This window comes from Phyllobates terribilis, unplaced genomic scaffold (assembly GCF_046119375.1).
Source record: "Phyllobates terribilis strain yellow unplaced genomic scaffold, ASM4611937v1 Scaffold_7__3_contigs__length_470593459, whole genome shotgun sequence".
In the NCBI taxonomy this organism is placed as follows: domain Eukaryota; kingdom Metazoa; phylum Chordata; class Amphibia; order Anura; family Dendrobatidae; genus Phyllobates; species Phyllobates terribilis.
The window spans coordinates 411,748,987-411,821,075 of NW_027362767.1; the positions used below are offsets into that span (position 1 = coordinate 411,748,987).

Below are 72,089 nucleotides of genomic sequence, written 5' to 3' on the forward strand. Positions count from 1 at the left end.
CTCCTAAGTCAGTGTGCATTAGGCTGAGTGCCCACGATGCGTTTTTCAAGCGTTTATGCTGCGGAATTTCCGCAGCATAAACGCTTGGGAAACGCTTGGTAATCCGCCCCCCATGGTCCCCAATGACAAGCCTCAATGTCAATGCCCATGCTGCGGATTTTTCCGCAGCGTTTATGCTGCGCTCAAAAATCCACAGCATGTCCATTAATTTTGCGGAAGCGCGGCTTAATCGCCGCCATTGACTTACATTGAGACGCATAATATCCGTGTCAGTACATTTGTACTCACGGATTATATGCGTTTCAATGTGCGGATGGTACCCAAGTCTGGAGGAGAGGAGACTCTCATCCAGACCTGGGTACCATTGTACCTGTTAAAAAAAGAATAAAATAAAAAATAAAGTTTATATTCACCTTCCGACGGCCCCCGGTCTCCTTCCCTCTGCTTGCGGGCAGGACTGAAGGACCTGGGGTGACGTCACAGTCATGTGACCGCATGACCTTCAGTGCAGTGTCCCGCGATCAGCTGGCAGCCAGGAACGAGCGTAGCAACTCACGCCGGGCCATCGGAAGGTAAGTATAGGTTTATTTTTTTATTTTTAAACATTCTTACGGTCACGCTATATAAATCCATTCTGGTTGCATGGATTTATATAGTGTGACCTAGTTGACAAGCACTTTCCAAGTGATGCTAAAATCGCCTGGAAAGAGCTTGTCAATCCGCATGCAGAAACGCATGTGAATAACGCTTCAAATCCGCATGTATTTGGCAGGAAAAACGCATGCACAATCTGCATGCGTTTTTTCTGCCAGGGAGATGCAGAAATGCTGCAGAAATTTTCTGCTTCATTTCTGCATCGTGGGCACATAGCCTTACTGCTTCTTTAGGCTCCTCCGGGATAATGAGAGGCACTTCCTCTTGGGGTTTTAGCAGATCTGGACACAACTTTAGGTGATCCCTGGATACTGTTGCAGTCGTCCATCCTCCGTCTCTACTAATTATGCAGGTCTTCCTATTATCAAATCTTGAATTCAACACAGTGTAGGGTTCCCTCTCCCACTGGTCATCAAGTTTGTGGTTTCTTCTTTTCCTTTTTAGTACTACTTCACCAGGTGTGAAGGGTTCTGTTTGGGCACCTCTGTTGTATTGAGCTTCCTGCTTGTCCCTCACCCGAGTGAGACTGTCTTCAACACAGGCTTGTATTCTTCTGTACTGCTCCTGTCTGGTCATGTCCCAGTCCTCAGCGGTCACATCCACTTCTGGTTCTACAACACCAAGCTCCAGGTCCATGGGCAGCTTTCCTGGCCTTGCCCGCATGAGATGTGCCAGAGTACAGTTGGTGGAATTTACTGGTATGTGATTGTACAGATCTACTAGGTCAGGTAGTAGGTCTGGCCACTGATTCCTCTCCTCAAGTGGTATGGTCTTTAGCAGGTCAATGATGATGTTATTCATCTTCTCACAGAGACCAGTGGTTTGTGGGTGATAATGTGTAGTTCTTATCTTCTTACACCCGTATAGATGGCAGAACTCCTTGAACAACTCAGCCTCAAAGGCCGGGCCTTGGTCCGTCAGCACCTGCTCAGGATAACCATGGGGTCTACAGAAATACGCTTGGATCGTCTTTGCTGCTTTCTCTGCCATCAGGTCTTTGACGGGGGCTACCACCAGGAAACGTGAGTAGTGATCCACCATGGTCAGAGCATAAGAGTACCCTGACCTGCTGGGCGACAGCTTGACATGGTCCAGGGCCACGATCTCCAGGGGTCGAGTCATTTTGATGGGTTGCAGGGGTGCCTTCTGGCTGCTGTAGTCTTTTCTTCTTAGGCCACAGGGTTCACAGTCCCGGCACCACCGCTCAATGGAGCTGCGCATTCCTACCCAGTAGAATCGACACTTGAGCAGGGTCTCTAGCTTTTTCCAGCCAAAGTGCCCCGCCTGATCGTGGCAAGCTTCTAATACCATAATACTATTGGCTGGGCCTTCTAGCTCTGTTCCAACCGGGGATCCTTCTTCCGAGGATTCTGCTTGGGCAGGCTCTTCTGCAGCACTTATAGGTTCTTCTTGCTGGGTAGAAGGTGATTACAGGGATAACTACTGCTCCTCCTAGTTGAGGCCAATCTGCCGGGAAATCTCCTAAGTCAGTGTGGATCACTTCTTCTTTAGGCTCCTCTGGTTTGGTGAGAGGCACTTCTTCTTGGAGTTTCAGTAAGTCTGGACACAACTTTAGGTGGTCCCTGGACACTGTAGCAGACGTTTTTCCTCCATCTCGACTGATTATGCATGTCTACTTGTTATTAAACCTTGACGGTAACACAGTGTAGGGTTCTCTCTCCCACTGGTCATCAAGTTTATGATTTCTTCTTTTCCTTTTCAATACTGTTTCACCAGGTGTGAAGGGTTCTGCGGGCGCGTTTTTGTTGTAGTACGCTTCCTGCTTTTCTCTCACCCGAGTGAGACTGTCCTCGACACAGGCTTGTACCCTCCTGTACTGCTCTTGTCTGGTCGTGTCCCAGTCCTCAGTGGTCATATCAGCTTCAGGCTCAACAACACCAAGCTCCAGATCCATGGGCAGCTTTCCTGGCCTTGCCCGCATGAGATATGCCGGAGTGCAATTGGTGGAACTTACTGGTATATGATTGTACAGATCCACTAGGTCAGGTAGTAGGTCTGGCCACCGATTTCTCTCCTCAAGTGGTATGGTCTTTAGCAGGTCGATGATGATGTTGTTCATCTTTTCGCAGAGACCGTTAGTTTGTGGGTGGTACGTTGTAGTTCTTATCTTCTTGCACCCGTAGAGATGGCAAAACTCCTTGAACAACTCAGCCTCAAAGGCCGGACCCTGGTCCGTCAGCACCTGCTCAGGGTAACCATGGGGTCTACAGAAATACGCTTGGAACGTCTTTGCTGCTGTCTCTGCCGTCAGGTCTTTGACGGGGGCGACCACCAGGAAACGTGAGTAGTGATCCACCATGGTCAGAGCATAAGAGTACCCTGACCTGCTGGGGGACAGCTTGACATGGTCCAGGGCCACGATCTCCAGGGTCGAGTCGTCTTGATGGGTTGCAGGGGTGCCTTCTGGCTGCTGTAGTCCTTTCTTCTAAGGCCACAGGGTCCACAGTCCCGGCACCACCTCTCAATGGAGCTGCGCATTCCTACCCAGTAGAATAGACACTTCAGCAGGGTCTCTAGCTTTTTCCAGCCAAAGTGCCCCACCTGATCGTAGTAGGCCTCCAACACCATTTGGATGTCTGTCTTTGGGACCACTATCTGCCATACCATCTCATGGGTTTTTGGATTGACGTACTTCCGGCACAGCTTCTCACGGTAGAGAAACAGCCGGCTTCTCTCGTTCCACAGCTGCTTTGCTTGCAGAGATGCTTCTTTCTCCAGGGAGGAACCTTCTTGGGTTATCAGCTCCTTAATGCGGCTTACAACCGGGTCACTGTCCTGGGTCTCTTTTCAGCTGTGGTGAGGCAGGGGGTCTAACGTCTTTCCACGCTGCCTCCTGGAGGCTCATTGCTCGTGGATCATCCCATTCCGGTGAAAGGCAGGTAGCTCGATCTCTTCCAGGTCATCAACTTCTTCTTCTGTGTCTAACTGGTGAGGCATCCTGGACAGGGGATTGGCATTGGCCTTCTTGCAGCCCGCCCGGTATTTAATTGTGAATTGATAATTTGACAGCCGAGCCATCCATCGTTGTTCCAGTGCTCCTAGCTTAGCTGTTTCAAGATGGGTCAAGGGGTTGTTATCAGTGAAGGCAGTGAATTTACTGGAGGCTAGATAGTGCTTGAACCTTTTAGTGATGGCCCAGACCAAGGCCTGGAACTCCATCTTAAAACTGCTATAGTTCTCTGGGTTCCTTTCGGTCGGGTGGAGCTTCCTGCTTGTGTATGCGATCACTTTCTCTTGGCCATTCTGCTTCTGACTTAAGACAGCTCCCAGTCCTTCGTTGCTGGCATAAGTATACAGCAGGAACGGTTGGCTATAGTCAGGGTAGGCTAGGATCTCATCGCCTGTCAGGATCTCCTTCATCTCCTGAAACGACTTGGCTTGCTCCTTACCCCAGTGAAATGGGGGGTTTCTGCCCTTGGGGGACTGCCCTACCAGGAGGTCTTGCAGAGGGGCTGCTTTCTTAGTGTAATCTTTTACAAACCTCCGGTAGTATCCTACTAGTCCCAAGAACTGACGCACCTCTTTGAGGTTCTTCGGCTCCGGCCACTTCTGGATGGCAGTGACCTTCTCCGGGTCTGGTGCTACCCCTTCTGGACTGACAATATGCCCCAGGTACTGTACCTTTCTCTTGAGCAGGTGGCACTTTGAGGGCTTCAACTTCATCCCGTACCGGGACAGTGACTCAAATACCTCTGCCAGGTGCTTCAAGTGGTCCTCGTACGTTCTGGCGTACACTATTACATCATCCAGGTAAAGTAACACAGTCTCGAAGTTGCGGTGTCCCAGGCAGCACTCCATCAATCTCTGGAACGTTCCAGGGGCATTGCAGAGTCCAAACGGCATGCTGTTCCACTCGCAGAGTCCCATCGGGGTAGTGAAGGCCGTCTTCTCCCGATCCTCCTCAGCCACAGCTACTTGCCAGTACCCACTAGTGAGGTCAAGGGTGGAAAAGTAATTTGCAGACTTTAAGGCAGCTAGGGACTCCTCTATGCGTGGTAAAGGGTATGCATCTTTATGTGTAATGCGATTTCCTAACTAGCACTAGGGGAGCTGCCGAGGGACTACAACTATCCCTTACCACCCCCGCCTTTCTCATGTCGTGCAGCACCTCCTTTGCCTTCTGGTAGTGAGCTGGTGGTATAGGCCTGTAACTTTCTTTGATGGGTGGATGGTCACCTGTGGGGATATGATGTTGAACCCCCTTAATCCTCCCGAAGTCAAGTGGATGTTTACTGAACACCTGTGCGTATTCTTGAACCACCCGGTGTACACCCTGTTTTTGATGGGCAGGAGTGGTGTCTGTCCCAACATGAAGCTCTTGACACCAATCCTCCACCTGGGTTGCTGGGTCATCATCCTCCACTTCGTCTGGTGAGGTTAATGACTCCGCCTTGTGAATGCAGTTATTTACAGCATGTAATTTGGCAACAGTGGCATAACGTGGCAATCTGACCTCATCTTTCCCACAGTTAAGAAGACGGACGGGCACCCTCCCATTGCGTACATCTACCACTCCTCTGGCGGTTAAGAGCGTGGGTCTGTGCTCGGAGCAAAGGGGTTCTACTACCGCCTGGTAGCTCTGTTCTCTTAGACCTATAGCAGCTCTACACCAGAAAAGCATTTCACTCATTGGGGGGATCACAATGGGTATGGGGTCTGTCACCCTTACATTACCGATTTCACCATCAGTTAACCTTACTTGCTGTTAGTACATCAGGACTCGGATCTCCTTCTGCAGCGCCCTCCTCTGTACTGGTCTGGCAGTGTCAGCTATCTGTTGGAGCAAGAACACAACTTCTCCCAAACAGTTACCAACAATGTTAGTGCCTAGCACCATATACGGATTGGTATCATCAGGATTAGTCTCTACTACAATTAGTCCCTGGTCCTTCAGCTCCACTCTCCCCACCTTTACTGTCACATTCTTAACCCTGATTAGGTTAAGGGGGAGTCCATTTGAGGCATAAACAGAAAGATTTGGAGCTGGCGGACTTAGGTCGTCCATGGACCAGAACCTCTTGTAGAGGACATCAGGCACTATGGTTACCTGAGATCCTGTGGCCAGCAGAGTGTGCGTCGGGATGCCGTCCAGCACAATGGACAGGAAAGGTCTTCCTCCGACGAACCTGTTGTACCATTCTGATGGGCCTGGGGACTTTACTCCTGGGTGTCGGCCCTCGGACCCAGGTTTTTCTCGTTTAAAGGACAATTCTGGGCGGTGTGTCTGGTCTTGCGGCAGCGGTAGCAGGTAGGGTCCTTCTGTGGACGGCGCTGGTCACTGATCCTCGTAGAGGGTGGTGTTGTCCTCCTCCTCCTTCGCATCCAGGGGACATCCTCAGGGCTATCGGCTAACAGGATTTTCCCTCCTTCCTCGGGCTCCGTCCGCAGCTGCAGAGCACTCAGCACAGTGGTCAGGGTTTTGCTCAACTGACGCACCTCAGAGCGCAGACTGTCCAGCTCTCTAGGGGATGTTGCTGGTACCTTGGCTTCAGCAGCCACTGGGGAAAAGGTGGGTGTAGCAGGCATTGGGGTAGCCCCACCCTGGTAACATTGGATGGCATTTGTTTCCAGGGGCTGCAGTCCTTTTATAGCCATGTCCTTAAGATTGTCAAAGGTAGCATCTGGATGATTTAAGGACCACCAATGCACAGTCCTGCTCTCCTCTGGAGACCTCAGTCCCCGGACAAACTGTTCCTTCAGCATTTTGCTTTCATTTTCGATGCTGGTTGGACTAACCTGTTTCAGAGCTCGCAGGGCCCCTTGTAGACGCCAGGCATAGTCCCGAACATTGTCCTCCGGCTGTTGGGAACAGTTGTAGAACCTCATCCGGAGGTCCGCCTCAGTATGATCCTCAAAAACATTCTGTAGCTTTTTAAAGATTGCGGACACTGACTCCTGGTCTGCGGCCGACCTTGTTTCCACTTCCCGTTCCGCAGCACCAGTCAGTTGTCCTAATACAACAGCGGCCCTCTGCCTGCCTGTCATAGAGTACATGTCCAAGATACCACATATCTTCTGTTTGAATCCAGACAGGGTATTTGATTTGCCGTAGTACTGGGGGAGTCACTTTGCTCCAGGAATGTACGGTAGAGTTATGGGGATGACAGGAGTTACAGGCGCTGCTGGTGGAGCAGCCGCCTCGGCTTGCCCGGCGTCAGGCGCGGGTTGAGCATCAGGGCCGTTAACCGGTATTCCGGCGTCGTGCTGTTCCTCGGACATTCTGATGCCCCCCTAGCGAACCGTGGCCTACCTTCTTTTGTTTTCTTCCGGTAGGCCGCAGCTCCGCAGGTGACGGTCGTCTTCACGACCTTGCGTCGCTTGTGTCCTACATCAGAGCGTTCAGCAACGCTCCTCCCAGGACCTGGCGCTTCTTGGTTTCACGTCGAGGCGTGGGTCGTGTCCGGGGCTTAGCACGCTTTTTCAGGTACGCCCCTCAGTTTCCCACGGTTACGCCCTTCTTCTCGCTCAGCGGCCCAACAATGGCGGCAATCTTCACCACAGTTTAACATACACAGTTTTTAATTAAAGGCGCACAGTACCCGGTGGCAACGGGCATAACACTCCGTCGTTGCAGCGGGCACGCGATCCTGTTCGTGACGGCAGGAAAGATGACTAGCCCAGGGGGATGGGGACGACTCGGTACCTGGGCCTTTGCCTGGCCTTGGATGTCGCAGTGGTCGGCTCCCGGGCCCGTACCCTGGGGTCAGCTTTTAAAAGGGGATTATTGGTTAATTTTATGAAAGTTCGTGACGCCACCTGTGGTTTCTGGTGAGACTCACCAGCGCTGCGGCAGTCCACTGAGGCCGGTGATAAGGCAGCTCGATGGTATAGCTCCCCACAGGTGGAGCTAGGCCTCAGGGCAGCGTATGGAGAGGGGGATGCAGGACAGGCGAGACCCAGCCGGGTCAGAGCAAGAAAGGGGACGGACACGGTAGTCACTTCAGTACCTTTTACTGGTGGAAAATCAGGCACATCCCGGAGCACTGTAGGGTGAAGGGTGCATATCAGGATCCTCCCCAATGAGCGGGTGTAGGGCCTCCTGTTTCTTGCCTCTGCGTAGTAAGTTTCTGACCTGCCTGGAGCTAGGCCTAACTTTATCTCTGTCCTGCACCGGCTGACGTTGTGGTAGGGCCTTCTCTTGGAGTGCACGCTCCCAGCTTACGGGGCCTATGTGTCTCCTGGCTCTGTTACGTATCAGCTCTCTGGTGAACCTGGGACCTGTAGTTCTCCAGGGATTCCGGTTATGCCTTACTGGGTCGTAGAGATCCCGGTAAGCTCGGACCCGGTGTCCGGTATATGTTTCGGGGTGAGCTGGGTAAGCTCCCCTGCCCCTGCTGCTACTCACTTTCCACTCGCCTTCGGCCACGCTCGGGCCCTCACTAGGCTACTCACACTAACGGCAGCTTGCCGCTCTTCACCGCTCTTACAGGCATCGGCACACCTTGGGCTCACTTACTTGAGCTCCTGAGTCTAGACTAGGCTCCACTGCAGGCTGACTTCTCTGTAGACTCCAGACTAACTGAGCTAGACTCTGTATTCAGGTCTGTACTTTCTGAACTCTCCAGAGGAACTCCTAACTGCCTAGCTCCACCTTCCCTATTTATATCCCTAACGGGCTCCCTCTGGTGGTCTGAGGTGGAAGGTGGAGATGTGTGAATGTTTATGGGGGCCTCTTGTGGAGGATTCCATCAATGCATCCTTCTAGGATCTGTGGTACCAAGTGCAGCTGGGCGCCACAAACACAAGGAATGGACATTAGACCAGTGGAAATCTGTGCTTTGGTCTGATGAGTCCAAATTTGAGATCTTTGGTTCCAACCACCGTGTCTTTGTGCGACGCAGAAAAGGTGAACGGATGGACTCTACATGCCTGGTTCCCACCGTGAAACATGTAGGAGGAGGTGTGATGGTGTGGGGGTGCTTTGCTGGTGACACTGTTGGGGATTTATTCAAAATTGAAGGCATACTGAACCAGCATGGCTACCACAGCATCTTGCAGTGGCATGGTATTCCATCCAGTTTGCGTTTAGTTGGACCATCATTTATTTTTCAACAGGACAATGACCCCAAACACACCTCCAGGCTGTGTAAGGGCTATTTGACCAAGAAGGAGAGTGATGGGGTGCTACGCCAGATGACCTGGCCTCCACAGTCACCAGACCTGAACCCAATCGAGATGGTTTGGGGTGAGCTGGACCGCAGAGTGAAGGCAAAAGGGCCAACAAGTGCTAAGCATCTCTGGGATCTCCTTCAAAATTGTTGGAAGACCATTTCCGGTGACTACCTCTTGAAGCTCATCAAGAGAATGCCAAGAGTGTGCAAAGCAGTCATCAAAGCAAAAGGTGGCTACTTTGAAGAACCTAGAATATAAGACATATTTTCAGTTGTTTCACACTTTTTTAAGTATATAATTCCACATGTGTTAATTCATAGTTTTGATGCCTTCAGTGTGAATGTACAATTTTCATAGTCATGAAAATACAGAAAAATCTTTAAATGAGAAGGTGTGTCCAAACTTTTGGTCTGTACTGTATATATACAGCTTCCCATTTCCTGTGTGTCCATGTTTGGGACCCGATCTTGCTCAGCCATTATTCACACTGACGTCACTATGGCGCAGGGTAAGGTTTTAATACTACAGGTTAGTACCATCCTGAATTTGAGTTCACCTTGACGTTGGTGGAATGGCTTTTACACTTTTTTTTTATTATCAAAAATGGTGTTTACAAAGTGCCCTGTTTATTGCATGCACTATAGCTTTTACTTATTTACTTATGTGGCGCCCCTGAGAGTTCAGTCGCCACAGAGGTGTGGTGTCTCCCTTCTCTCAGGTAAGAAGGGAGTGCTGCACGGAACCCCAAACACCTGCATCCAACACTACACTGCTCCAGGCCGGCAGTAGGGGCAACATGCAGAGCACAGCTGCTGAGCCCTGACCCTGGCTCGAGTGGGGGGAACCCAAAGGTAGGGGGAACCAGTAGTGGGTGTGGGTGGAGGAAGTAGTTAGAGGGAGCACTTTAGTAGAAGTATAAATAGGGAAGCCATCTTAGGGTGGCAGGTTTAGTAGTCGAGTCAGTTCTAGGGAGCTGTTCAGAAGAACAGCTCGGGACTGTTCAGAAGAACAGTCCGGGAGCAGAGTCTCATTAGGAGATCTGCTCCACAGTTAGGGCCAGGTCAGAAGGCCCCGGAGGGGAGCAGGGAGTAGACTCCGTTCTACAGAAGGGATCCCAGGGGGTACGGCGCATGCAGGACGGCACCCGTACGCCCCGCATCTGTCAGAAGACAGAGGGATCGCTGCTGCATTCTAATCCCCAGGAGGGTCAAGTAGATCCCGGATCCGACGTACAGGAAGGACTTCAGAGCACCCGAGCGGGATTGAGAGTGGGCAGCGCAGAGCAGGAGGGAGAAGGACCAGAGTAAAGACAGTCAAAGTAGGAACACGAGAAAGTGGGGTTCTGCCAGGTATTCTCAAATTGCCTGAGGAAGGATTGAACCTCTGCCCAGTGAACGCAGCACGACACGGGAGGTCTTTACCTGTAAAGTGCACCTGTGAAGTGTCTAAAGAACTGTGAGTAAAATCTTGGATGACTGCACTGCACTGCCTCTGTCCATTCTTCATCAGCACTATCGTTCCCCCTGCACTACAACGCCCAGCGTGACCCACTCTTTTCCACTCCACTACCCTGGGGCTTGCTCCACCTGTGGGAAGCCGTCCCATCTCGTGCTGCCCTAACATCTGCCTCAGAGGACTGTTGCAGCGCTGGTGATCCTCACCAGACACCACAGGTGGCGTTAACGAACTTTCCCAAATCCTCCCCTAAATATACATATCCCCCTTTTGAGTGACCGTCCTGAGTCACGGACTGGGCCAGCCACCGTGATATTCCCCCGGCAACCGGAGGCCTGGCTGCCGGGTACCCCACGGCCCTGGGGACGCGTCATCTTCTGGCGTCACGAACAGGATGCGTGACCAGCCCGTACCGGCGGGTGAAGTGTGCCTAGATAATTGTATGATGTTACTGAATGTGTCGCCCACCCCAGAAGAACGGGCGCCATTATGTGCGTGATCAAAGACAACAGTATGGAACCTCCCATCGTGGGCCGGGTCCCAGAATGGCGCCAAAAGCATACCCTGCCCCTTGCAGCAGTGACTGTCCGCATAGATGTGTCCGTCAAGGCAGGAAGGCCGTCACAGGGAGTGACCGACAGCAAATCGCCATGGGACCGCCCCCAAAAGAAGAGAGGAGGAGGAGAAAAGGAATGGAAACAGGGTGTGGTCTCAACCCGTCTAGCCAGACCGCACCCGGCAGCCAGGATGGAAGGAAGCAAGAGTCCAGCCTCCGCCTCTGGCCTGCCGCAGCATCCAGTCACTCCCCTCAGCATAGAGGATGAGGTGGAAAAGTTGTCTCCGGAGGATGTGGAGTTCCTCCAGAGTGAGGTTCTCGAGCTGGGCCAACAGATGGAGCAAGCCCAACAGGCAGCGGTCGCAAGATGGAAAAGCGAGCTGCTGGAAAAGTTAGCGGCACGGCGGAAAGTAACACCAGACGCCAGCAGCCGCACACCAGACCCGGCGGAGCCTGCGGAGAACGAGGAGGCCGTGTGGAGTACAGGAGCAGGTAGGAGAGAATCCCCAGTCCAGGGCGCTGTCAGCGCCGACCTGCTCCTGGGCCTCTTCCAACAGCCCATGCCGTATGCTGCCGAGCCCGAGCTGGAGGAAGGCCATCCCGACCGGAATCTGTATCCGGGAGATCATGTCACGTTCACCCGGCACCATGGTGAGCGTGGCTGGTATGCCCTGCATGTGTACCATGTCAACAAGGAGGCACCGCTGCAGGAAGTCCCTCGTGACCCGGCTGGGTCTGGGAAAAATGAAGAATACCCCAGGCGGGGTCCCCACTATTGAGCCGGCAAGTGGGACTGAATACTGTTTATACAGTTAGAGTTGAAAATAATGTTTGCCTAACATAGTGTGTGTTTCTACCATTACCCGTCAGGGTATACAGGCTGAGAGCTGTGAGCAGCTGGACGTTGACATTGTAAATAGTTCTGCACTTCTTAGTGCACCCTATTGGTTTTATATCCACAACCATGATCACAGAACAAAAACCCATTTGGCGTGGCGGAAGCCGTGGTCCAACTCCGGATCACCTATGCCCTGCAGCCACGCCCAGGGCCTACATTGAGGGTTTGCGGACGGGTCCCTCATGCTGCTACCTGTTGCACTTGGAAAAGAAAAATGTTATTTAAGAAATTTTATAATGTTTCTAAAAATGTAACCTGCAACTTTAAAGTAATGTGTCTCCCATAAAGGGAAGAAATGTTTTTATAATCATATGCGGATGCATCTTCAAAAATTTGCATGTCATGTATACCCTGTTTTACTCTGTTCCAGTCCGCGGACGTGCTGTGTTTTACCGGGGGGGGGGAGTGTGGCGCCCCTGGGGGTTCAGTCGCCGCAGAGGTACTGCACCTCACCCAGAGGTGTGGTGTCTCCCTTCTCTCAGGTAAGGAGGGAGTGCTGCTCGGAACCCCAAACACCTGCATCCAACACTACACTGCTCCAGGCCGGCAGTAGGGGCAACATGCGGAGCGCAGTTGCTGAGCCCTGACCCTGGCTGTAGTGGGGGGAACCCAAATGTAGGGGGAACCAGTAGTGGGTGTGGGTGGTGGAAGTAGTTAGAGGGAGCACTTTAGTAAGAGTATAAATAGGGAAGCCATCTTAGGGTGGCAGGTTCAGTAGTCGTGTCAGTTCTAGTTCAGAAGAACAGTCCGGGAGCAGAGTCTCATTAGGAGATCTGCTCCACAGTTAGGGCCAGGTCAGAAGGCCCCGGAGGGGAACAGGGAGTAGGCTACGTTCTACAGAAAGGATCCCTGGGGGTACGGCATGTGCAGGACGGCACCCGTACGCCCCGCATCTGTCAGAAGACAGAGGGATCGCTGCTGCATTCTCATCCCCAGGAGGGTCAAGTAGGTCCAGGATCCGACATACAGGAAGGACTTCAGAGCACCCGAGCAGGATTGAGAGTGGGCAGCGCAGAGCAGGAGGGAGAAGGACCAGAGTAAAGACGGTCAAAGTAGGAACACGAGAAAGTGGGGTTCTGCCAGGTATTCCAAAATTGCCTGAGGAAGGATTGAACCTCTGCCCGGTGAACGCAGCACGACGCGGGAGGCCTTTACCTGTAAAGTGCACCTGTGAAGTGTCTAAAGAACTGTGAGTAAAATCTTGGATGACTGCACTGCACTGCACTGCCTCTGTCCATTCTTCATCGGCACTATCGTTCCCCCTGCACTACAACGCCCAGCGCGACCCACTCTCTTCCACTACACTGCCCTGAGGCCTGCTCCACCTGTGGGGAGCCGTCCCATCTCGATCTGCCTTAACATCTGCCTCAGAGGACTGTTGCAGCGCTGGTGATCCTCACCAGACACCACAGGTGGCGTCACGAACTTTCCCAAATCCCCCCCTAAATATACATATCCCCCTTTTGAGTGACCGCCCTGGGTCACGGACCGGGCCAGCCACCGTGATATTTCCCCGGCAACCGGAGGCCCGGCTGCCGAGTACCCCAGGGACCTGGGGGCGCGTCACTTACAGCAGGGTATATGTTCATTTTTTTTTCTGTCTTAAGTTTTGTCTGTTTAATGGCCAGTGTGAACATGCTCCTAATACTCCAGTTCATTTTTTTCCGTTTAGTTTCAAGTTTATACACTGGTAGAAATGTACTTCTGCTTAAGGCTGCCCTAAGTAAGACGTCATTGTGTAGACAAACATTAAAAAAAACATATAATATCGAGATGATTATAAAAGTTAATGCACAAGTTCCCTCAGGTCTGAATGATAAGACTGACATGTCTGTATTTTTGTAGGGGGCTGGTGGGTGATGAAGACGTTGAGTCAAGAAGGGGACTGTTTAGTTGTCTGATAATTGTTATATGTGTTTATTTGATAAAGTGTTTTTCTGTGTGAAATCCTTATGGATGTTATTGTATCTCATTCTCCGTCTAAGGCCGTCCCTGGGATGTGGGAGGTCTGCCCAGAAGGGGGAACTATACCATAGATAGGGATTCAGTACACTACACTGCTTAGACACTAGTTAGTTAATCCAGGGGTTACATCATTAACTGGGAGGGGTTTAATACAATTTTATAGAAAATCAATTGCGGGTTGCAGACAGTAGTGTGGGGGAGAGTGAGTAGTGAGGAGCATTAGGCAGAGTGAGACCGCCGTCAAGGGAGGCCTGTGTTAGGCCACCTCAGTCCTGGGTTCAAGATTCGAATGCACAGGCCCGGCGTAGGGTCTGTTCCTTAACAGAGAGAGAGAGACTCCATCAGCAGTTACAGCAGTGAAGAAGTGTTTCACTAGTACAAGTTATCAGAACAGAATGAGGACACATTTGAGACTGAATCTGGACACCGGCACAGTCTTAGGCTCACAGCCTGTCAGAGGTGCTCAAGGCGAGGCCTCTATATCCCTAGAGGGGAGATTCTCAGCTGGGTCACAGAAGAAGTGGAGGATGTTGAGTCTCAGGAAAAGACAAGAGCAAACACTGGAAAGGCACATAACCAAGGATACAAAGAAACAAAACAAAATGAAGAAAACAAAGAAAGTTGGGAAACCAAGAAAAAGGAAAGAAACAAGTACTGTGCAGGTGAAGAAAAAGATGAAAAATGCCAGAATGGTGGATGGCGTTGCCAGAATGGTGGATGGCGAGATGATAAGCAACAGAAAAGAAGAATTTAGTACCTTAAAAATGAACAGTGACGTAAGTGCCAGAATGGTGGATGGCGCCGTGTTTCCCAAAATGGTGGACAGCAACATGGTTTCCAAGATGGCAACAACCGTATGTCCGAGGGCAGATTCGGCCCATTGTGGGCATGGTAAAATCCTAATGGCATGAAGATGGCAAGTACGGCCCACCAGATGACAACCCCTCACAAGGTATTCCAGAACCAAGGTCCAGCCCAAGAAAGGTGGAGCAGTACGGAAGAAGGTGCGCACCAGGAGGAGAGAGGCCTCACCTGGTAAGAGACGATGAGATCAGTCGGCGTGGCAAGAGGTGGAGTTGAGAGGAGTGACTACGGAGATGTCTTACACGTCACTGGTGCAACCGCCGGAAAGGTGGAGCTCATCGAGCGGGAGACGCACCCTAAGTGACATGCCTGCACCATTCTGCTTCCAGCACAGCAAGCGTGTGGATGTGGATCCGGAGATGCTGCTATACACCATGAGTTGCACCGTGAGTTTTATCAAGGAGTCAAGGAGTCTGAAGACATGGACTGTACCTCGGACGAGGAGGTAATCAACCTGACTACCCCGGGGGGCACAGCCGGGAAAGTCTTAACGGAGTAGGGGGAAGAAGGGGAGGCCATACCGTGTCCGGAGCTGGGCCTGGTTCAGCATAAGCTATGTGTAACCTACTGGACCCAGATGGACAGGGAAGACAAGATGCTGCCGTTGGAGTGGGTCAGCGAGTCAGGTGAATGCACTCCCCCTGGGCCGTCTACATCCCCTCAGATGGCCGAAGAGGAAGAAGAGCTTCCCCTTCTCACCCTGCTTCCCCTAATGACTCCGATCACGAGGCCGTTTCCCACCCGTGGCCTGCCCCTAACCCTCAGCCTGCTCCTATTCCCCTGTCGGCACCCGAGTCTCCACCACGGTCTGCGCTTGATGAGTTCGACTGGGACAACGGGCGCTGGGACTCCCCTATCTGCTAGGGGTCATCCTCCCTTGACTTTCACTGGCCACGGGAACTGATGGACGTGGTGGAGGAGCGCATGCACACTAATGTGCGTGCTCGAGAATGGTTGTCGGGCCTGAGGCGGGCTCAGTTCGAGGAGCAGTGCACTGAGGGGAGGGTCGTAGACTTTAATATTGTGAGAGGCTTCAGTTTCATCATAGAACAGGGCACAGGCGATGATGTGTACGTCAACAGGGCAATGGTAAAGAGGGACACTTTGCCATACAGAATGCACAGACTGTACGTAGGAGAAAAAGTTGTATTTATGAAAGTCTAGTGTCAGAAGGGCTGGTACGCGGTGGGTGTGATGTGCCCCTCCTTGGCTGAGGAGACCACTCGCTGGGAAGCAGGCGCAACGTCAACAGCAGCGACACCTACCCCCGTCTACTCAGCCTATGCGCCAGCCTTCTGACACCCAGAAACTCTCGGACCATGGAGACAGGGACCCAGACCCAGGAACCTGATTTGTACACTCTGGCTTCTACCCAACCCCAGGAGGCTGGATCTCCAGCACCTACAGCACCCCCAGCGGCTGCCCCAAGTGTCTACATCAACAACGCCACCAATGTGGTGATGGCCAGGACAGATGTCCAGGAAGTGGACAAGGGAAGGCAAAAATACCCCGATGTCCCGTGGAGGTGGGATCGTCCTCCATCTCCAAACACCTGTGTCCGGTTAATCCAGGTGGATTACTTCAGGAGACTGAAGAAATGAATCTTGTTTTTTTGTTCTCCGGAAGGCATCCCATGTGGCCGAGGTTGAGGTCAGCTCGATCTATAAGGCTCCACTTCTACTTTCCAGGACAGTGCACCTGTTTCCCGAGTGACCGTTTGCCACCAGCAGCATCGTTCACCTGAAGGGGCTGTTACCCAGCTACACAGGACACTGTGTTCTGCACCTGGACAGTGGAAGCTACGGTTGGGCTATTCCACGATAGCCGACTATGTTCTAAGAGACCGGGACGTCGTTCACAGGAGAAGAAAAGTTGGGTTTGCATAAGAAAATGTTTTAATAGTGTGTGTATATATATATATATATAATATGTAGAATGGTCGAGGACGACCAAGTTCTTAAGTGGGGGCATGTAGGGGGCTAGTGGGTGATGAAGAAGTCGAGTCAAGAAGGGGTTGTTTAGTTGTCTGATAATTGTTATATGTGTTTATTTGATAAAGTGTTTTTCTGTGTGAAATCCTTATGGCCATTATTGTATCCGGTTCTCCTACAGGCTCTGGGATACGGGAGGTCTGCCCAGAAGGGGGAACTATACCATAGATAGGGATTCAGTACACTACACTGCTTAGACACTAGTTAGTTAATCCAGGGGTTACATCATTAACTGGGAGGGGTTTAATACAGTTTTATAGAAAATCAATTCCGGGTTGCAGACAGTAGTGTGGGGGAAAGTGAGTAGTGAGGAGCAATAAGCAGAGTGAGACTGCCGTCAGGGGAAGCCTGTGTCAGGCCACCTCAGTCTGGGTTCAAGACCTGAATGCACAGGCCCGGTGTAGGGTCTGTTCCTTAACAGAGAGAGAGTCGGAGTGTGGAGGAAGACTGAGCAGACAGGAAAACAGACTCCATCAGCAGTTAAAGCAGTGAAGAAGTGTTTTAATGGTGAAAGTTGTCAGAGCAGAATGAGGACACATTTGAGACTGAATCTGGACACCAGCACAGTCCTAGGCTCACAGCCTGTCAGAGGTGCTCAAGGCGAGGCCTCTATATCCCTAGAGAGGAGATTCTCAGCTGGGTCACAGAAGAAGTGGAGGATGTTGGGTCTCAGGACAGGAAGAGAACGAACACTGGAAAGGCACATAACCAAGGGTACTTCACTAACCAAAGAACTTGTCTTGATCTGTATACTGCAGCCGTGTATGGAAGAATTGCACAGTAAAAGTGAGTCAGTTAACCCAGTTCTACAAACTCCTGTCTTGCTGGATGTCGGTGTTGGTTCCATGAACAGTGTAACAGTGAGTACAGAAAATCCTCCATTGCAGCACACACTCCGCTCTCAGTCCTTAATAGTAGAGGGGGCACTGCGTGAAGAGAATATGGTTTTGGCACACAGAGTGATGGTAAGGGTCCTGGGTGCTCCCCTCTACATTTTTATAAGATGTTACATGTTTTTTTTTATGTTTGTCTACACAATGACGTTTTACTAAGGGCAGCCTTAAAAGGAAGTAGATTTCTATCAGTGTATACCTGTACCCATAAAAGCGTTGGTGCAATGCAAAACAGCTGTCGTCCGCCACACTCCCTGCCTCCCCCCTGCACATTGTACGGTGTGGCCTAATGCTCCACAACATGCAATACTGGGAATCCCCCTATATTCTCTACTTGGAAATCTTTTCCTCCTTCCTGACCTTATATGTAGTCTCATATCTGTAGGCGATAACCTAGTAGGATTTACAAGATTTGGCATCAATGCTTCACTAGAACAAAAATTCAGGTGTTGATAACCGTGTCATATTTTTTAACTTTTCTATAAAACTAGAAAAGATTGAAACAAAATTTGCATTTCTCATTTCCTTATAGACAAGCGCCAAAATTAAAGTTGCAAACAAGAAAATATGGCCCTTTATATGGTTATACAATATAATATGATGCTATATATATCATTATACCTACAATTCTATCCAAGAAGGAAAGATGAAGGCTGCACCGAAGGCTGCACCGAGAGGTGGCACAGATTTCAGGGTTAATTTACGGCAACGGAAGTTTGGCAATTTTGGATGATGTGAAGGTTCCGGTCAGACCAACCAGTGTAGTTTGTGTTTAGGGGGATCTAACTTTCGTCAGCAGTAAGTAAATAAGGGTTTCAAATGGCAAATGCTGAAAATGTCACTTTGCAAAAGCAGAAACAGGATTGTTAAGATAATATCACTGATTGCAGTCTTAGGCAGAAATTAGGCTCAGACAATGGCCCAATCTTGTTTTTATGTTGGCTTTTTCAAAAGGGATCCTTCTTTAGCAAATGTGTTAGCCCTAGAAATGAGCACATTTTCAGAAATTCGTTTTCTGTTCAAGTCAGCCCAAACATTTTTGGGGACCAAATCAAATTGAAATGAATCAAAGGCTCTCCAAAGCCTAAAAAAATATCCTAGAGCTGTATCCAATCCCCTTTTAAAGAAAACCTTTTACTGTCTCTTTTAACTTACTCCTCCAAATGCAGCTGAGCTACTGATTCTGGAACAGTTTTTATTTTTCCTCTGTGCCTCTCTGTTCCAAAGTTATGTCTCCTGGTAATAATAGTGCAAACTTTCCCTTAAACATCTGGGCGTGTAAAACCGAACTTCTCTGTAGGCGTTGTCTTTTTCTCCTCTGCTCCTGGCCAATCAAAACATGGCCACACCCACAGAGAATTTCTGTGTTATGTGCCCAGGTGGTTAAATGGAAAATTTGCATAATTACTTCCATGTGGCATAACTTTGGAACAGAGGGTCACAGAAGAAAAAGAAAAACCGTTCCAGAATCAGTGGAGCAGCAGCAATTGGAAGAGGTACTCAGTTTAAATTTAAAAAATCCTGTGAAAGGTCCCCTTTAAACTTTTTAAGGCAACAACACCCTTAAACAGATATGGTTATGGGTAAAGGGATAGTAAATGGACATAACAAGCAGCTGGTTTAATAACATACTTGCTTTATAAAATTAAAAAAAATGGTAAACAAATAATCCCTTTTAAGAATCATAGAATGTTACAGTTGGAAGGGACCTCCAGGGTCAACATATCCAACCCCCTGCTCAATACAGGATTCACTAAACCATCTCAGACACATGTCTGTCCAGCTTCTTTTTGAAAACTTCAATTGAAGAAGAGCTCACCACCTCTTTTGGGGGCAGATGATTGCAAGTGTTTATACACATACAGTGATATGGAATAAAACAGTGACTTCTTAACAAGCTGTGCAAAAATTATCCCTGTTTGGGGAGTAGCAACCAGTTTTGTAGTTGAAAAGTGCAGAATAAATGGTTTCTTTTAGCTGTCAAAAAATGATCCCTTTTTTGAGATCAACAATTGCTTCGTGTTTGGAAAGGAAAATAGCAGTGGCTGCTGGGAGCAGTTCTATGTTTGTTATATTTACATGTGCATGGTAGTGTTTCCAGCAGCAGTACGGTATGGACCATGATAGAGAGGCATGAGATGTCCAGCTTCGTAGTGGCAGCTGCATCAGTGTAGTATTGAACATAGCGGACAGGCAGGAGATGTCTGGTCGTGTAGAGACAGTAGAACTGGCAGCAACAGTATAGTATAGAACAAGAGGGAGAAGGATTGACTTGGAGGAAGCCAAAGAGGGGCCTCCCGGTCAGACATATGACCGACAGACATCTACTGGGTAAAGGCTATGACAAACTGGTCAAACCTTCACTGGTGCAGTGCTGCCCAACTCAAGCACACCAATACAGATCAATCCAGATCATGTCCTCCAAACCAACCCCGTAATAAAGAAATGTGGGGAGAGGGATGAAGCTAGACGGTGCAGAATTTGCAGTCACAGCTTTGTCCTGTGTTTGAGGAGGTAGTAAAAGTTTGCTCTACATATATGAAGAGTAGACTGCATATGGTTGGTAATTAGTTGCTAAGGCTAATGTTAGCAATGTAGTGATGAAAACCTTTAAATCAGATGGGACTGTGCCTTATGAGCCCAGAACAACCTTGAATTTGCCAGTCAATGACAGTTTTCTAAAAATCAGGAAAGTTTTGGCAAAATCTGGACTGTTAGCAATTTATGTGAACGCGAGGGAGTTACTACAAATTGTACATTGGGTTCCAGTGACTTCCAGCTACACCTCTACAAGGGGGCACTTTCCTTGTATTTTATTCAACAGTAAAGTGCAAGAAAGAGTTTCCAGTTTGTCAGGGAGCGCTTCCAGGTGATTCATTACTTACTCCAAATCTTTCAGGAATAATCCAGTTTATTTTTTTATTATATTTTAGTTAACAAAGAACTGGCTATGGCTTTTTTTACCATCTCCCCAAAGTCCATAAGGACCTCGTAAATCCACCTGGACGACCTATTATTTCTGGGATTAATTCTCTCACTATCTGTTTCTCACACTATCTGGATTTACATTTACAAGCACATGTCAAATCACTACCCTCATATTTGAAAGACTCGAACCACCTCATTAGTCTCTTGGAGGGAATGGGTTGGGAGGAGAATTTTTTATTTCTAACCCTAGATGTGGTAGCATTATATTCAAATATAGAACATAATTTGGGTATAAGAGCTGCCAGATTTTATTTGGAGAAAAATGAAAAAATGCCAGATGAACAAGTAGAATTCCTTCTGACTGGTTTGCAATTCATTTTGCGTCATAACATCTTTGAGTTTGATGGACAACTGTACCTGCAGCAGCATGGTACCGCAATGGGGACTCGGGTAGCCCCAAGTTTTGCAAATTTATTTATGGGGCTATTCGAGTCCCTATCCCCACTTAATTCAGAAAAATACAAAGACAACATAATAATGTATAAACGTTTTATAGATGACTTAATAATCATCTGGAGGGGGGATATAGAACAAGCCCATCTGCAGGTGAGGGAAATGAATCAAAACACATGGGGTATTTCCTTTACGTCCACTATCAGCGCAGAAAAAATAGTTTACTTGGATTTAGAGATTTCACATATGAAAAAGAAAATAGTAACAAAAACACATTTTAAAAAAGTAGACATCAATGGATATTTACATTATAACAGTGCACACTATACTAAATGGAAGAATAATATTCCATTTAGTCAATATTTAAGAATAAGGAAAAATAATAGTAGGGAACAGGATTATATAACACAAAGCAAGATCCTGACTAACAGATTTTGGGGAAAAAAAAGTATCCAAAAACCCTAATACAACAAGCTTATAAGGTAAACTTAGCAAAAACTCAGGGTGAATGTTTAAAAAAAATGCTTGAAAATACTAGAGAAAAAAGCACTGAAAAAACTGTGAGAGAAAATGCTGTCATGGATACAACTAAATCTCACCTGAAATCTAATGATGAGAAATGGCAGCTCAATTTCATTACAGCCTATAATAAAGATAACGAAAAAATTCGTGGAATCTTGAAAAGACACTGGTATATCTTAAAACAAGATCCCTTGCTACGAAATGTATTACCACAAGTCCCCAATATGACATTTAGAAGGGGAAAAACAATAAGGAACATAGTAGCTCCCAGCCGATTGAAAAACTTCATGAAAACCCACAATTGCTCAAAAAAGGTGAATAAACCTGGAGTATATAAATGCAACCAGAAAAAATGTCAGTGCTGCTATAATATAGCAGATAAACAACAACAAATAGTTTCCAAGAGTACAGGTGAAATATTTCAGATAGAACAACATTTGACATGTATAAGCGACTTTGTTATATATGTTATAAATTGTGACTGTGGCCTCCAGTATGTGGGGAGGACCACTCAAATAGTCCGAACCCGACCGAATGGCCACAGACACAATGCCAGAGTCGGTCTCCTTATCCACAGTCTATCAAGACACCTTGTGCTAATGCATAAAAAAGAATTCAATGTTACTTTGACACCGATTGAACAGATCCCTAGAGATGTTTCCAATAGGATACAACAGTTAAATAAAAAAGAGTCCTTCTGGATATACAGATTGAGGACTCTGTACCCAGACGGTCTCAATGATAAATTAGAGAACATATAATACCGCTAAAAATTTTTGGGGTTAAAAATCGAAGTCTGCAAACCTCGTAAATGAGGCAGAGGAAGAAAAACTAAAGAGAATAAAAAGAAAAATTAAGCACCCAGAGACTATAACTGTGAGTGGCTCAATGGAGTAAATACGCAACTATTGTAGATATGGGGAATCTAAATGTATGAGTTCCAATCCCGGCAGATACTGGCTCATATATTGGTGATAAATTCGTTATACCTTAGAATTGGGAGAAATATTTTTCCCTTATTGGTGATGTAGTAGATAAGATAAAAAATGGAGTTCTTAATATTGATGACATTGTAATAATTTTATTAATTATGTAGACGGGAAAAAAAATGTTATTGAATAGGAAAGAACAATATATAGTGATGTTTTTTTTTCCCCCTTTCTAAATACCTTCTAGAAGTGCACATGTGTTTTTAATTGATGAAAATAGATCGAGGGGTTGGATTAGTTCCTCCTCCTCTTTTTATTCTATATAAATGCATCCTTAAAAGACAATTATGATTTACCTGATGAAGGCTAATTTTATGTATAGCCGAAACGCGTTGTTTGTATAAAAATAAACTGAAAGATTTGGAGTAAGTAATGAATCACCTGGAAGCAACTGGAAACTCTTTCTTGCACTTTCTGACGAGTCTCCGGCAAGGGAGCTCGTTTTACCTGTTTTTGAGCTGCCGGCCAGCAGATCCAGACAACTACTCCACTCCCTAAAGACAGGGATACATGCTGGATAACAAGACACCACAAAGGTGAGAGCAATTTTTAATTTTAATTCGATATTACTAAAATACTACACTTAGATCTGCGCCCCCCTTTCTTTTCTCCTTTTTTCTTTTTTTTATTCATCCATTCAACAGTAAAGAGAATACAAAATTCTTGGTTCACAAGTTTCCTCCTGAGGCTCATGAACAATCTCAATTTATGGCAAATTTTCTGACTGGTTTGCATATTATTGGCACAATAAAAAAATATGTTTCCAATTGTAAGATTTAATTCACTCTTTTGATTTACCCATTGTGACCTAACACAGGTGGAATAAAAAATGTTTATATACCCATACAAGTGAAAGCAGAAAGCCACCTCTCCATTTACGGTGGCCACAAGACGGTTTCCTTCTCGAGAGGTGTTGGACCAACCTCTACCAGACATTTATGACATCTTATAGGTTTGTCATGATTACCTGAGATCGGCATCTGTGTGCTGTGAGCTTTCCTTAGTGGTGACTGCAAGGAAACAGAATTAACTCTGGAAATGTGGGATTCAGGATGGATAAAATACATCTTCATTCAGCAACACCACCCCCCCCCCCCCCTACTCAAAAAAAACATTCTTTTTTCCCAAACTTTACAGGGTTTGCGTATGATCAAAAAGTCATGGCTCCTTAAACAGCGCCACATCTGCCCACAGGTTGTTTGTGGTATTGCAGCTCATTCTCAATCATTTTAATGAATTTCAGCTGGAATATCGAACACAAACTGTGGACAGGTGCAGTACTGTTCTTGATGGAAAGCACCCATGTCTGTCCAATCCAGCAAAATCCCTTTAAAGTAATTGGTTTCTATTTTACCTTTCCTCAAGTTCATAAATGGGTAAAATTGCAAGGTGTTTAAAAAACAAGAAAGTCTGCAATTTAAGAGCGCACCGCTCCCAGCAAGCAGAAAACCAGAAGTCAGGGGAGCAGTGCGCTCCTGAAGATACAACTTGAGAAAACCACATTAAAGAAGTTGCTAATAGACTATCATTTTCAAACTTGCACTAAAGATCCTTATTCCGCATACTTCCACTTTGTTGGGTGTAAAAAAAAAAAATGCTATTATGGGTAATAAAAGTTTAGCAATATGACTGTGAGTGTCTGCTGAATATAAAGATCCAGGAAATGGTAAAGTGTGAGGAGAAGACACAACGACAACCATGAACACCATCATCTCACTTGTGCTTATAATTGTAATAAACAGCCAGACAGGTAAGTGCGCACTGTGCTCTGTATACATGTCATGGTGTAGTAGTGTGAGGAGGAGATGACACTGCTGTGCGCACTGTGCTCTGTATACAGGTCATGGTGTAGTAGTGTGAGGAGGAGATGACACTGCTGTGTGCACTGTGCTGTGTATACAGGTCATGGTGTAGTAGTGTGAGGAGGAGATGACACTGCTGTGTGCACTGTGCTGTGTATACATGTCATGGTGTAGTAGAAGGAGGAGATGACACTGCTGTGTGCACTGTGCTGTGTATACATGTCATGGTGTAGTAGTGTGAGGAGGAGATGACACTGCTGTGTGCACTGTGCTGTGTATACATGTCATGGTGTAGTAGTGTGAGGAGGAGATGACACTGCTGTGTGCACTGTTCTGTGTATACATGTCATGGTGTAGTAGTGTGAGGAGGAGATGACACTGCTGTGTGCACTGTGCTGTGTATACATGTCATGGTGTAGTAGTGTGAGGAGGAGATGACACTGCTGTGTGCACTGTGCTGTGTATACATGTCATGGTGTAGTAGTGTGAGGAGGAGATGACACTGCTGTGTGCACTGTTCTGTGTATACATGTCATGGTGTAGTAGTGTGAGGAGGAGATGACACTGCTGTGTGCACTGTGCTGTGTATACAGGTCATGGTGTAGTAGTGTGAGGAGGGGATGACACTGCTGTGTGCACTGTGCTGCGTATACATGTCATGGTGCAGTAGTGTGAGGAGGAGATGGCACTGCTGTGTGCACTGTGCTGTGTATACATGTCATGGTGTAGTAGTGTGAAGAGGAGATGACACTGCTGTGTGCACTGTGCTATGTATACATGTCATGGTGTAGTAGTGTGAGGAGAAGATGACACTGCTGTGTGCACTGTGCTGTGTATACATGTCATGGTGTAGTAGTGTGAGGAGGAGATGACACTGCTGTGTGCACTGTGCTGTGTATACATGTCACGGTGTAGTAGTATGAGGAGATGACACTGCTGTGTGCACTGTGCTGTGTATACATGTCACGGTTTAGTAGTATGAGGAGATGACACTGCTGTGTGCACTGTGCTGTGTATACATGTCATGGTGTAGTAGTGTGAGGAGGAGATGACACTGCTGTGTGCACTGTGCTGTGTATACATGTCATGGTGTAGTAGTGTGAGGAGGAGATGACACTGCTGTGTGCACTATACTGTGTATACATGTCATGGTGTAGTAGTGTGAGGAGGAGATGACAATGCTTTGTGCACTGTGCTGTATATACATGTCATGGTGTAGTAGTGTGAGGAGGAGATGACACTGCTGTGTGCACTGTGCTGTGTATGCATGTCATGGTGTAGTAGTGTGAGGAGGAGATGACACTGCTGTGTGCACTGTGCTGTGTATATATGTCATGGTGTAGTAGTGTGAGGAGGAGATGACACTGCTGTGTGCACTGTGCTGTGTATACATGTCATGGTGTAGTAGTGTGAGGAGGAGATGACACTGCTGTGTGCACTGTGCTGTGTATACATGTCAAGGTGTAGTAGTAGGAGGAGGAGATGACACTGCTGTGTGCACTGTGCTGTGTATACATGTCATGGTGTAGTAGTGTGAGGAGGAGATGACACTGCTGTGTGCACTGTGCTGTGTATATATGTCATGGTGTAGTAGTGTGAGGAGGAGATGACAATGCTTTGTGCACTGTGCTGTGTATACATGTCATGGTGTAGTAGTGTGAGGAGGAGATGACACTGTTGTGTGCACTGTGCTGTGTATACATGTCATGGTGTAGTAGTGTGAGGAGGAGATGACAATGCTTTGTGCACTGTGCTGTGTATACATGTCATGGTGTAGTAGTGTGAGGAGGAGATGACACTGCTGTGTGCACTGTGCTGTGTATACATGTCATGGTATAGTAGTGTGAGGAGGAGATGACAATGCTTTGTGCACTGTGCTGTGTATACATGTCATGGTGTAGTAGTGTGAGGAGGAGATGACACTGCTGTGTGCACTGTGCTGTGTATACACGTCATGGTGTAGTAGTGTGAGGAGGAGATGACACTGCTGTGTGCACTGTGCTGTGTATACATGTCATGGTGTAGTAGTGTGAGGAGGAGATGGCACTGCTGTGTGCACTGTGCTGTGTGTACATGTCATGGTATAGTAGTGTGAGGAGGAGATGACACTGCTGTGTGCACTGTGCTGTGTATACATGTCATGGTGTAGTAGTGTGAGGAGGAGATGACACTGCTGTATGCACTGTGCTGTGTATATAGGTCATGGTGTAGTAGTGTGAGGAGGAGATGACACTGCTGTGTGCACTGTGCTGCGTATACATGTCATGGTGTAGTAGTGTGAGGAGGAGATGACACTGCTGTGTGCACTGTGCTGCATATGCATGTCATGGTGTAGTAGTGTGAGGAGGAGATGACAATGCGGTGTGCACTGTGCTGTGTATACATGTCATGGTGTAGTAGTGTGAGGAGGAGATGACACTGCTTTGCTCACTGTGCTGCGTATACATGTCATGGTGTAGTAGTGTGAGGAGGAGATGACACTGCTGTGTGCACTGTGCTGTGTATACATGTCATGGTGTAGTAGTGTAAGGAGAAGATGACACTGCTGTGTGCACTGTGCTGTGTATACATGTCATGGTGTAGTAGTGCGAGGAGGAGATGACACTGCTGTGTGCACTGTGCTGTGTATACATGTCATGGTGTAGTAGTGTGAGGAGGAGATGACACTGTTGTGTGCACTGTGCTATGTATACATGTCATGGTGTAGTAGTGTGAGGAGGAGATGACACTGCTGTGTGCACTGTGCTGTGTATACATGTCATGGTGTATATAATGTGAGGAGGAGATGGCACTGCTGTGTGCACTGTGCTGTGTATACATGTCATGGTGTAGTAGTGTGAGGAGGAGATGACACTGCTGTGTGCACTGTGCTGTGTATACAGGTCATGGTGTAGTAGTGTGAGGAGGAGATGACACTGCTGTGTGCACTGTGCTGTGTATACATGTCATGGTGTAGTAGTGTGAGGAGGAGATGACACTGCTGTGTGCACTGTGCTTTGTATACATGTCATGGTGTAGTAGTGTGAGGAGGAGATGACACTGCTGTGTGCACTGTGCTTTGTATACATGTCATGGTGTAGTAGTGTGAGGAGGGGATGACAATGCTGTGTGCACTGTGCTGTGTATACATGTCATGGTGTAGTAGTGTGAGGAGGAGATGACACTGCTGTGTGCACTGTGCTGTGTATACGTGTCATGGTGTAGTAGTGTGAGGAGGAGATGACACTGCTGTGTGCACTGTGCTGTGTATACGTGTCATGGTGTAGTAGTGTGAGGAGGAGATGACACTGCTGTGTGCTCTGTGCTGTGTATACGTGTCATGGTGTAGTAGTGTGAGGAGGAGATGACACTGCTGTGTGCTCTGTGCTGTGTATACGTGTCATGGTGTAGTAGTGTGAGGAGGAGATGACACTGCTGTGTGCACTGTGCTGTGTATACATGTCATGGTGTAGTAATGTGAGGAGGAGATGACACTGCTATGTACTGTGCTGTGTATACATGTCATGGTGTAGTAGTGTGAGGAGGAGATGACACTGCTGTGTGCACTGTGCTGTGTATACGTGTCATGGTGTAGTAGTGTGAGGAGGAGATGACACTGCTGTGTGCTCTGTGCTGTGTATACGTGTCATGGTGTAGTAGTGTGAGGAGGAGATGACACTGCTGTGTGCACTGTGCTGTGTATACATGTCATGGTGTAGTAGTGTGAAGAGGAGATGACACTGCTGTGTGCACTGTGCTGTGTATACGTGTCATGGTGTAGTAGTGTGAGGAGGAGATGACACTGCTGTGTGCACTGTGCTGTGTATACATGTCATGGTGTAGTAGTGTGAGGAGGAGATGACACTGCTGTGTGCACTGTGCTGTGTATACATGTCATGGTGTAGTAGCGTGAGGAGATGGCACTGCTGTGTGCACTGTGCTGTGTATACATGTCATGGTGTAGTAGTGTGAGGAGATGACACTGCTGTGTGCACTGTGCTGTGTATACATGTCATGGTGTAGTAGTGTGAGGAGGAGATGACACTGCTGTGTGCACTGTGCTGTGTATACATGTCATGGTGTAGTAGCGTGAGGAGGAGATGACACTGCTGTGTGCACTGTGCTTTGTATACATGTCATGGTGTAGTAGTGTGAGGAGAAGATGACACTGCTGTGTGCACTGTGCTGTGTATACGTGTCATGGTGTAGTAGAGTAAGGAGGAGATGACACTGCTGTGTGCACTGTGCTGTGTATACATGTCATGGTGTAGTAGAGTAAGGAGGAGATGACACTGCTGTGTGCACTGTGCTGTGTATACATGTCATGGTGTAGTAGTGTGAGGAGGAGATGACACTGCTGTGTGCACTGTGCTGTGTATACATGTCATGGTGTAGTAGCGTGAGGAGATGGCACTGCTGTGTGCACTGTGCTGTGTATACATGTCATGGTGTAGTAGTGTGAGGAGGAGATGACACTGGTGTGTGCACTGTGCTGTGTATACATGTCATGGTGTAGTAGTGTGAGGAGGAGATGACACTGCTGTGTGCACTGTGCTGTGTATACATGTCATGGTGTAGTAGTGTGAGGAGGGGATGACACTGCTGTGTGCACTGTGCTGTGTATACATGTCATGGTGTAGTAGTGTGAGGAGGAGATGACACTGGTGTGTGCACTGTGCTGTGTATACAGGTCATGGTGTAGTAGTGTGAGGAGGAGATGACACTGCTGTGTGCACTGTGCTGTGTATACATGTCATGGTGTAGTAGCGTGAGGAGATGGCATTGCTGTGTGCACTGTGCTGTGTATACGTGTCATGGTGTAGTAGTGTGAGGAGGAGATGACACTGCTGTGTGCACTGTGCTGTGTATGCATGTCATGGTGTAGTAGTGTGAGGAGGAGATGACACTGCTGTGTGCACTGTGCTGTGTATACATGTCATGGTGTAGTAGTGTGAGGAGGAGATGACACTGCTGTGTGCACTGTGCTGTGTATACATGTCATGGTGTAGTAGTGTGAGGAGGAGATGACACTGCTGTGTGCACTGTGCTGTGTATACAGGTCATGGTGTAGTAGTGTGAGGAGTAGATGACACTGCTGTGTGCACTGTGCTGTGTATACATGTCATGGTGTAGTAGTGTGAGGAGGAGATGACACTGCTGTGTGCACTGTGCTTTGTATACATGTCATGGTGTAGTAGTGTGAGGAGGAGATGACACTGCTGTGTGCACTGTGCTTTGTATACATGTCATGGTGTAGTAGTGTGAGGAGGGGATGACAATGCTGTGTGCACTGTGCTGTGTATACATGTCATGGTGTAGTAGTGTGAGGAGGAGATGACACTGCTGTGTGCACTGTGCTGTGTATACGTGTCATGGTGTAGTAGTGTGAGGAGGAGATGACACTGCTGTGTGCACTGTGCTGTGTATACGTGTCATGGTGTAGTAGTGTGAGGAGGAGATGACACTGCTGTGTGCTCTGTGCTGTGTATACGTGTCATGGTGTAGTAGTGTGAGGAGGAGATGACACTGCTGTGTGCTCTGTGCTGTGTATACGTGTCATGGTGTAGTAGTGTGAGGAGGAGATGACACTGCTGTGTGCACTGTGCTGTGTATACATGTCATGGTGTAGTAATGTGAGGAGGAGATGACACTGCTATGTACTGTGCTGTGTATACATGTCATGGTGTAGTAGTGTGAGGAGGAGATGACACTGCTGTGTGCACTGTGCTGTGTATACGTGTCATGGTGTAGTAGTGTGAGGAGGAGATGACACTGGTGTGTGCACTGTGCTGTGTATACATGTCATGGTGTAGTAGTGTGAGGAGGAGATGACACTGCTGTGTGCACTGTGCTGTGTATACATGTCATGGTGTAGTAGCGTGAGGAGGAGATGACACTGCTGTGTGCACTGTGCTTTGTATACATGTCATGGTGTAGTAGTGTGAGGAGAAGATGACACTGCTGTGTGCACTGTGCTGTGTATACATGTCATGGTGTAGTAGCGTGAGGAGATGGCACTGCTGTGTGCACTGTGCTGTGTATACATGTCATGGTGTAGTAGTGTGAGGAGATGACACTGCTGTGTGCACTGTGCTGTGTATACATGTCATGGTGTAGTAGTGTGAGGAGGAGATGACACTGCTGTGTGCACTGTGCTGTGTATACATGTCATGGTGTAGTAGCGTGAGGAGGAGATGACACTGCTGTGTGCACTGTGCTTTGTATACATGTCATGGTGTAGTAGTGTGAGGAGAAGATGACACTGCTGTGTGCACTGTGCTGTGTATACGTGTCATGGTGTAGTAGAGTAAGGAGGAGATGACACTGCTGTGTGCACTGTGCTGTGTATACATGCCATGGTGTAGTAGTGTGAGGAGGAGATGACACTGCTGTGTGCACTGTGCTGTGTATACATGTCATGGTGTAGTAGCGTGAGGAGATGGCACTGCTGTGTGCACTGTGCTGTGTATACATGTCATGGTGTAGTAGTGTGAGGAGGAGATGACACTGCTGTGTGCACTGTGCTGTGTATACATGTCATGGTGTAGTAGTGTGAGGAGGAGATGACACTGCTGTGTGCACTGTGCTGTGTATGCATGTCATGGTGTAGTAGTGTGAGGAGGAGATGGCACTGCTGTGTGCACTGTGCTGTGTATACGTGTCATGGTGTAGTAGTGTGAGGAGGAGATGACACTGCTGTGTGCACTGTGCTGTGTATGCATGTCATGGTGTAGTAGTGTGAGGAGGAGATGACACTGCTGTGTGCACTGTGCTATGTATGCATGTCATGGTGTAGTAGTGTGAGGAGGAGATGACACTGCTGTGTGCACTGTGCTGTGTATACATGTCATGGTGTAGTAGTGTGAGGAGGAGATGACACTGCTGTGTGCACTGTGCTGTGTATGCATGTCATGGTGTAGTAGTGTGAGGAGGAGATGGCACTGCTGTGTGCACTGTGCTGTGTATACGTGTCATGGTGTAGTAGTGTGAGGAGGAGATGACACTGCTGTGTGCACTGTGCTGTGTATGCATGTCATGGTGTAGTAGTGTGAGGAGGAGATGACACTGCTGTGTGCACTGTGCTGTGTATACATGTCATGGTGTAGTAGTGTGAGGAGGAGATGACACTGCTGTGTGCACTGTGTTGTGGTACTGTAGTAGTACTGACTTGTTATCTCTTGTAGGGGACACTCTGAATTGTTATGAATGTGCGGAGGAATGTGGCAAGTTGCAGCAGGTCACCTGCAGATCCCCTTATGAGGTTTGTCAGAAATGGTCAGCACTTGGTGGTAAGTAAATATATATTGTAGTTAGTGTAGACGCCGCTGCGTGTGACATCCGTGAGCGGAGCCCCCTCCGTACAAGATGGGGGTTTGCTATGTTATATATTGTTTCTGCCACAATCCAGGATAGCTTTCATAGCTGCTGTTTAACCCTTTATATACTATGGTCAACAGCTCCCGCTGTGTCTATGTGTCCATGATGTGATGGTTTTTCATGGCAGACAGGGTCTTACTGAAGCTTCTCTGAAGTCTGAGTTCTACCCGTCACATAGGAGACATGGTAGATCGACCTTAGACACTTCAAGGGGCACTCCAACCAGAAGCAATTATCACCTACCCACTGGACCAGTGTCCACCATTCCTTACAGCTATAGGACAATAGCTAGGAAGAGATTTAATGGCACTACTATTGAATTAGCATCCTGCCATGTTACATAGTGCCACTGCTTTTACAGTAAAGAATCCACTTCCATGTTGATGTAGCAACCTTGTTTCCTCTCTATGCACAGTGCCATTGAATGAAGCAATTGATCATGTAGTATTTAAACTCCTCCTAGATGGACGCTTGAGAGAAACAGGAGCTTGGGCTCCTCCATTACTGAGTCTGCTGGAGGTCCTGGCTGTTCAGTGGATAGGTGAAATGTGGCTTTTGACTTCTAAGAATGCAGCTTTTTTTTAATTGACAGTATCATGCAATTTATGAGACCACCGAAAAGGTGAAGAAGCTCATGAGCCCAAGTGTATTCTGTCTCCCTCACCCAGCCTGATTGATAGTTGCAGCTTGTACTGAGCGGTGCGAGATCTCAGCAGCAAGGAGGAGGGACATGGGGGAGCTGTCAATCAGGTTAGTTGCACATTCAGCAGCAGCAGACAGGAGGGAAATTGAGGAGCTGTCAATCAGGTTAGGTGATTCAGCAGCAGGAAGGAGGGACATTGAAAAGTTGTCAATCAGGTTAGGTGGAGATTCAGCAGCAGCAGGGAGGAGGAGGGACACTGAGGAACTGTAAGTCAGGATATTTGGGTGGAGATTCATTAACAGCAGATAGGAGGGGAACTAAGGAGCCGTCAATCAGGTTAGGATGGAGATTCAGCAGGAGGGAGGAGGGTCACTGAGGAGATGTCAATCAGGTTAGGTGGATATTCAGCAGCACCAGGGAGGAGGGACATTGAGGAGCTGTAAGTCAGGATATTTGGGTGGAGATTCATCAGCAGCAGGTAGGAGGAACACAGAGGAGCTGACAATCATCTTAGGTGGGAGAAGATTGAGATTTAACCTTCAAAAAGTATTATACAGCCATTCTGATATGGATTTTCAAAATAAGTACACCAGTCCCATCAGGTCTAAGGGATCTATTTAATAATGTAAGCAGTTTGTGTTGTGAAATCTGCTGTCAGATCCGCTTTATTCTCTTACAAACATCTTGTTGCTTTGTTCCATAATTGACAAACCTGACATCTCTGTTGCAGAATATTACCGACGATGCGGACCCAGCTATGAATGCAACTTTGCAGGTTTTAAATGCTGCAAAACTGATCTTTGCAACTCGGCAATCAACCCTAAGATGTCTAAGCTTCTGGGGGTCACGGCTCTGGTGATCCTGTGGATGGCAATGGTCTATTGATCAAAATATAGATATGGAGAAGTCTCGGGGAGCGATGGGTTATTGTTAGAGGGTGCAGTTATATTTCCATTTGATTGTCTGCTGAAGGACCAAACATCTGTTTTCTGGACATTTCTGGAAGCGCTCCTGTCCATCACTCAGGAAATCCCACTAATATTGGGTTTGATTCTGTTTCTGAGATTATTAACTTGCAAATACAATGTGTTTGTGGAATTCTGCTAACGAAAACTCTATGTCGGCTGCTGATGCAAAATGACCGAACAGTTCTCTTGTTTCATGTTGCCTTAAAGGGAGCCTGTCAAAAGTTTCCCCATACTAAACTGCTACCATCCCTTTAAACAGATTTCTAAATGTGTTTGCGTATCACCACTGCTGCCTGTCATACCATTTACCACTAACACCAATCACTTTATACGTGTCCCATGTGGTATGGAAATCATTGGTCTGACAGGGGGTCTCGGACTATCCTCACTGCCTCCTGCCAGCCTGATACTACAGCATGTGCCTAGTTGATTTGTTCCCCTGCCCTGAACCGGTGGAAGGTTTACATTTAGATTTGGATGACATAGGGGACGTCATCCATATCAATCACGGGAAAAGGGGCTGAATTATAAGGCTGTCCAGAAGCGCCAAAAACGGTGGGGGTCCGAATATGAGCGGGTTCAGCATTTATACATGTCCGGTGCCATATGAAAATACAATGATGGTATGTTGTACGGTAACCTATACAAGGACACAGTTAGAAAGCTGTTTAACGACTTGGCACTGAGGTGGCAGCAGATTAGTATGGAGAAACCTAATGAAAGGTTCATATAATTAAAAGGGACCTAAGTTAGTGGTGGCCAACTCACTACGTTATAACGGCCTAAGATGTATCCCTTGACCCAACTATGTCACCAAGAAATAGCACCGACTTATGTTCCCAAGAAACAATGCAGTCCTCTGCCCCCAGAAAACATCCCAGACCCACCATGCTCTCCAGAAATTGCACAATCTCATTCTCCCAAGTTCGGTCAAGTTCCTGCCAAAAAATGGCACAACCTCATACCCCGATGAAACATCTCAGTCAGGAGATTTTCAGAAATAGCACAGTCTTCCAAGAAACAGACATTTTCCTACCAAGTAATGAAAAGCCCAATGCCCCATTGAAACATCTTTGTAATGGCTCTCTAGAAGTGGCCCAGTCTCCCAAGAAATGGTCCAGTTGTGATGGCACAGACTCATGCCCTATTGAAACATGTCAATCACAGGCCCTACTCCTCCAATGTATAGCATTAACCGGCCACCTCTCCTAGTGGTGCTGCGCAATATACTTGTCTAACAGGGAAGACATAGTTATCAAGTATTGCTGATCTGAGTAATCAGGAACGGGGCCCCATTGATCTAATGAATGTAGTAGCACCAAGCAATGTTACTGAGGTGCCAAATTATAGCAGACACCTCACTATGGATGGAACATCACCAACGTAAATGTGACATCATCAACTCACCGCTGCATCCAAGATCGGCGCGGGTCAACCAGGACCAGCGACAAAGAAAGAATAATGTTCTGATTAGGTCTGATGTGCTCTGTCATCCATCACCTGCAAATGTAAAATACTAATAATCTGTATATTGTGAAGACATATTGTCCTGCCCTAGAAAAATCATTTCCTTTCATGTTCCTAAAAATCAATACACAATAAATGTGTATAGAATCCAGATGCTATGTGTGTTCTGTTATTTTAAAGGTTCCACATGAAAATATCACCAAATTTAAGTATTCAATTGTACTCATAAAAATATTGTGATGCTAGTCATTCCTCCTGGACAAGCCATGAGGCTGGGTAGTCAAGAGGTCCGGGGTCAGATACCAAGACGGTTCGTCATAAACAAAGAGATAAGGAAAAGGCTTAAGGCCCCATCACACATAACGAGATCGCTAGCGAGATCGTTGATACGTCACGGTTTTCCTGACGCAATAGCGATCTTGCTAGCGATCTCGTTATGTCTGACAGGTAGCAACGATCAGGCCCCTGCTGTGAGATCGCTGATCGTTACAAAGCTTCCTGGACCATTCCTGGGTCGTTGCGCTCCCGCTGGGCAGTGTGCATCGCTGTATTTGACACCTTATCAACGACCTCGTTAGCGATTCAGAACTGAGACATGTAGGCGTGCATAAATTGGACTTTTCCGCGCCCCTCGTCCCCGATTGGTGGTCGCTACAGCGTCCTTGTTTTTCGGATCCCACCAGTGTTCTCCGGCTGTGACTCCACTTTGAAGAAATCAGACATCTTTAACGAGGTAGGTATTGTTTTGGGTCTTAAATGAGTTTTAATTTTTAATTCATTTATAGGACATCTACCAATTATCTGCTATCATTGCTCTTCAGGGAGGGAGGGCTTGGCTACTGACATTTCTGTACTGATGTGTCTAATAAACTGTGTGTTCTACTATGCAAAAGCTTTGTTTCTCATTCTTTCAGTAGTAGCAGTAGTCACCGCAGTAAGCAGTCCATATATATATATGTATACACATGCGTATACAGATACATACATACACACATACATACACGCATATACATTCGTGTACTCGTATGTAAACAGATTCATCCATGTACTCATACATATTTTTAAGCACATAAATATATACACACACACTCATATACACATACGTATACAGATAACTATATATACACATACAGTACAGACCAAAAGTTTGGACACACCTTCTCATTTAAAGATTTTTCTGTATTTTCATGACTTTGAAAATTGTACATTCACACTGAAGGCATCAAAACTATGAATTAACACATGTGGAATTATATACTTAACAAAAAAGTGTGAAACACTGAAAATATGTCTTACATTCTAGGTTCTTCAAAGTAGCCACCTTTTGCTTTGATGACTGCTTTGCACACTCTTGGCATTCTCTTGATGAGCTTCAAGAGGTAGTCACCAGAAATGGTCTTCCAACAATCTTGAAGGAGTTCCCAGAGATGCTTAGCACTTGTTGGCCCTTTTGCCTTCACTCTGTGGCCAGCTCACCCCAAACCATCTCGATTGGGTTCAGGTCTGGTGACTGTGGAGGCCAGGTCATCTGGCGTAGCACCCCATCACTCTCCTTCTGGGTCAAATAGCCCTTACACAGCCTGGAGGTATGTTTGGGGTCATAGTCCTATTGAAAAATAAATAATGGTCCAACTAAACGCAAACCGGATGGAATAGCATGCCGCTGCAAGATGCTGTGGTAGCCATGCTGGTTCAGTATGCCTTCAATTTTGAATAAATCCCCAACAGTGTCACCAGCAAAGCCCCCCCACACCATCACACCTCCTCCTCCATGCTTCATGGTGGGAACCAGGCATGTAGAGTCCATTTGTTCACCTTTTCTGCGTCACACAAAGACACGGTGGTTGGAACCAAAGATCTCAAATTTGGACTCATCAGACCAAAACACAGATTTCCACTAGTCTGATGTCCATTCCTTGTGTTCTTTAGCCCAAATAAGTCTCTTCTGCTTGTTGCCTGTCCTTAGCAGTGGTTTCCTAGCAGCTATTTTACCATGAAGGCCTGCTGCACAAAGTCTCCTCTTAACAGTTGTTGAAGAGATGTGTCTGCTGCTAGAAATCTGTGTGGCAATGACCTGGTCTCTACTCTGAGCTGCTGTTAACCTGCACTTTGTGAGGCTGGTGACTTGGATAAACTTATCCTCAGAAGCAGAGGTGACTCTTGGTCTTCCTTTCCTGGGGCGGTCCTCATGTGAACCAGTTTCTTTGTAGCGCTTGATGGTTTTTGCAACTGCACTTGGGGACACTTTCAAAGTTTGCCCAATTTTTCGGACTGACTGACCTTCAATTCTTAAAGTAATGATGGCCACTCGTTTTTCTTTACTTAGCTGCTTTTTTCTTGCCATAATACAAATTCTAACAGTCTATTCAGTAGGACTATCAGCTGTGTATCCACCAGAGTTCTGCACAACACAACTGATGGTCCCAACCCCATTTATAAGGCAAGAAATCCCACTTCTTAAACCTGACAGAGCACACCTGTGAAGTGAAAACCATTTCCGGTGACTACCTCTTGAAGCTCATCAAGAGAATGGCAAGAGTGTGCAAAGCCGTCATCAAAGCAAAAGGTGGCTACTTTGAAGAACCTAGAATATAAGACATATTTTCAGTTGTTTCACACTTTTTTGTTAAGTATATAATTCCACATGTGTTAATTCATAGTTTTGATGCCTTCAGTGTGAATGTACAATTTTCAAAGTTATGAAAATACAGAAAAATCTTTAAATGAGAAGGTGTGTCCAAACTTTTGGTCTGTACTGTACATACTCTCAAACATACAGATATGCATAGACATAAATGGCCATTTACATCTCTATATATATATTCATATAAATATATGGACATCCATACATCTGTACAGGAACAATGCACACACCAGTGTTCCTGTCTGACCGGAGACGCAGTAGCGATCCCATCTGACCGGAGACGCAGTAGCGATGTTAAACCAAGGCCTCCCAATCAGAACGCAGTAGCGTCCACCAATCGGAGAAGAGGGGGCGCGGAAAAGTGATTTTATGCACGCCTTTGTGACACAGTACAGTCCCTATCAACGTGTGGATCGTTGAAATAGCTGCTGTGTGAAAACGTCCCAACGACCACCTAGATCGTTAGTTAGATCGCTGGGGTGGCCGAAATCGTTGGGAAGTTCTGCATGTTTGACAGCTCCCCAGCGATCACGAAACGACTCTCCGGCGATCCCAAAACCGTGATGCACTAACGATCTCGCTAGCGATCTCGTTATGTGTGACGGGGGCCTTTAGTCAGGTTACAGTCAGAGGTCAGAATTCCGGGAAAGGTCGCTGATCAAGACAAAAGGGTAAAGCAAACAGATAGTCAAAGGCAAGGTCTAAGGTCGGGCAGCAAAGATCAAATACATAAACACAGAGAATAGAGCAAGCGCACACCATTTAAGCAAAGCGACAACTGGAACTAATTGGAGGCAGAGAGCCAGCTAAATAGCCAGGTAGTAACTCGAATATCAGACACATGGAGGAAGCCCCGGCATGAACGCGGCCCTGATTGGACGGCTGAACTGTCACTCAACACACTGACAGCTCAGCATGCCCGTGTTCTAGATTGGGTGGCAGAACTGTCACTCACTGCTTCCAGACACAACTATAGGTGGAATCATGTGTGAAGATATTAGTGTTATGTACTTTTTATGGCACCCCTTGGTCAGAACATCCATCTAATGTGCCCAGGGTGGGTGGTCACACATGCTCAGTAACTCACTTGGATCTGGTTGCACTGTGGTGGTAGAGTAATTCCTTCTACTGTACAGATCAGCCAGTACGAATGAGTGCAGTAGAAGCAGCGTCTTCTCACAGGCAATCTTAGGTGGATGATTGTATATGTTATTTCCAGCTGATGTAAAAGACTTGTGTGACTTATATGGAAATGTGTTCACTGATCTCTCTTGTATGTGCGTAATCGAATGTATATTGTGTTACTGCAATATTAACTGTGACCATCTGATGGCTCTGTTAATGCAGTGACCAAGAGGAGGTTATATAGAAGAGATTTTATCAAGAAGTGAGTCAGTGTGTGGCTGAAGCCCCAAGGTAAGTAGAAGTCTATCTCTACTTAAGAGAAGTACGCTGAAGACATGAGAGATTTCCTAGGTTACTGCTGTCTTTTATAAATGCTGCATGTGTTGTGGTGTGTAGCGTCGGTGTCCCTGCCTCCTGCTAGGCAGGGACGCTGTTCCCCTCACCTCTCTGCTCCGTGCCCGGCGGCTTCTTCCCGCTCTGCTTGCAGCGCCCGCTCTCCCCCGGTCACTGTGCTTAGGGCGCGCGCGCGCTCCCCCTCTCTTAAAGGGGCCACGCGCGTCGCCCTAAGGAGTCCCCGGCCAATGGCCGGAGGATCCCTCCATATATAAGGCACCTCCTCCAAAATGGAGGTGCCCGAGCAATGTTGTTGCACTGTTCAATACTCTGCTTCAGCCCTCAGGTCCCGTTGCCTGTTACCTGCCTGTTACCTGCCTGTTACCTGCCTGTTACCTGCCTGTTACCTGCCAGTTGCCTGCCAGTTGCCTGCCAGTTTCCTGCCAGTTTGCTGCCTGATTCCTGCCTGTCGTCCGCTTTCCTGCTTGCTAGCCTGAGGTCCGACGGTCTGCCTTCCGACACCTGTCAGTCTGTCTATGGACCAGCTTGCCCGCTCACCTGGGAGCGTTCATCTGCTACCTGCCTGTTAGCCTACCTGGAGGCTCCGCCGTTACGTGCCGTGACCACCTGCCAGTCCAGAGACTCTTGCCCGCTCACCTGGGAGCGCTCATCCGCTACCTGCCTGTTAGCCTACCTGGAGGCTCCGCCGTCACGTGCTGTGACCACCTGCCAGTCCAGAGACTCTTGCCCGCTCACCTGGGAGCGCTCATCTGCTACCTGCCTGTTAGCCTACCTGGAGGCTCCGCCGTCACGTGCCGTGACCACCTGCCAGTCCAGAGACTCTTGCCCGCTCACCTGGAAGCCCTCATCTGCTACCTGCCTGTTAGCCTACCTGGAGGCTCCGCCGTCACATGCTGTGACCACCTGCTTATCCAGAGACTCTTGCCTGCTCACCTGGGAGCACTCATCTGTCATCTGCCTGCTAGCCTACCTGGAGGCTCAGCCGTCACAGGTCGTACCTGCCCGTTTACCCAGAGACTGTCCCGGTCACTTGCTGTGACCTCCTGCCCGTTTACCCAGAGACTGTCCCGGTCACTTGCCGTGACCTCCTGCCCGTTTACCCAGAGACTGTCCCAGTCACTTGCCGTGACCTCCTGCCCGTTTACCCAGAGACTGTCCCAGTCACTTGCCGTGACCTCCTGCCCGTTTACCCAGAGACTGTCCCGGTCACCTGCTGTGACTGCCTGCCTGTCTTCCCTGGTCGCCACCCGCTTCCTTGCAAGGACCGCCCCCTTGTATAAGTTGCTCAGAGGTTCCGCCTCCCAGACCCGTTACAGTTTGCTCGGGCCATGGAACCCGGTGGCACCCAAGCTCCCTCGCTCTCGGACCTTTGTCATGAACTGTCCCGACAGAGGTCCCAACAGGAGTCCATCCTGGGTCACCTGCGGAATGTCAATACTCGCCTGGACACTTTGACTGCCCCACCAGCAACCACCAATACCATAGTATCCTGCTCTGGAATCCGGCTTTCTGCACCTCCTCGCTTCGGAGGCGACTCCGCTCAAGCTCGGGGCTTCATTAACCAGTGCACCCTGCACTTTGAACACCAGTCCCACCAGTTTAATTCCGACCGGGCCAAAGTAGCCTTCATCATGTCCCATCTCACGGGAGAGGCACTGGCTTGGCTTAATCCTCTATGGGAGAGAGGAGACCCTCTGGTGTCCGACCTGCCAGCCTTTCTCACGGCTTTCCGGAAGGTCTTCGACGAACCCGGACGGAGGACCTCATCCGCCTCATCTCTGCTACGCCTCCGTCAAGGGAGTCTCACCGTGGGCCAATATGCCATACGGTTCCGTACCCTTGCTTCGGAGCTGGCCTGGGATAACGACGCCCTGGTGTCCGTCTTCTGGGAGGGTCTGTCCGGCCGTATTAAAGATGAACTCGCCGGTCGGGACATTCCTACCACTCTCGACAACTTGATTACACTTGCCACCCGGATTGACATCCGGTTCCAGGAGCACGCTAGGGAGGTCACCCGTGAGAGGAGGATTCCACGTCTAGTCCCTACCTTCCAGAGACCCGTCACTCTCCAGGCACACTCACCTGAGCCTATACAGGTCGACCAGACCAAGATGGTCAAGACCCGTCAAGACTTACGTCGTGCCGAGGGGACCTTTTTCTACTGTGGCAGTAAGGAGCACCGGATCCGTTCCTGCCCTGAGAGGTCGGGAAACGCCTGTGTCTAGGATCGCTCAGAGAGGTCGCCCTAGACAAAAGTAAACCCTCTCCATCCCTGATGCTGTCTGTTTCTATCTTCTGCGGAGAGAACCGCTATTTTGAACTGGCTCAACTTGACTCTGGAGCTGCTGGAAATCTCATCTCTCAATCCCTGGTAGAAAAATACCACATTCCCACCAAACCTCTGGTCGTACTTTTATCTGTCGCCACCGTGGATGGGGGCCTCTTACCACATCCCATCCAACTCATCACCAAATCTCTGACTCTACAGGTGGGAATGCTGCATTCTGAGAGCATCTCCTTTCATGTTCTGCCTGGACTCTCTCACACACTATTGCTTGGCCTGCCTTGGCTCCAGAAACATGCACCCGTGCTTGACAGGCAGACCGGAGAGGTCCTTCGCTGGGGACAGGACTGCCATAAGACTTGTCTAGTTCCCGTTCGTCCTGCCCGTCCTTCTCCTACCCCAGCCAATCTGCCCGGTCTTCCGGTTCCCTATTGGTCTTATGCGGATGTCTTCAATAAAAAAGAGGCAGAGACTTTACCTCCTCATAGACCATACGACTGCCCAATCGACCTGATGCCCGGCTCTACTCCTCCCCATGGGCGAATCTACCCTTTGTCCGCTGCTGAAACCCGGTCCATGTCTGAATATATTGAGGAGAACCTGGCCCGTGGATTTATCCGGAAATCTACCTCCCCGGCGGGAGCAGGCTTCTTCTTTGTCAAAAAGAAGGACGTCTCACTCCGTCCATGTATAGACTATAGAGGCCTAAATCAGATTACTGTGAAGAATAAATACCCCCTTCCGCTTATTCCTGAATTATTTGACCGTCTGAGGGGGGCTAGAATCTTCACCAAACTGGATCTCCGTGGGGCGTATAACCTGGTCCGTATCCGTCAGGGGGATGAGTGGAAGACGGCATTCAATACCTGGGACGGCCACTATGAGTACCTTGTGATGCCCTTCGGTCTCTGTAACGCTCCTGCCGTCTTTCAAGAGTTGATCAATGACATCTTCCGTGATCTTCTCTACTCCTGCGTGGTGGTGTACCTGGACGATATCTTGGTCTTCTCTCCGGATCTTCCTACTCACCGGAGGGACGTTCGTCAGGTCCTGCTCAGGCTCAGGCAGAACCACCTCTACGCTAAATATGAGAAGTGCATCTTTGAGCAGACCTCTCTTCCATTTCTGGGCTACATAATCTCTCAGACAGGTCTACAAATGGATCCTGAGAAACTGTCTGCCATCCAGAAGTGGCCCCGACCAGAGGGGTTGAAGGCTATTCAGCGGTTCCTGGGCTTCGCCAACTATTACCGCCTGTTCATACCGCACTTCTCTTCCCGGACCGCCCCTATCTCTGCTCTCACCCGTAAAGGTACGAACCCCAGAGTATGGCCGCCCGAAGCAGAGGAGGCATTTCTTTCCTTAAAACAGGCCTTCCTCTCCGCCTCGGTGCTGCATCGTCCGGACGGCAACAAACAATTCTTCCTAGAAGTTGACGCCTCCTCCTCCGGAGCTGGGGCGGTACTTACCCAAAAATCTTCTTCCGGAAGAAAGGTAACCTGCGGCTTTTTCTCCAAACTTTTCTCCTCTTCTGAGCGCAATTATTCTATAGGAGACCGAGAATTGTTGGCCATTAAGATGACACTGGAGGAGTGGCGATACCTGCTCGAGGGGGCTCTCCACCCGGTAATAATTTACACTGGCCACAAGAACTTGGCATATCTCCAGAGCGCCCAGAGACTTAACCCGCGCCAAGCCCGGTGGTCTTTGTTTTTTGCCCGCTTTGATTTCATTCTTCATTTTCGTCCGGCTGACAAAAACATCAAAGCTGACGCCCTGTCCCGATCCTTTCTGGTGTCTGATCTTGAGGAGGAGCCTAAACACATCATCGATCCCGCCAGAGTAATGCAGGTAGCCCCCGTGGGCCTAAATCGTCTCCCTCCCGGTAAGACGTTCGTAACGGAGTCCGATCGGGAGAAGATTCTACACTGGGGTCACTCGTCTAAGCTAGCTGGGCACGCCGGTCAGAAAAAGACCCTCCAGCTTATTACCCGGCACTACTGGTGGCCTACCCTGCACAAGGATGTAATTGACTTTGTTTCTGCTTGTGTGTCCTGCGCCCGCAACAAAGTTCCGAGACACCTGCCTGCCGGCCGCCTTCTTCCTCTGCCTGTGCCTGCTGCCCCGTGGCAACATATAGCTATGGACTTCATAACAGATCTCCCCGTCTCTGCCGGTTGTACGGTCATTTGGGTGGTCGCTGACCGCTTTTCCAAAATGGCTCATTTTATTCCCCTGCCAGGCCTCCCATCTGCTCCCGAGCTAGCTAAAGACTTTATCCACCACATCTTCCGTCTCCATGGTCTGCCTCTCCACATCGTGTCGGATCGTGGGGTTCAGTTCACCTCACGCTTCTGGAGAGCCACATGTAAACTGCTCGACGTCACCCTGGACTTCTCCTCCGCTTACCACCCACAGTCCAATGGTCAAGTGGAGCGGATCAATCAGAATTTGACCAGTTACCTCCGGCACTTCGTTAATGCCCACCATTCTGACTGGGTGGATCTCCTACCATGGGCCGAGTTCTCTTACAACAATCACGAGAGCGAATCTTCTTCTAAATCCCCGTTTTTTGTAGTCTTCGGTCAGCATCCTCGGATCCCTTTTCCTGTCTCCACCTCTGTGGACAACCCGGCCGCGGAATCTCTCGTTAGCAAATTTTCCTCCATTTCAGAGAGTACCCGATCCGCACTCCTTCAGTCGTCCGAGCGGATGAAGAGACACGCCGACAAAAAACGCCTGGATCCTCCACAATTCCGTCCCGGAGATAAAGTCTGGCTCTCATCCAAATATGTCCGGCTCAAGATTCCTTCCTATAAGTTAGGGCCTCGGTTCATCAGCCCACTAGAGGTTATCAAACAGATCAACCCGGTGGCCTATAAATTGAAACTCCCGGCCAACTTACGGATCCCTAACTCCTTCCATGTATCTCTTCTCAAACCCGTGGTACTTAACTCCTTTTCCAAGTCTACAGGTACGCCTCCTGCTCCGGTTTCTGCTGAAGACGAGTTTGAGGTAGAGAACATTCTGGCCACCAAAAGGGTAAGAGGAAAAACCTTTTTTCTAGTGGATTGGAAGGGGTTTGGTCCTGAGGAGAGAACATGGGAGCCCCGGGAGAACATCCATGCCCCTCTCATCCTTGCTAAATTTCTGTCTGGCCTAAAAAAGGGGGGGCCTAAAGGGGGGGGTACTGTAGCGTCGGCGTCCCTGCCTCCTGCTAGGCAGGGACGCTGTTCCCCTCACGTCTCTGCTCTGTGCCCGGCGGCTTCTTCCCGCTCTGCTTGCAGCGCCCGCTCTCCCCCGGTCACTGTGCTTAGGGCGAGCGCGCTCTCCCCCTCTCTTAAAGGGGCCGCGCGCGTCGCCCTAAGGAGTCCCCGGCCAATGGCCAGAGGATCCCTCCATATATAAGGCACCTCCTCCAAAATGGAGGTGCCCGAGCAATGTTGTTGCACTGTTCACTACTCTGCTTCAGCCCTCAGGTCCCGTTGCCTGTTACCTGCCTGTTACCTGCCTGTTACCTGCCAGTTGCCTGCCAGTTGCCTGCCAGTTTCCTGCCAGTTTGCTGCCTGATTCCTGCCTGTCGTCCGCTTTCCTGCTTGCTAGCCTGAGGTCCGACGGTCTGCCTTCCGACACCTGTCAGTCTGTCTATGGACCAGCTTGCCCGCTCACCTGGGAGCGCTCATCCGCTACCTGCCTGTTAGCCTACCTGGAGGCTCCGCCGTCATGTGCTGTGACCACCTGCCAGTCCAGAGACTCTTGCCCGCTCACCTGGGAGCGCTCATCTGCTACCTGCCTGTTAGCCCACCTGGAGGCTCCGCCGTCACGTGCCGTGACCACCTGCCAGTCCAGAGACTCTTGCCCGCTCACCTCGGAGCGCTCATCTGCTACCTGCCTGTTAGCCTACCTGGAGGCTCCGCCGTCACGTGCCGTGACCACCTGCCAGTCCAGAGACTCTTGCCCGCTCACCTGGGAGCGCTCATCTGCTACCTGTCTGTTAGCCTACCTGGAGGCTCCACCGTCACATGCTGTGACCACCTGCTTATCCAGAGACTCTCGTCTGCTCACCTGGGAGCACTCATCTGCCATCTGCCTGCTAGCCTACCTGGAGGCTCAGCCGTCACAGGTCGTACCTGCCCGTTTACCCAGAGACTGTCCCGGTCACTTGCTGTGACCTCCTGCCCGTTTACCCAGAGACTGTCCCGGTCACTTGCCGTGACCTCCTGCCCGTTTACCCAGAGACTGTCCCGGTCACTTGCCGTGACCTCCTGCCCGTTTACCCAGAGACTGTCCCGGTCACTTGCCGTGACCTCCTGCCCGTTTACCCAGAGACTGTCCCGGTCACCTGCTGTGACTGCCTGCCTGTCTTCCCTGGTCGCCACCCGCTTCCTTACAAGGACCGCCCCCTTGTATAAGTTGCTCAGAGGTTCCGCCTCCCAGACCCGTTACATGGTGTTTCTACTCACTTGAGTGCGACGGGAGGCAAGCAAGAAGCATGTTCCTTTAAATGTTCATGTCTGTTTATAGCTTCATAAACCAGACAAAAGCAAAAGGAATACAAACAGCCTTTATTTCAGGCAAAAACGAAGTAAAGAGACCTTAAGGAAAAGTCTCTGGTTAGCCAGTCCTATGGTCACACAGGCTGGATAGCATCCCATTCACTGGCTCAGTCGGGAGACCACAACACACAGGAGGCCTTCTCCCTCCAAGCACACGGACCATGTGCCAAACAACGGCCTCCATTTTATATCTTAACCACACCCAGAGGTGAGGTATGTGGGTAGCTAGACCCGCCCATCTCACGAACTACCCGTAACCTGACCCCAGGTGCACCAAAGAATCCTCTTATTGCTTATGTGCACTAGAGCAACATTCCGAGTTGCATCACAGAGGACAGCCACCCCAGTGATACATACCTCCCATCTTTGGATGTGGGGATTTGTGAACAGGTGGGTTGCAATGTGCAGCAAAGCCACCATATTAGTTGACAATAGAAGGAAAGGTGTTCTATTTGCTAACTAACAGGAGAAGCAGGAGAAGATGTCAGCGTCAGGAAGGTGCTCAGGGCTGCTGTGCATGGCTGTAATCACTGTGGCAAATATTGTCATGGTGGGACAGTCTGGCGGATGGCTGATGAACGTGTCTCATGTAGCGTTGAACTGCGTGAGATCTTCAGTCATGTGGGACACCCATATGCTTTGTAAGACTGTGTCTGGTGTGAGACCCTTCAGTCCTGGAAAGAACTAGGTCAGTGAAACTCTGTGGTCAGTGTAAGACCTCAGCCCTGATGGAGATGAAGCTGGGTCACAGAACACTGTGTGAGACGTTAACCTCGAGAGATATCGTGATCAGTGAATAAACAGAGGTTGGTTGCCCTGTGACTTGTCAATTCCAGCCCTATGAAGTCACTGAACTATTTTGTGAGAAGCAGTGTCCATTGCAAGTTAAAGCTTGGACTGTGACTCTCTGATCATGTGGTTGTCTGAGAACTGATAAGGTGTACATCTGCATGTTGGATACGGTGCATAGGTAGGAGCCGTTCTGTAATGGATAGTGACCTTGTGGTTTCATGGATCAGTGCAGAACAAAAAAGAGTGACTGCAGTCACTCAGCGAAAACCTTTTCCACAGGTCAGGTTGAAGAAAGGGTGTAAACTTCTCAAGTTCTCACATTGTACAATGGGCAAAAGCCTGTATCTAGTCCAGAAGCAACTCAACCCTTGATGGACCAGCCATGTATTGAATGGTCCTGAACCCTGGTGAAGAACCACTCAAAGAAGGGAACCGCAAAGTCCAAGTTCTTCACTTTTCAGTATATTTTGCAACCTTTAAGCTTAATGTGCGGCTGTGTGTTTGCAACCACCAATCACACCGTACCTTCAGTATTGTGTAATAACCATGAAATGTAAATGGTCTAATGGTTTTAAAATAATAAAATAAGCATTTCTCGCCTATTCTGCCTCACACCGTTCATGTTATCGGATTGGGAGTTTACGTTGGTTCTCTACTTACTGCAGCCTCAGCAGTGATGCTTTTATGTACGGCACGTGACCATTAAGGCTGCTAATTTCAGCTGTCCTGTGAGAGATGGGCACTATGTTTTTGCTATAAGACCAGAGGTGACTACAACAGTGTTTCCACCATATTAGTGCTGGAGTGGTCGGGGATTGAATAGGTAATAAGTGCTTATTTTTTTACTTTAAAGGGTCTTTCATAACTAGACAAATTACCACCTATCCACAGGGTAGACGATAACTTGCTGATTTTTGGGGGACCTGCACTGATCCTGAGTGGGACACAGGAGAGGGTTAGGTAGGTGAAACCAAATAGGAGAGGCTAAGGATGAACACACAAAAAAAACTCCATGCAGAAATCTCCAGAACAACTCTCCAAAAACCAACTCCAAACACCGAACAACTCCTCCAACTCCAAACCAGGCAGAATGAATTATCACTGGCAATTCCCAAAAGTTTGGACACACCTTCTCATTTAAAGATTTTTCACACTGAAGGCATCAAAACTATGAATTAACACATGTGGAATTATATACTTAACAAAAAAGTGTGAAACAACTGAAAATGTCTTATAGTCTAGGTTCTTCAAAGTAGCCACCTTTTGCTTTGATGACTGCTTTGCACACTCTTGGCATTCTCTTGATGAGCTTCAAGAGGTAGTCACCGGAAATGGTCTTCACTTCACAGGTGTGCCCTGTCAGGTTTAATAAGTGGGATTTCTTGCCTTATAAATGGGGTTGGGACCATCAGTTGTGTTGTGCAGAAGTCATGTGGATACACAGCTGATAGTCCTACTGAATAGACTGTTAGCTGCTTTTTTCTTGCCATAATACAAATTCTAAGTAAAGAAAAATGAGTGGCCATCATTACTTTAAGAAATGAAGGTCAGTCAGTGCGAAATATTGGGAAAACTTTGAAAGTGTCCCCAAGTGCAGTTGCAAAAACCATCAAGCACTACAAAGAAACTGGCTCACATGAGGACCGCCCCAGGAAAGGAAGACCAAGAGTCACCTCTGCTTCTGAGGATAAGTTTATCCGAGTCACCAGCCTCAGAAATTGCAGGTTAACAGCAGCTCAGATTAGAGACCAGGTCAATGTCACACAGAGTTCTAGCAGCAGACTCATCTCTTCAACAACTGTTAAGAGGAGACTTTGTGCAGCAGGCCTTCATGGTAAAATAGCTGCTAGGAAACCACTGCTAAGGACAGGCAACAAGCAGAAGAGACTTGTTTGGGCTAAAGAACACAAGGAATGGACATTAGACCAGTGGAAATCTGTGCTTTGGTCTGATGAGTCCAAATTTGAGATCTTTACTTCCAACTACCGTGTCTTTGTGCGACGCAGAAAAGGTGAACGGATGGACTCTACATGCCTGGTTCCCACCGTGAAGCATGGAGGAGGAGGTGTGATGGTGTGGGGGTGCTTTGCTGGTGACACTGTTGGGGATTTATTCAAAATTGAAGGCATACTGAACCAGCATGGCTACCACAGCATCTTGCAGCGGCATGCTATTCCATCCGGTTTGCGTTTAGTTGGATCATCATTTATTTTTCAACAGGACAATGACCCCAAACACACCTCCAGGCTGTGTAAGGGCTATTTGACCAAGGAGGAGAGTGATGGGGTGCTACGCCAGATGACCTGGCCTCCACAGTCACCAGACCTGAACCCAATCGAGATGGTTTGGGGTGAGCTGGACCTCAGAGTGAAGGCCAAAGGGCCAACAAGTGCTAAGCATCTCTGGGAACTCCTTCAAGATTGTTGGAAGACCATTTCCGGTGACTACCTCTTGAAGCTCATCAAGAGAATGCCAAGAGTGTGCAAAGCAGTCATCAAAGCAAAAGGTGGCTACTTTGAAGAACCTAGAATATAAGACATATTTTCAGTTGTTTCACACTTTTTTGTTAAGTATATAATTCCACATGTGTTAATTCATACTTTTGATGCCTTCAGTGTGAATGTACAATTTTCATAGTCATGAAAATACAGAAAAATCTTTAAATGAGAAGGTGTGTCCAAACTTTTGGTCTGTACTATATATAATGGAGGGGAGTGGCCAACACAGAACAGCTGAGACAATCCATGATGGAAAGCTCCAGGAGATCAACTGAACTGATTAACCCTAGCAATGCCAGAGAAAAGAAAACCTGCACTGTTTAGTATGATGATGAAGCAGTTCTAACCAGTGCAGGAGTTCGGGTAACCAGACACCATAATCTTCTGGCGCCCTTCTCTGTTGTGGTATCCCCGTGACAGAAACCCATTACTGTGTTTGAAACTATGAAGAATTTGTGACACTGTTTTGTGAAAAGGGAAAGAAAAGTCATAATGCAAAACTACAACTTCCAGTAGGTACATGCTATACTATGAGCTGTAGTTCTCCAACGACTTTATAGCAACAGATTGGAGACTGCTGCTCTGGAATAAAGGAACGAAAGCTGTTGCCCACCTTCTATAAAGTCAGTACAAAACATGAATACATATTTACTATATTAGTTTTGTTATTTTTTTCCAGTAACGTTTTTGATTTTTTTGCAGTTCTCATCATTTGCCAGAAGGTGTCAGTACAAGCAAATTATGACAAAACAGAGATTGCTGCGCAAGTGTCAGTTTTTCATATTGATTTTAATGGAGAAAACATTGAAAACTGCAAGTAAATTGGTGTCTCCATTTTCCACTGCAGTAGTCCCTGACTTTGTGCCCAGAGCTCTAGGATCTGGAGTGGTGCATGACTGAGGAATCAAAAGGAAAAACAAGGAATCTCTGTGTCATGCTTCGCTTCCTCCATCATTGCTCAGCGCCCAACACAACCTGTTAGTATTACCGGGACTGTTTCTTTAGGGGAAATCCACAAGAGATATAAATTGAGTGAAAATCAGCTGTGAATTTTGCACCTAATTAGCAGAAAAATCTGCACAATTTGTATGCACTGATTCCCTGTAGGTTTAATGCAAATTTAACACAGATTTTGACCTATGATTTTCAAGCTATGAAATTTGAAATGAAAATTTATCTTCCTGTCATCATAGCCATTATTGTTTTTTTGCAGGCTAAACTGTAGTTTCTACTGATACTATAGGATTTTTTAGGGGTTGTAAAGAGACCAAAAAACAGGAATTCTGGCCCAATGACTATTGACCACAGTATCTAAGGATTGCAGTAATCCCAGTAGGGTCAGGGACATTCCCTTACTGGATTATGAGGCAGGACAAATACGACCCCTTGCTTCCAGCTATAACATTGTCACGTATATCACTGTTTGAACACAACCTAAATGGTATCTGGACTCCCACAATGCACTGCTCTGGATTATCAGGAAACCATCAAGTGAAATTGATTTTAGATGTACCAAAAGAACATGCAGTGATTTTCAGCATTAGATCAGTAAAACCATACCTGCTAACCAACCCGAATCCAGTGGGATTGTCCCAAGTTCGAGGAGCTATCCCAGTGACCCAGGGAGAATTTCCTGATTTCAGCTACATCAGTCTCCTCAGCATACAGATACAGTTGATTATAAAAGTCTCAAGTCAGGGGTGCCATGCATATCGGGATGGGGATCAGGGGCGCCATGCGTACCAGGATGGGGATCAGGGGCGCCATGTATACCAGGACGGGGATCAGGGGGCCATGCATACCAGGAATGGGGATGAGGGGGCCATGCATACCAGGATTGCTGATGAAGGGTCCATGCATACCAGAATTGGGGATGAGGGGGTCATGCATACCAGGACTGGGGTGCCATGCATACCAGAATTGGAGATAAGGGGGCCATGCATGCATACCAGAATTGGGGATGAGGGGGCCATGCATACCAGGATTGGGGATGAGCGGGCCATGCATATTAGGATTGGGGATGAGGGGTGCCATGCATACCAGAATTTGGGATGAGGGGGCCATGCATAACAGGATTGGGGATGAGGGGGCCATCCATACCAGTATTGGGGATGAGGGGTGCCATGCCAACTGAAATTGAGGATAAGAGGGCCATGCATACCAGGATTGGGGTGACACACATACAGAAATTGGAGATGAGGGGGCCATACATACCAGAATTGGGGATGAGGGGGCCATGCATACCAGGATTGGGGATGAGGGGGCCATGCATACCAGGATTGGGGATGAGGGGGCCATGCATACCAGGATTGGGGATGAGGGGGCCATGCTTACCAGAATTGGGGATGAGGGGGCCATGCATACCAGGATTGGGGATGAGCGGGCCATGCATATTAGGATCCTGGTATGCATAGCACGCCCCATCCCTATCCTTGTATGCATGGTACCCCTCACCCCCAATCCTGGTACGCATGGCACCCCTTACCCTCAATCCTGGTACGTATGGCACCCCTCACCCTCAATCCTGATACTCGTGGCACCCCTCACCCTCAATCCTGGTACGCATGGCACCCCTCACTCCCAACCCTGGTATGCATGGCACCCCTCATCCCTATTCTGGTATGCATAGCATGCCTCATCCCTATCCTGGTATGCATGGCACCCCTCACCTCCAATCCTGGTATGCATGGTACCCCTCACCCCCAATCCTGGTATGCATGGCACCTCTCACCACTAATCCTGGTATGCATGGCATCCCTCATCCCTATCCTGGTATGCATGGCACCCCTCACCTCCAATCCTGTATGCATGGAACCCCTCACCCCCAATCCTGGTATGCATGGCACCCCTCATCCCCAATCCTGGCATGCATGGCACCCCTCATCCCCAATCCTAGCATGCATGGTGCCCCTCATACTGGTATGCATGGCTCCCTCATCCTTGTATGCATGTTACCCCTCATCCCTATCCTGGTATATATGGTACCCTTCATCCCTCAATCCCGGTATGCATGGCCCCTAATCCGAATCCTGGTATGCATGCCCCCCCAGATCCCTATCATGGTATGCATGGTACCCCCCATCCCCCAATCCTGGTATGTATGGTACCCCTCATCCCCCAATCCTGGTATGCATGGTATCCCTCACACCTCAATCCTTGTATGCATGGCACCCCTCTCCCCCCAATCCTGGTATGTATGTCACCCCTCATCCCCAATCCTGGTATGCATGGCACTCCTCATCCCCCATTCCTGGTATGCATGGTACCCCTCATCCCCCAATCATGGTATGCATGGTACCCCTCATCCCCCAATCCTGGTATGCATGGTACCCCTCATCCTCCAATCCTGGTATGTATGGTACCCCTCATCCCCCAATCCTGGTATGCATTGTACCCCTCATCCCTCAATCCTGGTATGCATGGTCCCCTAATCCCCCATTCCTGGTATGCATGGTCCCCTCACCCCCCCCAATCCTGGTATGCATGGTCCCCTCATCCCCCCAATCCTGGTATGTGTGGCCCCCTCATCCCTCAATCCTGGTATGTATGGTACCCCTCATCCTCCAATCCTGGTATGTGTGGCCCACTCATCCCCCAATCCTGGTATGTGTGGCCCCCTCACCCCCCAATCCTGTTATGCATGGTAACCCTCATCCCCCAATCCTGGTATGCATGGTACCCCTCATCCCCCAATCCTGGTATGCATGGTACCCCTCATCCCCCAGTCCTGCCATGTGTGGTACCCCTCATCCCCCAATCCTGGTATGAGTGGTACTCTCACCCCCAATCCTGGTATGCATGGTCCCCTCATGCCCAATCCAGCTATACATGGCACCCCTCATCCCCCAATCCTGGTATGTGTGGTCCCCTCACCCCCAATCCTGGTATGCATGGCCTCCCTCATCCCCCATTCCTGGTTTGTATGGTACCCCTCATCCCCCAATCCTGATATGTATGGTACCCTAATTCTGGTATGTATGGTACCCTTCATCCCCCAATCCTGGTATACGTGGCCCCCTCACCCACTAATCCTGGTATGCATGGTACCCCCATCCCCCAAACCTGGTATGCATGGTACCCCTCATCCCCCAATCCTGGTATGCATGGTCCCCTCACCCACCCAATCCTGGTATGTGTAGTCCCCTCACCCCCAATCCTGGTATGCATGGCCCCCTCACCCACCCAATCCTGGCATGTGTGGTCCCCTCACCTCCAATCTTGGTATGCATGGTCCCCTCATCCCCCAATCCTGGTATGCATGGTCCCCTCACCCACTAATCCTGGTATGCATGGTACCCCCATCCCCCAAACCTGGTATGCATGGTACCCCTCATCCCCCAATCCTGGTATGCATGGTCCCCTCACCCACCCAATCCTGGTATGTATGGTCCCCTCACCCCCAATCCTGGTATGCATGGTCCCCTCACCCACCCAATCCTGGCATGTGTGGTCCCCTCACCCCCAATCCTGGTATGCATGACCCCCCTCATCCCCCAATCCTGGTATGTATGGTACCCGTCATCCCCCAATTCTGGTATGTATGGTACCCCTCATCCCCCAATCCTGGTATGTATGGTACCCCTCACCCCCAATCCTGGTATGCATGGCCCCCTTCATCCCCTAATCCAGCTATACATGGCACCCCTCATCCCCCAATCCTGGTATGTGTGGTCCCCTCACCACCAATCCTGGTATGCATGGCCCCCTTCATCCCCTAATCCTGGTATGTATGATACCCCTCATCCCCCAATCCTGGTATGTATGGTACCCTTTATCCCCCAATCCTGGTATACGTGGGCCCCTCATCCCTAAATCTTGGTATGCATGGTCCCCTCATCCCCCAATCCTGATATGCATGGTCCCCTCACCCACCAATCCTGGTATGCATGGTACCCCTCATCCCCCAATCCTGGTATGCATGGTCCCCTCACCCACCAATCCTGGTATGCATGGTACCCCTCACTCCCCAATCCTGATATGAGTGGTACCCTCACCCCCAATCCTGGTATGCATGGTCCCCTCATCCCCAATCCAGCTATACATGGCACCCCTCATCCCCCAATCCTGGTATGTGTGGTCCCCTCACCCCCAATCCTGGTATGCATGGCCTCCCTCATCCCCCATTCCTGGTTTGTATGGTACCCCTCATCCCCCAATCCTGATATGTATGGTACCCCAATTCTGGTATGTATGGTACCCTTCATCCCCCAATCCTGGTATACGTGGCCCCCTCGTCCCTCAATCCTGGTATGCATGGTCCCCTCACCTCCAATCCTGATATGCATGGTCCCCTCATCCCCCAATCCTGGTATGCATGGTCCCCTCACCCACCAATCCTGGTATGCATGGTACCCCCATCCCCCAAACCTGGTATGCATGGTACCCCCATCCCCCAATCCTGGTATGCATGGTCCCCTCACCCACCCAATCCTGGTATGTGTGGTCCCCTCACCCCCAATCCTGGTATGCATGGCCCCCCTCATCCCCCAATCCTGGTATGCATGGTCCCCTCACCCACCCAATCCTGGCATGTGTGGTCCCCTCACCCCCAATCCTGGTATGCATGACCCCCCTCATCCTCCAATCCTGGTATGTATGGTACCCGTCATCCTCCAATTCTGGTATGTATGGTACCCCTCATCCCCCAATCCTGGTATGCATGGTCCCCTCACCCCCAATCCTGGTATGTGTGGTACCCCTCATCCCCCAATCCTGGTATGTGTGGTACCCCTCATCCCCCAATCCTGGTATGTGTGGTACCCTCATCCCCAATCCTGGTATGCATGGTCCCCTCATCCCTAATCCAGCTATACATGGCACCCCTCATCCCCCAATCCTGGTATGTGTGGTCCCCTCACCCCCAATCCTGGTATGCATGGCCCCCTTCATCCCCTAATCCTGGTATGTATGGTACCCCTCATCCCCCAATCCTGGTATGTATGGTACCCTTTATCCCCCAATCCTGGTATGCATGGTCCCCTCACCCACCAATCCTGGTATGCATGGTACCCCTCATCCCCCAATCCTGGTATGCATGGTCCCCTCACCCACCAATCCTGGTATGCATGGTACCCCTCACTCCCCAATCCTGGTATGCATGGTATCCTCTGCACACATACAAAAAAATAAACAGTTATACTCATCTTTCTTCCCTGTGCTCCAGCGCTGCTGTGTCTTCTTCTGCCGGAGGCCGGGGGAGGAGTGCGGCGCCTGAGCACTGCACTGTCCGGCGCCATTTTGCTGAAGACACACTGTAAATGTGTCTTCAGTAAAATGGCGCCAGATAGCGCTATGCACATGCGCCGATACCGACGCCTTCACTCCGCCCCCAGTCTCCGGCCAGAAGAGAGGCGCCACGGCAACGCTCCTCCCGGTCAGGTAAGTATGTAAGTATGGCGCCGGAGATCGCGGTATGCATTCAGTGTCTACGCATACCGCGATCTCCGGCGCCATACACTCCTCTTACCTGTAATGGCTCCAAGCATTCTTCTGTCTGGAGCCAGACTGCGCGTCGCGCATGCGCAGTCTATAGAGGCTTCAGACAGAGGGACGCATGTCCGATTATATTATAGATATAGCAGTGCTGAGTGCGTGTGTGTATTTGCAGAGGTAAGTGTGTGAGTGTGTGGCTATATAACAGAGCTGAGTGAATGTGTATATAGTATAGCAGAGCTGAGTGTGTGTGTGTTGATGTAGCAGACTTGTGTGTGTTGATGTAGCAGAGCTGTGTGTGTAGGTGTGATTGAACCATGTTGTGGACATAACACTGTGTGGTGTGGTCTGTATTGGGGGGGCCTCATACTGTATAGGGAGCACTGTAGGAGCTATGATGGGGTACCATGCTGTGTGGGAACATGAATGGGCTTCACTTGGAGAATATTTCTGTGCGGATGCATATAAAGGACTAGGCGAAATTAGGGAAGCGACAGAGTGAAGTATAACAATTGCTGCTGCGTCACAGTTTTTGTTCTTCTTCTCTTATTTTTCAAAGTTGGGAGGAATAGTAAAACCCCAAGGGATTTTTTTCATAACCAGAAATGAGGAGTTGTTCCCATAGAAACTAATCAGACTCTTGTTTGTAAAGAGCGTCTATTACCATTGAGTGCTGGGATCTGATTGGCTGCTATGGGAACTACTCCACTTTTACCTTGTACTGGTTTTGATAAATTTCTTGATTTTTTTTTTTACAGATTTTAATTACTAAAATATGGAAATTTTAGAGGTCTTTTTTAAATATCACCATGAAATGGACCAGAGAGATGTTTCATGAAGTTTCCGATACAAAATCTGCAAAATCTGTAGCCGGCCACCACCTGACCATGTGCCAAAGGGGCCTTTGGGCCTCCTTAGCTTCCCTGGTGTTCAGGCAGGGTTGCCATTAGTCCCTTGTATTTGCCAGGACTTTTAGGGATACAATCCTGGCAAATTCAAGACTGTTTTGAGCTGAGAAGGGCTGGGATTTATGTAAAGTGGGAAGATCAGCTTAGTTTGGGACCATTCCTGGGTGAAGTTCCTCTTCTGCCAGCAGCCATGTTGTTCAAGAGTGACTTATCCCGCTGCACCCCCTACCTGGACTTTATTATAGGACCTCAGCCATAACCTGTCCTTGATCATTTTACCCTCAATTAGACAAAATTAGGGACATACAACCCAAACATCTGATTCCCTGGATATATGGTGGACCTCCTTGGTAGTGAAGCTTTGGGCAACTGCCCAGTTTTCATGACCTAACATATCAGCCAGAAAGAAACTCTTGTCCTCAAGTGAACATCTATCTGGGCAATGTCATCTGGTGTTTGCTTTAGATAGGATCATGCCGTACACTAAGGTAACCGATCTCCTTTGCTATCATAAGAATAATGTGGGAAATGATACTTGATACCATGGAATCATGGACGCTTTACACATGATGATAAGGTGTTATTGTGCCCGAACTTGTAAGAGTATCACTGAAAGAGACATTAATACCGGGCATTGTCTACAAGAATGTTGTGGTTAGGATGAGCGTCTATGTGATATCATGCCCTCCCTACCTGGACAGGTATTGTCAGGATGCCAGGCAGTGATGATACTAATGGCCCAAGCACCAGAGGGAAGTGCCCCAGATCCTTTGTCTGTTACCCCGAGTATCATAAAGATGAACATAAAATCCAGCATGGAAATTGTCCACATTCACCCCTGCATGGGTGTCGTGTTAAAAAACCATAAGCTATGTGAAAGTGCAGCAGTTGCCCAAAACAACAATCAGGTATTACTAATCACAGCCCTAGAAAAGTTCCTGCCAATAGTTCCTCAAAAATACAGGAACGAAGTTCCCCATAGAAGGTTCCAAATATAATTGTTATGAACTGCTACAAACACTAAGGAAAGATAGGAAAACTGTCCCTACAATAGGACTAAGCTGATTCCCTACGATGCAGCGGGGGACCTGTTCCTTGTGAAGAGACCCGCCTAAGTCCTCGGCTAGTCTGAACGAAGACCTATAGATATAAGGGAGGGGTCCCTACAAGAACTAAGGACTGGGATATAGTTGGACACCTCCGAGCAGAAATGTAGCAGAGCAAAGACAAACAAACAAACAGAAGTTCAAGTGGTCAAAAGACCAAGCAAACTACAGAGTAAGGTACAAGGCACCTGGCTAGCTTAAGAGTAAATGAAACAATGAAGTCCAGCAAGGCCAGGAGGGCGGAGCTGGATTAAATAGGCAAAAAGTCATGTGACCAGCGAAATAGAAAAAACTAACAGGAGGGTTCTAACAGTACCCCCTCTTCTATGAGGATCCTCCGGATCCTCCAGGCCCAGGTCTATCAGGAAACCTCCTGTGAAAAGCTCCGACAAGTCTAGGAGCAGAGACATCATCCGCCCTTACCTAGGAGTTATCCTCGGGACCGAAACTTTTCCAAGCGACGAGATACTGCAATCTCCCTCTATGCCCTCTAGAATTAAGAATGCGAGAAATTTCATATTCACCGTCTTCCTCCACCGGAGGAACAGAGACAGTTGCGTCCCTATCAGAAACATCAGCTTTTTTCAATAAGGAAACATGAAACACCGGATTAATCTTCCAGGAGGTAGGAACCTCCAACCTAACAGCAGATTGGTTAACTACCTGAAGCACCTTAAACGGACGCACAAACTTCGGGCCCAATTTCTTAGAAGGAATCCTCAACCGCAGATTCCTAGAGGACAACCAAACCATGTCACCAACAGTAAACAAAACCTCTTGACGTTTCCTGTCAAAGTACCTCTTGGATTTTTTGTTAGCCTCTTGAAGGTTACGACGTACATCAGTCCAAACTCCCTCCAAATCACCGGAAAAATTCTCCTCCTCCGGCACAGCCGATACCAATTTGGAGAATGACCCAAACGACGGATGTCTCCCAGTACAACAAAAAAAAGGAGAACACCCAGCAGAAGAGGATGCATAATTGTTAAGAGCAAATTCAGCCAGTGGCAGAAACTCAGACCACCCCTCTTGATTGTCAGCCACAAAACAACGCAAGAACTGCTCAACATCCTGGTTCTTTCTTTCTGTCTGTCCATTAGACTCAGGATGATACCCAGATAAAAATGACAAATGGACTCCCAACCTGTCACAAAAGGCACGCCAAAAATGAGCCACAAACTGAGGTCCCCTATCGGAAACAATGTCGGTAGGAACGCCATGGAGCCTGACAATTTCTTTAGCAAAAGCCTTAGCGAGTGTCTTGGTGCAGGGCAGTTTGATGAAGTGAATCAAGTGACACATCTTGCTAAAACGGTCCACGACCACCCAGATAAAAGTGAAACCCTCAGAGGCAGGAAGGTCAGTAATAAAATCCATAGCAAGATGCGTCCAAGGAGCACTAGGAACCTCCAGAGGGCAAAGCAACCCCACTGCAGGAGTATGTGAAGACTTAGATCTAGCACACACAGTACATTGACGCACCCACTTAATGACTTCCTTCTGCCACCCAGGCCACCAAAAACTGCGACCTACAAGTCTCTTAGTCTCCGAAATTCCTGGATGACCTGCCAACCGAGACTCATGACACTCCACAAACAAATCTCTCCTAAAGTTCCTAGGCACAAACAACCTCCCATGGGGAGTGTTAGATGGGGCATCCTCCTGGGCTTTCAGAATCCCATCTTCCAAAACGGAGTCCAATGCTGCTATCACAACACCTTCCTGTAAAATGCTCTCCTCCTCCTCCTCGGTACCAACCATGGGAGAAAAACTGCGAGATAAAGCACCAGCTTTTACATTCTTGGTACCCGGAATGTAAGTAACAGAAAAATTAAACCGCGAGAAAAAAAGTGCCCACCTAGCTTGACGGGCATTCAAGCGCTTGGCAGCATCAAGATAGATCAGATTCTTATGATCAGTAAAAACCTGAATGGGAAATTTAGCACCTTCCAAGAGATGACGCCAATGTTCAAACGCGAGTTTAATCGCCAGCAATTCCCGATTACCGACATCGTAATTAAGTTCGGTCTCAGAAAAATTTTTTGAAAAAAAAGCACAGGGATGTACTCCATCCTTGTTCTCCTGAGACAAAACTGCTCCAACCCCCACCGATGAAGCATCGACCTCGACCAAAAAAGGCTTGGTCTCATCAGGCTGCATAAGGATAGGGGCAGAACTGAACCTCTCCTTGAGATGCACAAAAGCTTCAATGGCCTCAGTAGTCCACTGGTCCGTATTCGCACCTTTCCTGGTGAGATCGGTCAGCGGCTTAACAATTATAGAAAAATTCTTAATGAATTTTCTGTAATAATTGGCGAAACCCAAAAATCTCTGTATTGGTTTCAAACCAATAGGCCTAGGCCATTCCTGAACCGCCTGAACCTTCTCCGGGTCCATCTTAAAGCCCTCGCTGGAGATAATGTAGCCCAAAAAACTAATTTTCTGCACAGCGAACTCACATTTCTCCAGCTTAGCAAAAAGTAAATTGTCGCTTAACAACTGCAATACCTCACATACGCTCTGCCAATGAGACTCCAGATCCGGCGCAAAAATCAAAATGTCATCCAAATACACCACCACATTCTTACCGATCAACGGTCTTAGGATGTGTTTAATAAGGTTCTGAAAAAACGCTGGTGCGTTGGTAAGACCAAAGGGCATAACCAGATTCTCAAAATGACCCACTGGAGTGTTAAAAGCAGTTTTCCACTCATCACCTTCCTTCATACGTAACAAATTGTATGCCCCCCGGAGATCAATCTTAGAGAACCACTTGGCCCCCACTAACTGGTTGAACAAGTCAGGAATTAATGGCAGTGGGTAGGAATTGCGTACTGTAATTTTATTAATTTTGCGAAAGTCCAGACATGGACGTAAACCGCCGTCCTTTTTTTTTACAAAAAAGAATCAGCCACAGGTGACTTAGAAGGTCTAATGTGACCGGCGGCCAAGCTTGTCTGTATGTATTCCTCCAAGGCCTTTCTCTCAGGGATAGTAAGATTAAATAAGCGACTCTTGGGAAGAGTTGCTCCAGGGAAAAACTCAATAGTACAATCATAGTCCCTATGAGGAGGCAAAACTTGCGACTCCTCCTCAGAAAAAACCTTCCAAAAATCCTGAATAGGTACAGGTAATTCCCCTCTTTCCACAGCAGCAATGCGACCGTTGCAACATCTATCATGACACTTAGGACTCCAAGACTTAATTTCATTGGTAGACCAGTCCAGTACAGGTGCAATTTTAACCCCAAAACCACTGGAGCAGGCAAATTATTTAATACGGCCAAATCCAAATTCTCTTGGTGGATACCATTAATGGTGAGGGGAAATTCAAAAACCTTGTGAGTAATACCTTTCAAGGGAGAGCCATCAACAGCAACCACAGAAATAGGAGATGACAAAAGTTTGGATTCTAATTTAAATTTTTCCAAAAAACCCTCATCAAAACCAGGGATTGAAGCTTGAAGAGGGCAATTTGCATATTCCAGGTGCCTTCTGGGAAAAGCGAAGAGTCTCCTTCAGCTAGAAGATCGTTGGGTACAGCCGGGACCAGCTGCTTGGAAAGCATCGCCAAACCAGGGATTGAAGCTTGAAGAGGGCAATTTGCATATTCCAGGTGCCTTCTGGGAAAAGCGAAGAGTCTCCTTCAGCTAGAAGATCGTTGGGTACAGCCGGGACCAGCTGCTTGGAAAGCATCGCCAAACCAGGGATTGAAGCTTGAAGAGGGCAATTTGCATATTCCAGGTGCCTTCTGGGAAAAGCGAAGAGTCTCCTTCAGCTAGAAGATCGTTGGGTACAGCCGGGACCAGCTGCTTGGAAAGCATCGCCAAACCAGGGATTGAAGCTTGAAGAGGGCAATTTGCATATTCCAGGTGCCTTCTGGGAAAAGCGAAGAGTCTCCTTCAGCTAGAAGATCATTGGGTACAGCCGGGACCAGCTGCTTGGAAAGCATCGCCAAACCGCGCGGCGTTAGGCGTGCGAATTTGTTTCTCCTAGGGTATCACAAGAAAGAAGACAGACATCAAGTCAGCAGGGACAAGGAGCAGCATGGCAGATGTGACAACCTACATGGTGAGCTGCAACATGTGCTACATGTTCACAGATCGACCAGAAGCTGAAACCAACTTCACCTGCCAGAAGTGTAGACTACTGGCTCTTTTAGAAGAAAAGGTGCGGGGACTGGAAGAAAGAATTGCGACATTAAAACTCATCAAGGAAAATGAAGACTTCCTGGACAGAACAGAAGCGTCACTACTGGTCACAGAAAGTGAAGGAAGCGTCAGAGAACCTCCAGAGGCAGACAAGTGGAGGCAAGTGACCAAAAGAAGCAAGAAGACCATGGAGACACCACCAACCACACAACTGAGAAACAGATTCCAAGGACTTGTGGAGGACGAAGATGGCACACCTAAGGATGAGGAACTACCAGCAAGCAAAAAAGAAAAGAGCACCCAGAAACACCCAGAAGCGACAAGAAAAAGGACAGCCAAGAAGGGAAGAAGAGTGGTGGTGGTGGGAGACTCACTACTGAGAGGAACAGAAGCAGCTATCTGCAGACCGGATATAACCGCAAGAGAAGTATGCTGCCTCCCAGGGGCGAAGATCAAGGATGTTACCGATAGGATACCAAAGCTCATCAGTCCCAAGGATGTCCACCCATTTCTTCTGATACATGTTGGCACCAATGACACGGCAAAGAAGGACCTACCGACAATCTGCAAGGACTTTGAAGCATTGGGGAAGAAAGTAAAAGAACTGGATGCGCAGGTAGTTTTTTCTTCTATCCTTCCAGTAGACGGGCATGGCGTCAGGAGATGGAACAGGATCCTTGATGTGAACAGCTGGCTGAGACGATGGTGCAGACAACAAGGATTTGGATTCCTGGACCACGGTGTGAATTACCTCTATGATGGACTCTTGCCAGAGACGGACTACACCTCAACAAACCCGGGAAACACACATTCGCCAGGAGACTCGCAACACTCATCAGGAGGGCGTTAAACTAGAAGAAGAGGGGATGGGAAGAAAAACGCCGGACACGAACATGCAACCAGAGGACATACTAATGAAAGATATGAAGTGCGACAAAGAAGGTCCAAGACAAGATACTTGGAAGGAAGGTAAGAAAATTTCTAATACAATCCACAGGGAGAAGATTGGAACAAAACAAAATCGTGTAAACTGCGTGCTAGCAAATGCCAGGAGCCTGACAAACAAGATGGATGAACTGGAAGCAGAAATATCTACAGGTAACTATGACATAGTGGGAATAACCGAGACATGGTTGGATGAAAGCTATGACTGGGCAGTTAACTTACAGGGTTACAGTCTGTTTAGAAGGGATCGAAGAAATCGGAAAGGGGGTGGAGTCTGTCTATATGTAAAGACGTGTCTAAAGCCTACAATACGGGAGGATGTATGGGAGGGAAATGAGGAGGTCGAGTCCTTATGGGTGGAAATACATGGGGCAAAAAACAATAATAAAATTATCATAGGAGTCTGTTATAAACCACCAAATATAGCAGAAGCCACGGAAAGTCTATTAATGAGACAAATAGACGAAGTAGCAAAAAATAACGAGGTGATTATTATGGGGGACTTCAACTACCCCGATATAGACTGGGAAACCGAAAGCTGTAGATCTCAGAAAGGAAACAGGTTTCTGTCAATTATCAAAGACAATTATTTGTCACAACTTGTGCAGGAACCAACTAGAGGGACGGCCCTTTTAGACTTAATATTAACTAACAGGCCAGACAGAATAACTGAGGTGCAGGTTGGGGGGCACCTGGGAAATAGTGACCACAACATTATACAATTCCACATGTGCTTCAGTAGGGTGCCCAGCAAGAGAGTCACAAAAACACTGAACTTCAGGAGGGCAAAGTTTGATCAGCTAAGAGATGCCCTTCACCTTATAGACTGGGATAGTATCTTTAGTAATAGGAGCACGGATAGAAAATGGGAAATTTTCAAAACAGTCCTACATAGTCACTGTAGAAGGTACATACCTTATGGGAATAAAAGGGCTAGGAATAGGAGGAAGCCAATGTGGCTAAATAAGGAAGTCAAGAGGGCAATGAAAAACAAAAAAAGGGCTTTCGGTAAACTTAAACAAGAAGGCAGCGAGGAAGCGCTAATAACTTATAGGGAAAAAAACAAAATCTGTAAGAAACAAATAAGAATAGCAAAAGAGGAGACAGAGAGACTAATTGCCAAAGAAAGTAAAACGAATCCCAAACTGTTCTTTAACTATATAAACAGTAAAAGGATTAAAACTGATGGAGTTGGCCCATTGAAAAATAACCTGGGTAAAATCATAGAGGGCGATGAGGGTAAAGCAAACCTACTCAATAGCTTCTTCTCCACTGTTTTCACAAAAGAAAACAATTTATCGGAGGAAATGCAAAGTGATAAAGTAAACCCTCCGCTAAATATCACCCACCTAACCCAGGAGGAAGTTCAGAAACGCCTAAATAATATCAAAATAGACAAGTCACCAGGCCCAGATGGCATACACCCCCGGGTACTAAAAGAATTAAGTAATGTGATAGACAGACCGCTGTATCTTATATTCAAGCACTCTTTATGGACAGGGACTGCCCCACTAGACTGGCGCCAAGCAAATGTGGTACCAATATTCAAAAAGGGGTCTAAAAGTGACCCTGGGAACTATAGACCAGTCAGCTTAACGTCTGTTGTGGGTAAATTGTTTGAAGGATTTCTTAGAGATGCTATTGTAGAATATCTTAATGATAATAACTGTCTAACTCCATATCAACATGGATTCATGAGAGATCGCTCCTGCCAAACAAACCTGATGGCCTTCTACGAGGAGGTGAGCTCACAGCTGGACCGGGGAGAGTCAGTGGATGTTGCATACCTTGACTTCTCCAAAGCGTTTGATACCGTGCCACACAAAAGGTTGGTATATAAAATGAGAATGCTTGGTCTGGGGGATAATGTGTGCAAGTGGGTAAATAGCTGGCTGAGTGATAGAAAGCAGAGGGTGGTTATCAATGGAGTAAGCTCAGGGTGTGTCAGGGTTACTAGCGGGGTGCCTCAAGGGTCTGTCTTGGGCCCTATATTATTTAATATATTTATTAATGATCTAGTGGAAGGGTTGCATAGTAAAATAGCAATATTTGCAGATGATACTAAACTTTGTAAAGTAGTTAACACAGATGAGGATAGGGCACAGCTACAGGAGGATTTAGATAAATTGGGGAGTTGGGCCAAAAAATGGCAAATGGGGTTCAATGCCGATAAATGTAAGGTCATGCACATGGGAAAGAAAAACAGCAGTCACCCATACATATTAAATGGGAAACCGTTGGGGAAATCTGACATGGAGAAGGACCTGGGCGTCTTGGTTAATAGCAAATTAAATTGGAGTGCCCAGTGTCAGGCAGCAGCTGCGAAGGCAAATAGAGTCATGGCATGCATCAGAAGAGGAATAGGGGCATATGATGAGAACATTGTTCTTCCTCTGTATAAAGCGCTGGTAAGGCCGCACTTAGAATATTGTGCACAGTTCTGGGCTCCGGTGCTCAGGAAAGACATATTGGAGCTAGAGAGGGTACAAAGGAGGGCGACTAAGGTAATAAAGGGAATGGAGGGACTAGAATACCCAGAGAGGTTGTCAAAATTAGGCCTATTTACGTTGGAAAAGAGAAGGCTTAGGGGAGACCTCATAAACATGTATAAATACATCAGGGGGCAGTACAGAGATCTCTCCCATGACCTGTTTATACCAAGGATGGTGACAAAGACGAGGGGGCACACTATGCGTCTGGAGGAAAGGAGGTTCCTGCACCAGCATAGAAGGGGATTCTTTACGGTCAGAGCCGTGAGACTCTGGAACTCTCTGGGAGAGGAAGTGGTGATGTCCAACTCACTTAATGAGTTCAAGAGAGGCCTGGACGCCTTTCTTGAGAACAATAAAATTACATCTTATGCTTAGTGATAGTTAATTAATCCAGATTGGTGTCGGGAAGTGAATTTTTTCCTCAATGATGTCAATTGGCCTATACCGCATGTTTTTTTTTTTTTTTTTTTGCGTTCCCCAGGATCAACGCTGCGGAATAGCTGCAGTGCACAAGAAATAGGCTGAACTGGATGGACGCTTGTCTTTTTTCGGCCTTATAAACTATGTAAACTATGTAAAGTTCTTAATAAAGTGGTCAGATTTACCGCAATAAAAACACAACCCTTTAGCAAACCTGCGGTCTTTTTCCTGAGAGTGGGGTGACATCGCCCCAATTTCCATCGGTTCTCCACCCTCCGAACAGACCCTCTGAAAACTAGGAGCTGCGATAGCAGTAGATTTATCTTCATTACTCCTAGCACGCAGTCTCCTGTTCACAAGTATGGCTAATTGCATTGCCTCCTGCAAGGTTCCAGGTTTTGGGAAGGCAATCAGCAGATCCTTAACCCTTTCACGTAGACCATCAAGAAACAAACATTTTAATGCTGAGTCATTCCATTCCACTTCAGCCGACCATCTTCTGAAGTATGTGCAATAATTTTCCACATCACCTGATCCCTGCTTCAAACGTCTTAATTCAGTTTCAGCAGATGAGACTCGATCAGGATCATCATACAGCAACCCCATAGCAGAAAAAAAATCTTCCACAGATCTAAAACACGGATCATTAGGTTGTAGAGAAAAGGCCCATCCCTGTGGTTCTTTGCGCAAAAGTGACATTATAAACCCAATGTGGTGTGATTCATTCCCCGAGGATCTGGGTCTTAAACGAAAATATAATAAACAAGCGTTTTTAAAGGAAAAAAAAATCTTGCCATTTACCATAAAAAAAAATCTGGCAGTCCTACCTTCGGTTTGACAAAATGCGCTCCAGGACAGCTACTCACGTGTTGCTGGAGCTCGGCCATCTCCAAAGACAGTCCCTGCAGGCGTTGAGCCAACTCCTGAACCGACACCATGCTGAAATCAGGAGTGTTTTATTTTTTGGGCTGGACTTACTATTATGAACTGCTACAAACACTAAGGAAAGATAGGAAAACTGTCCCTACAATAGGACTAAGCTGATTCCCTACGATGCAGCGGGGGACCTGTTCCTTGTGAACAGACCCGCCTAAGTCCTCGGCTAGTCTGAACGCAGACCTATAGATATAAGGGAGGGGTCCCTACAAGAACTAAGGACTGGGATATAGTTGGACACCTCCTAGCAGAAATGTAGCAGAGCAAAGACAAACAAACAGAAGTTCAAGTGGTCAAAAGACTAAGCAAACTACAGAGTAAGGTACAAGGCACCTGGCTAGCTTAAGAGTAAATGTAACACTGAAGTCCAGCAAGGCCAGGAGGGCGGAGCTGGATTAAATAGGCAAAAAGTCAGGAGGGTTCTAACAATAATTTCCTCCCAATTAACTAGTTAAGTGTAGCCAAAACACCAGCTTTCCTGGACCCGCGGACCTCTCTCTGACTCTTTCTGCCCTCCACTAGACACACAAACCATTCTTGCCGAAGAACATTTTGACTATTTGTATGTAATAGAGATGATTAAATCTTTTGAAATGCATATTCACCAAGTTCGCAGTTTTTTGCCAAAAATCAATTTGTGGCAATTGCAAATCATGAGTAGGGCAAAGCCTCCAATTGCCCTGATGTCTATAACACTCTGAGGTCTCGTAGGACTGTATCCAACTCACTTCAAGCTCTTAAACATAAACACAGTTTCAGTAATGTCCAACTGACCTCAACATATTTGAGGTCAGTAGATGGTAACCGTTCTACGCTGAATTGCTGTCACACACTATCTGTGCAGTTTATTCAGTACTTCTCTCGCTATCTCTAAGTCTAAGCTATGAACCGTGATGTTCTCTCACTATCCAGATTCATTGCAAAATGGTTACTGCATTGCTTGCCTTGGCTTTTCTACAGGCTGTAATAGTTCTGATTGGCTGTACTGTACCATGTGATGTGATAGCTACAAAGCATTATGGGCAAGCCCGCCCGGCTGTGCCTAAACTCATGTTAGCCTCCGGTGGCTGATTCAATCTTCTGTAATGTGTAAAATAGTGGCAGTCACTTTATGCGAATTGGATGAATTGAATCTCAAATTGTTCTAATCCTAAACATTTGACATAAATTTGATTTGCATCAAATCGATTCACCAACAGAGAGTCTATTCCCTTAGGGCATAGGGCTGGGTCTCATGAGACTTTGTCACAGACCCAGGACAGAGGAAATGTTTGGGCATGCATTTCTTCGGGAGGTTGTTGTTGTGTCCTCTGTACTTCACAATTTTTACAAGAGTTCGAGAGCTCACCTTTTTTCCGAAAGTGTCCTGATCATTTGGGGACAGTTGGCAGGTATGTTGTAGTTACTCCCATTATTACCTAATACTATCTTCTTTATTTAGTCTTTGTATAGCCACACACAATAGATTAAATTGTCTTTGCTGATCATATGATTGTCAGTGTGCAGGTGACTCATGTATCTACACAACACTCGATTACACCTTCGAAAACAATTGTGTTGAAGTCATGACGTCCATAAGAATTGGAGAATGAAGTTTAAGTCAATATATGAATATTATTTTGAAAGATAAAACCTACGGTACAGGTCACTATAGGATCATACCCTAGGAGGCAAACTTTTCCATGTGGCATGGAAATCAACTGGTAAAAATAAACACCCCTACACTGATGTCACCAAGGCAAAAAGGCCATGATCGTGAAATGGAAGCCAATTTCTTTGCAAGCTTTTTTTGGGGTCCATTTCATTTTGTTAGTACAAGAGGGATACTTTTGACACTGTGCGGCACTGTGGTTGGCTTTATAACATTCAGTGGCAAAATAATAGGAGAACTGTGGTAGGTACCATTGCATGAGACCAAATATGAAGGAGACTATTCAAGAGTCACAAGGAAGCTTATGTACCTCCCTGAAAAAGGCGTCGAGTGCAGATACCCTTACACTTATAGTTATAGTTTTCATCTCTGTAGTAGCTAAAGTGATGGCAATAGGGCTGTTCAACCGGTCAAGTCAAAAGGGGCACATCCCTATTACTGCTGAACAGGACGCCACTAGCCCTAATGGCTTTCACGCCCAATACTTGCACTATCAATATCAAACTTGGTGTATAAATCTATAAAAAAGCAACTTCACTGGATGCCATAGCATTAGACAACATTTTGGCAACTTTACGGCAGTGCTATTTTGGCAATGTTGTTTGAGCACTGCATGATTGTATTATTTAGGTTCTATACAGTATATTACAGGGGATTACTGCACAGACCTGCAATGTGAATTGCTCCATAATTAACTTTTACTAATATTTGCATATACTAATTTTCCTACAGAGTCACACAGTATTAGGGTGATGCAACATTGTCCGCTACATACACCGCATTATATATGTATACATTGTTTATATACATTTATATTGTATGAGTATATATTTATTAGGCTAGCTATAGAAACATTAGGGTAAAACGCCGATGAGCAGCTATTCGTCCTTTTATTAATTACATCAGACCACTGGCAGAACTCTCTGGAGTGATATAGTTCCTTCGTTGATTGGCAATGATGTTAATTACCTGTCCCGGCTCAAGACCTTGCTTCCTTCTCTTATGTCAAGTTCTTTCCATGCTAGTAACTGTGATAGTCGAGAAAACACCTCGGACATCATCCCCCAAGGCCATTTAAGGTTAGCTTATGAGCTATGGATTGTCTGAGTATTCAACAAGAGTGGCTTTCAGCTACCACATGTTTTACATGAGTTTACCTCATTATCCACTTCACTCAGCTTAAGCCAGGTGTATACCATGTCTCTAATAAACTCCTACCTGCTATCCAAACATCTGCAACTAACTCCTAGCTCAGTCCTGTGAATCTTGCTATTATTGCACTTTCAATTCTGCTGCTACAGGTACCTGATATCAGACTCCTCTCTAATACTGGTGCTGTTCCCATCATTGTCTATGCAAGCAAGTTACTCGTTTACCAATACCTCATCCTATGGTTAACCATATCACTGCTATAAGTTCCTGGTTGTATATATCTCTGCTATTAACCATTTACCTGCTGCAAGTTCCTGTTTCAGTGTGTTTCAGTGTGTAACCACATCTCTTTCGCAAGTTACCAGATAGCCTATATAGTTGTTGTTCATGTGTAACTACATCTCTGCAAGCAAGTTACCAAATTTCCTATATATCTGCTGTTATTGTTTGTATCCATACCCCTGGCTCTGCTTCTTCTGGTGCTTACTGCTCCGCTTTTCTGTTTACCATCATGTAAAACCCGCTGTCCTAGTCTTTGCTGATCCATGTGCTGTCTGGCAAGGCCCACTCCACATCACCATTGCCTCTAGTCTCTGCTGCTAGCTTTACCTATGCCTTCAGAATCCATTTCAGCTGATGAGTCCTTAACACTAGAGGTCACCCCAGTGTCAATCGCTCACTGACAACTATCCTAAAATACACTGAGCTGCATTTTTTCTGGGCTTGAGAAAGGAAAATTATGGTAAAGGTCACTATAGGCTCATACCCTACGAGGCAAATTTTGTAGACCTGTTATGATTTTAAGTAATATGGAATAAAAATCACATTTTTATTAAGAATCTGCTGTCTTGGTGCCTCGGCTTCTCTGAATCTCTACAATGTCTTTGAACCTGGTGGGAGGCCTGCCAAGCTAAGCACAAGTTTGGTCAATTGTGCATATGAATATACTATTGGACTAAAATACACTACTAAAGTACAAAAGTTGAAGGTGACCAATACCCTATTGCAGCTATATTGGTTATTGACCTTCATTTACTTAAAGGAAGATTCTTGAAAGAGCAGACCTCTGTTATGTGTAGTGCAGGTACTGCATGGGCAGGGCATTGAAGCGGAGGTGGGTCTTTGTTTCTCTACAGGAAGTATGTGCGCGTTTTTGTCATTGTATGGGAAGTGAAGGCTGGTCTTTTTTCTTGGCTGCTGCTCTCTTATCTGTCAAAATGCATACAGGTATACCAGAGAGGTAGGATTTTATTTCAATGCTGGCAAGCCATTGGACAATGGGAGGAGCAATGCATGCTTGAAAGTGAGGAAAGAGGAAGTTCCAGATCCTGTGGTGCTGGTAGAACGCTTATGAACAGTAACCACCCACTCACAGAAAATAGATGGTAAGCTACACAACATAAGAATCGGGATAGTCTTTGGACATATTAGACTGGCATGTGCATAAGAGTCAGATACACTTTAATTTAAGTTCTATACATATAGTCATGAACAAACACCAGTAAGACAAATTTATCACAAATAAGATTTAATATTTTATATTTAGTTACCTATACAATACATTTTTATTACTGAGTCTACAAATCAAAAGGAAGTAAGGAAACCTGATTAAGAAAGAGCAGCAGAGGTAAACCCATTGACGTGAATCAGTCCGATCGAGAGACTTCATATTCACAGATTGTAATTGTTGGGTTGCTCTGGACTATGATCCATAAATGATGGAGAATGGGGGAAGAAAGTAGGAAAGCCTTGAAAGGCTAGTAGTTGCCTGACTGTGTGACTCGTATACCAAATAACATAACCCACTGGTCCAGCTTTGTTGCCACATATGGCATCTGCACATGCTCATTCAGCCTTGCTTCGAGGCAGTCCTATAGTATTATGTCTGCAGTGCCCGTGGTAGAAAAGGCTCATACGGCATTCAGAAGCCACAGAAGCCCCATACCCAGCCCGAGGAAGACGGACATCTTCGCAGAGGTTCCACTGTTACACAGGTTTGTGTTACAACATGTATTGTCATACTGAAACTCAAAGGTAGAGTCAGTCTTGTTTTTTCCATCTTGGCAATTAGCTATACAACTCTGTTTATCGAACAAGTTGAAGGAACCTAAAAAAATAATGAAAAAAAAACAGTAGGTCATAGAAATGTCAAGATATAGTGCCCCATCAATGTCATAGTGACGCCTGGTGACTTAAAACCCAAGATACAGTGTCATAACTTCAGATGAGTTCAAAGTGCATTGAGGGATAGAACCCGGGACCCAGTCAACCAACATCCATTAACGTAATGTATATCTGACCTAAATCCCAAGATTCAATTTCTTAACGTCACACATCTTCCATGTAATGGAACCCAAAAGTCAGTGCTTCAACATCTCATGATGTCAAAGTGCACTCTGACCTAGACACCAAGATTAACTGTCCCTATAAAGTACTGTGATCTAGAAGCCAGTGCCCCAACATCTCATAATGTCACGATATACTATAACCTAGATTCAGTGCTCCAACATCACATATTGTCAAAGTGTACTTCCAATGGGTTATCTAGGACTTTGCTAACTACACGCTTTCTCTGCCCAGTGATGATCTCTCTTGGCTCGATGGTGATTCCTTTGACCTCATGTCAACAGAACAGTTCTTTCTCTTCTGCTCTGCTCTGTCGACGGGGTGTCACTGACGAAATTATGCCGACTGAATTCCGGCTCCCTGCAATTAGGCAGCGGGGAACCGTCTGTAAATCAGCACGATATCGGCAGTGATGCCCCGTCGGACAGGTCAAAGTGGAAAATAAGTTTCTCTGTCAACAGGACATCATAAGAAGCCGGTGAATCACTGGTAGGATCGATCCGTGACCACTTTGAGGCGGGAGAGATCGGTAAGTTCTTAGCCACATAGTGAAAAAACAAAGTCCCGGATAACTCCTTTAATATAGAACCAATATTCAGTGTCCCAACAACTCATAATTTTGTATATTCCAAGCTAGAACACAAGATGTGGTACCCGATAGATACAATGTCCCACCATCTATAATGTCACTGTATATAAAGAAGCTAGACACAAAAATAAGTAAAAAAGAAAAAACGCCAACACAAACCCCTGCCACCCCA

General features: G+C 47.4%; 2 protein-coding genes across 2 annotated transcripts in view; one reads left to right on the plus strand and one right to left on the minus strand.

Moving 5' to 3' along the window:
* Nucleotides 1–23,596: 23,596 nt before the first annotated feature.
* LOC141153285 (CD59 glycoprotein-like) lies at nucleotides 23,597–34,568 on the plus strand. Its single transcript, XM_073637995.1, has 3 exons — nucleotides 23,597–24,051; nucleotides 31,267–31,371; nucleotides 32,833–34,568. Exons 1-3 carry the CDS (start codon nucleotides 24,000–24,002, stop codon nucleotides 32,985–32,987), a joined length of 312 nt encoding a protein of 103 aa, XP_073494096.1. The 5' UTR covers nucleotides 23,597–23,999; the 3' UTR covers nucleotides 32,988–34,568.
* Nucleotides 34,569–70,493: 35,925 nt separating this feature from the next.
* LY6G6C (lymphocyte antigen 6 family member G6C) overlaps nucleotides 70,494–72,089 on the minus strand; it is an 8,212-nt gene continuing 6,616 nt past the window's right edge. Inside the window, exon 4 of the mRNA XM_073641720.1 lies at nucleotides 70,494–71,089. Coding sequence (XP_073497821.1) covers nucleotides 70,893–71,089 — 197 coding nt within the window. The 3' untranslated portion in view covers nucleotides 70,494–70,892. The remainder of the gene's footprint in view (nucleotides 71,090–72,089) is intronic.

What these genes read in the sequence shown, in the direction of transcription:
- LOC141153285 (XM_073637995.1), top strand. Translation starts at nt 24,000, where the DNA reads ATGAACACCATCATCTCACTTGTGCTTATAATTGTAATAAACAGCCAG. An exon ending in TGTAATAAACAGCCAGACAG is followed by an intron (nt 24,052 to 31,266) that starts GTAAGTGCGCAC and finishes TATCTCTTGTAG; the next exon opens with GGGACACTCTGAATTGTTAT. An exon ending in GAAATGGTCAGCACTTGGTG is followed by an intron (nt 31,372 to 32,832) that starts GTAAGTAAATAT and finishes TCTCTGTTGCAG; the next exon opens with AATATTACCGACGATGCGGA.